The sequence below is a fragment of the Alosa sapidissima genome, chromosome 12 (assembly GCF_018492685.1).
Source record: "Alosa sapidissima isolate fAloSap1 chromosome 12, fAloSap1.pri, whole genome shotgun sequence".
In the NCBI taxonomy this organism is placed as follows: Eukaryota; Metazoa; Chordata; class Actinopteri; order Clupeiformes; family Clupeidae; genus Alosa; species Alosa sapidissima.
Window position 1 is genome coordinate 18071331 of NC_055968.1, and position 72089 is coordinate 18143419.

General features: G+C 43.4%; 1 protein-coding gene across 2 annotated transcripts; it reads left to right on the top strand.

Annotated features, from left to right (window-relative positions):
• Positions 1–216: 216 nt before the first annotated feature.
• Positions 217–58327, top strand: hs2st1b (heparan sulfate 2-O-sulfotransferase 1b). Of its 2 annotated transcripts, XM_042057323.1 has the most exons (8): positions 561–619; positions 34535–34671; positions 47125–47363; positions 53260–53345; positions 53870–54008; positions 55113–55210; positions 55636–55793; positions 56090–58327. In XM_042057323.1, exons 3-8 carry the CDS (start codon positions 47172–47174, stop codon positions 56311–56313), a joined length of 897 nt encoding a protein of 298 aa, XP_041913257.1. In that variant the 5' UTR covers positions 561–619; positions 34535–34671; positions 47125–47171; the 3' UTR covers positions 56314–58327. The 2 variants fall into 2 exon arrangements, with proteins under 2 accessions (XP_041913256.1, XP_041913257.1); XM_042057322.1 differs by lacking the exon at positions 34535–34671 and having other exon boundaries at positions 217–619.
• Positions 58328–72089: the final 13762 nt, after the last annotated feature.

The window sequence follows — 72089 nt, forward strand, 5'->3', positions numbered from 1 at the left end:
TCTGACTGTGTATGGCTACGCTTGCCAAAGGCTGAATGTGAATCCATCAAAGACTTACCAAAGATGCATGGTTCGTCTTGTTGGTTCTACACACGTTTCTCCTCACTTTCTACTCCACACCTACAGGGGGCCGTTTTAAGTTTCTCCTAGATCGTCATTCCACTGAAAATGAGAGCTGGCTGTTGCCTGGCGCAGATAAACACTGACCGATAGGAGGGGCATGCACACAGGCGAGTGGAGACCGAGAGTGAGCAAGACGAGAGTCTTCTCCATCGACAGGGACAGAGATCAAGCACCCTGAACTGATTTGGGACTCTGAACTGAAATGCCAGCATTTGTCTCACCTATAACCGATTTAAAATTATATTGTCATATTTTGCAGGACAACACAGCGGCCGTAAATAGACGGTAACTGTAAATATAGTTTTGACTTGTCCTCAGTCGGTTTTTATCCTTTTGTATTCACGGCATGACATGTAATCATCTGGTAGTTTGATGGGGCTTCTAAGGATTATGATGCCGCCCAAGTTTCAGCTTTTGGCTGTTATGGCATTTGGAATTGCCATGATGTTTATCGAGAACCAAATCCAGAAACTGGAGGAATCTCGGACGAAGCTAGGTAAGTCATGCTCCTGACTGAAGACAACATTTTTTTTTAAATGTTGGTCACGTTTACAGCTTCTGTGTACAGGTCGCCAGCATAACTACCCATCGCTAGCCACGTTAGCGGGCTAGCTGCTCCAGCTGGCTAACTAACGTCACTGTTACATTTTCATCGAGACAACTGGCTTATTTTGTCATCAATATAGTGAGTAGCCATAGGTATGGCATATCACCAACAGCTTACTACTTCTCTCAGAGCAGTGTACTGTTAAAGCAGGGATGTTAAGTCAACATCACTGAAAGATTTGAGCAAAGCTAGCTATCTTGGCTAACTTAATCAGCTAACGTTAACAGCCTTACCACAGCTGCTTCACGTTGCAGTGGCAAACTCTGACTAACAGCAGTGAAATTGCTTTTCTTTTCAACCACTGGTAGCATAATAGCATCTAACGTTCCTAGCATGCGTAACGTTAATGGTTTGCATGCAGCTGGCCAGGTAACTTATGATAGCTGGTCAAGTTCAATTCATGGAACCAATCTGGCACTGAGGGTTTTTGATGTAGTGTTATGTAGCTAGATGCTAACTGGTAACGTTAGTGCAATTATGTGTAGCTGCTAGGTATATGCAAGTTAACGGTGCCATAGATCCCTTCAGTTTCCTCAGGATTCCTCAACCCGATTTACCGAGCTTTTCTGTACGAACATAACGTTAACTGCCGTGTGGTGGTATTTTTGGCTTTGTTTAGCGTGCCTAACAGACTTAAACACAACTAGGTAGGGAACGATAGTCTATCTATTTTACCAACAACACCTCGTGCTAGACCACATAGGACATAACATTAATCCAGGATGCAAAATACATTTGGATATGTAAACTATCAAGGCACCGAATGTCCCCCTCCTTCAAATGTAGCCTAATACTAGCATGGCTACCCTAGAATTCAGCTCGCACCCGAGTTTTCTCGGACTTCTTTTGCTATTTTGTAACGTTACAGTTAACACGTAGTTTACACAGCTGTTAATCTCTCTGAAGGCAGACTAACCGAATTTTCAGAGGGTTTTTATTTTTTTTATTTTTTTACACATCTCAAAACTATTTCTAGTTTTGTACATTCTACAGCCTCGGCTGTATGAAAGGCCACAGTGCTGTAATTTGAAATGGCTCGGCGTACCTGATAACATGAAGGGATTGCTTCTGAACTAAGAGAGGAGACACTGTCTTGTTTGTGCTTTCATTCTTTCGGATGTAACTGTTTCGTAATGGCTCACTTCCCACTGCCTCTAATGACCCGTGTGAGAGGAAAGTACTCGCGGCGCAGGTGCTGCGCATACAGCCGTGCAAAGCTGCTGAAACAAGCCCAGTCTGCCCAACGCAGAATAAATTGAACAGAGACTGGTCCGGTCAGGGTGATGATGTGGAATTCAGTGAGCACTTAACACAGTGGAAAACCTCATTAGGCACACCAGAGTTCTTGGAAGTCTGATTTCACTTGCGTTGGCTGTAATAAAAAGGAATGCAAGTAGTTTGGGCTTTTTTTTTTTGAGAGTGTTTGGGGTGTTGTCAGTGTCAGATGATGACCCACATGTTAACCTTTCAGCCTTAGTGACTCCAAAGAAATCTAACCCTATGGATTTAGTTGATTTACAAATCCTGACAGGTGGTAGGCCTATGTCCAGGTGGGGATTCACATTCAAACCTGACACTTAAGGGTCTTTTCTTCCTGCTCTTGTGGCCTAATGTTTCTTGGGTGCATCGTTAGGTTGTCTTTAGTTGATGCAACTAAATGGATGTGGACCACCAAGACCATTGGATGAGAGCATCAACATCTAAACATTTTTGCTGGTGACATACATTTCAGCACAAAAGGGTACACTGTTAGCCGCGTTGAGTCTTAATTGGAGTCCTCTTGTTCTAGATGTCTTTAGATGTAGATGCTTTGTTGGTTGATATCTGGTATGGTCTTATCTTTTATATAATTCTAAAATTAACGTGGGGCTCCTTCCTTAACTCCTCTGTATTCTGTCTTCCTCAAAGGAAAATATCGATGCAATGTAAATACAATTTAGCTAGGGCATGAACAGAACAGCTCTTACTTGCTGGCCTCAACTGTCAAGGCTTTAGGAAGACTTTTTTTGAATGCATTTTAGCCGACAGACAACACGCATCGCCAAGTTAAGTAGGCTATCCTTTTACTGAACTGTTTAAGTAGTCATGCATTAACATTATAGGTGAGATATGAATCTTGCATTCAGTAAGACCCAAGATAATTAGCTAAAAGTGATTAAGTGGAGCAGTTTATAGAAGGGGTCTGGGGTGATGGATGAGCACTGTGGTTCGCGAAACACGAGATGGATACTGAACGTAGGTTTGTTTAATAAGAGACGGAACAGACAACTCCCTTATATCCTGTTAACATTCTGTTGCCTGTCTGGACAAAAGAGGAATGAAACATTATAGTTATTTCTTTTTCAGATATACAGAAGAGATATTAAATTCTTAGTGCTATGGGTAGGGGATTTTCCACAGTGGCCAATCAACAAACCAAGCCCATTTACCATCGTTAGATACTTAACTGTTTAGGTATGTTACTTAGGTGCTCTCTAATTCAGTGTTTCCTCAGGTAATAAATTGGGCTAATCTGCAATTTAGAAAACAAATCGTATTGATCAGATGTAAATTCATGTAATGTTGGTTTATCCTACAGAATATTTGGAAGATTATAACACAATATGCTATACAATTCTTTTTGAAGGCCATGGTTCTTTTCAAACTGGACTATTGCAATGCATTGTTATCTAGCATACCTGCTGGTCATTTGAATGTTTATGTAATGTTTATTGGTGCCATTGTACTGTAAGTAGCTTTGAACAAAGATGTCTGCTAAGACCCATAAACATAATGTAAATTCAAGCAGAAGCTGCCATAATATGGTATAATATTCTGCAAGGTCCTTGTGTAAATGTTTATTTTTGTGATGCTATGAAGCCTCAGCGTCTAGGGGGGTGGGGGATGGGTGAGAGGCTTGCTCAAAGGGACACATCAAAGGTGTCCAAATACTGTCAAGCCTTTGTAGTCAAATGGGTCACATTAGAAAAAAATGTTTGGAGGACACATACAGTGTAAATATTTTGTCACTCTCTCTCTGAAATGATCATGCCATTGTTTATTAAAGTTTTAAGGGTGTATTTTAACATTAGATATGTTTGTTTTTTCCTATGCCTTTAGAGAGCTGATGTGAAAAGCTTTTATAAGAGATTGGTTCAAGCTATTACAACATAATGTTACCAGACCACATTCTCGAATTTAGGTGCTGAGGTGCTGTTGTGAAAGAGTCATGACCGTTGTCCACCCAAGGGTGAGGGCATTCTTGTTAGTAAGCAGCTGGCTCCCCTAGGACACACTGGGAAGAAGAGCAAGGAAGGGAAACAAACTTTAAGCCTAGAGACTTCAGGAGGAGACGGCCAGTGTGTGCTCCCTTTGTGCAGCATGTTTAACAGGGGACCTTGCTCTGATGACTCCTAAATAGAGTGATTTATTCCGTCTGTCAGTGGCCCGCCACCTTGCTGCTCCGTGCCTAGGTTGCAGTTATAAGGGGGAAATTTAAATGCTTGGACGAGAGAGCTGCTTTCTGCAGTGGGCAGGGACCGAACTGAAGGCCTTGTAATAAATACACCTGTCGTTGCTTTGTTCCCTTGTTTGGTATACGTGCCTTGCTGCATAACTTGTGAGGACCTCCTGAGAAGCAGTGTGCCACTGCCACCTTTTGTTCAATCTCACATAGTTTGACTTTGAGATGTAGGCTAGATAGACTTGTCTGTGTTTGTTATAAACAGACCTCCAGAGATGTCTTTGAGTAAGGGGAAAAAAGTACAAGTTTAGAGCCTGGCAAACAATTGCATTCAGGGTTATGTTCTTTATTATGATTTGTTTAAGGGGGCTTCATTTTACAGACCTGACAAAAAGACAGCAGATGTCCTACCATTGAAAATGACTTTAACGGAAATCTGTAATTATCTCTTTTAACTATGACTATAAACCTTTTGTAATCGCGTTCCAAGTGGTTATGATCCTTTATTAAGCATGTTAGGTTTCATTCTTGTCTTAGAGGTTTAGGTCTTGCGTACACAACTAGACTTCAAAGATAAAGTGTTTTGTTTGTGGTGGTTGTGATGTTTTATGAAAAACAAAACCCTAAGCAGAATTCAACCTTGACATTATTTCGGTTGGTCTTGCATCATGACTGTCTTTACACTCGGGATAAATCCTTGCACAGACTGCCATTTCTCCCTAGACACAGTTGCCTATTTTCTTCCCAATCTCTTTTCAGTCGCGGTCAGTGAACCACAGCGACCAGCGGATGGGTCACTGAGCCAGAATGCCTCACTGGCAGCCATAGGTGTGTGAGGAGTGGTACCCCATGCCCTCCACCCCTCCTCCTCTTCCAATTCAACCAGACTCCTCGTTCTTTCCATCCTCTTCACTAGTGCCTGAAGGGGAAGCATTCTTTTCTGGCTCTCTAGTTTGCACCAGCACTAAGGTGGGGGATGGGGAAGTGGAGAAGAACAGCAAAAAGATCCATTTTGCTGTCCTCTGCGATGTAACAAATGATGCTGTCGGTAAGCCTAAATGTGAAACCGGTTTAGTTTAGCCTTTAAATCTTCCTTGAGGAAGGAACCCAAAACTAGATCCTTTTTCTGTTATTATATCTTTGTTAACTGTATAGACCCAACAGGCTTTCATAGCAGTGACATTGCCTTATATTGTACGCCATTGACAGTCAGGGCAGGGCTGCGTGATTGAAAGTATTCCTCTCCGCAACTAATTCCATGACTTGGGTCAGAAGAGCAAGATGTTTTGTAGAGAAATATGAGGTAAGAGTGTGAGAGAGATTGTGAGAGTGAGAGGAGAGAGGAAGCAGTAAGTGAATCTTAATTGTGAATGGTGGGCCGTCAGGAGAGCTGTTTGGATTGTCTGGCCTGCGGTTACAGAGGCTCAACTCGAAAAAGGGACAGGCCATTTTGAACAGCAGGGTGCTGCCAGCTCACGGCACATGGTGCTGCACGCTAGCCACCCCTCAGGCTCGTCCATGATCGTGTCTTTTGTCCGGACAATCCAGATGCAATGCCACCACAGAAACAATGTCAGCGCGTTCTTATCTGACGAGGACAGGAGAGGAAAGCCACCGGGCAAGCTGTTGTCCTAAATGATCATAGTTGATGGGTTATTGATTCGGAATGATCTTTGGCGTTCTGATTTTTCTGCCCCCTGTCCCGTTGGTTCCTGTTTTTTCAGTTTGCAAGCAATCAAAGAATAATTTCAAAGTCGAAAGCAATTTCTTATTATGTTGGTACAAAGCCTGTGTGAATGTTTAGATAGCTCAGGCAGGACTAACCATGAGGACCTAGAAGTACTAATATTGAGCCATGGATGCCGAGATTCTGTCAAACGTCCTCACTTCTCACCTCCATCACACCCCCATCTCTCTTCCTCAGTCGAATCAATGGCTACATGCCGCAATGGGGCTTTTGTGCCAGTGATGGGGGACGACATGCGGATAAAATCCCGATTCGAAAAACTTCTTGACTTTTTAAAAATGTGACCCTTCATTTGTCACATATGCCAACGCGGCCAAGCGCCCCAATCGATCCTGCCCAAATCCCCTGTTATTAGTGGCATTAATCTGTCATTAATGTTGCCACAGTAGACTCAGTCACACTCGTTGTGATGGATGACCAGGCTTTTTGTGGATGGTGACCTCAATTATTTGCATCGAGTAAGGAAAGACAGATTTAGAATGGAAAGGCAAGCTGTATCTGCCTCTTGTGTCCTGTGCTTTAGTATTGTTCATAGACATTTATCATGTAGGCCTTTGTATAAGCTTCTTATCTGAAGCTTTTCACAAAACAGTGGATATGTAGCTTGTGTTAATTTTTTTTTTTTTCGCCTGAGCCGTGAAAACCTGTCCCTGATATAAGCCCAAAAATGACGAGGGCCGTTCTTTCTAAGGTGATACAAAAAACATTTCCTTGAATTCCCATACCGCTTTTAATCAAATTAATTTATTTATATGGGTCAGAAGCTGCCATGTTCTTGTTCACCAGCTACAGATATGGTGTTCATTCCATTGAACTTTTGCTGGTCCACTGTGAAACAAAGCATCTGCATTGAGTTTGCTGGCCCCTTCTCTCTCTTCCCCTGGTGCTGAGGACTTCTTGAAGAAGGCTGTGTGGTCTGAAGAGGATGGTGAAAGGGGGGAGTAGGAAACCCACTGGGACTGGTGTGGGAACAGTAGAACTTCTCAGTGCACCCTGGTTCCTTCCCATTGCTACTTTCCTTTAGTATAACACTAGGAAATGTTTCTCTTTTTTTCCCCCAACTCTTTTCTTATATGGGCTTAGATTCTCTTTGACAGCCAGCTAGTTTCCTTGGTGAAGGCGCTGGGAGAGAAGGGGATGTTTGAGGAAGAGATTGACAGCCGCCTCTCTGAACGCGGATAAGCTCTTGTTCTTTTGTGCACCTCGGCTCTCTGCCGGCTCTTATCACAAAGAGCCCAGCCTTTTTCTGCACAGCCTGGCAGTCGTCACTGATGAGGGTGCAAATCACGTTCATACACCCTCTAATTGCATGGTGCGACGACAGGGGAGGTGTTTAGCGAAAATGAGTTCCTCTCTTCACGGTTGTGTTATCCTCTCTCCATGGTGTGTGTTTTTAATGTACTCCAACCTGTCAAGCCAAGCCTAGGAGAGAAATGAATCGCTGATCATTTCAACACTCCTATTTTTTTTTTTTTTTGTTTGCTGTAGAACTCAGTGTTTTGTGCCAGTAATGACATAGACCATTTTAATCATACAGCCAATGCAATGTCCAGTTGCAGTCCAGTGCAATCATTGGTCAAAGGGTCATCCTTTGAAATGTATATTGAAATATCTAATAGCCTAACTAAAGAATAATACAGTGGATTTCACAAACTCAAAATTGGGATTGGGATACATTTTTAACTGCTTATAGAGCATCATGTGGAAATTCTTCCATTATGTGCTAATTAACACTCATTACGTCTGCGTATCTGCAAGGATAAATGTGTAGCCTTGTTCTCTCTTCCCGTCCGAACCCCCTCTGCTCCTCGGGCGCAGGCTGAGCTTGCGGCGCTAGATTGGCAGCATGTGTGTTAGTCAGTGCTGGGCAGTGGAGTGATGAATAGATTCCAGGCAGGAGGTGATTTATTTGACTGCAGCGCGTTGTACCTCCCTCAGTGTTTCTCTATTAATCTCCTCCCGGGAGCCTTGCCTTTTGTATTAATCATGCTAGGCTTTGATGAACGATCCACTCGAGCCGCGAAACGGTGCTGGACCAGTGTTATCCAGACCGCACACCGGGTTCGCATACTGGTGGGGTGAGTGCCTTCCTCCCGAAGGCTCTCCCCAGCGGTCTACTGACTCTGGCCCGCAGTCCGAAGTCTTGGCGGTGTAGACGCTAACTGATGAATCCGTCGGGCACAGCTGGCTGCTCAGAGCCAAGATGGTGGGATGAGTAATGTGGCTCATGTTACGAGGGGGGGGGCGGGGGGATTTCAGATGAGTTTTCTTTCTTTGGATGTGTTTACCTGCATTTTGTGTGTGCGAGTGTGTAATCGAGTTGAAATTCCATTTTAGAGGTCAAGGTACTGAACAACATGAAGTAACATGGTCAGTTTTGTTTGTGGCTGCAAGACCTGAGGCCCATGTTTGTTGGTCAGTAAACAAATAAAATATCAGACAATAGTTTGAAGACAGAAATGGATTAGCATTAATTTTTCCAAATTAAACTGGCGGAGTATGAACGTGTGCACAGAAAATGCACAGTTTCGGGCTGAGAAGATCCTCAATAATCTTGATTTGTGTTATGCCCTATGCTATGTGTTAGGCCCTACGCTACAGGGTGAGCTGATGGTGGTGTCTAGCTCTGAATGCTCACATGGCACACACACACAGAACTGTGCTTTGTCAGGTTATCCTTGTTAACTGTTGGTACCAAATCTGATGTATGCTGCAGTCTCCTCTAATGAAAACGGCTGCCCTTGTTCTGGCAGCAGCACAGGTGCTGGGGAAATTCAGGGCTTAAGTATCCTCACTGTCTTAGCTCTGCCTTAACTATCTGCTCAGTTACAGACCAGAAACCCTCAGCTGCCAGGTTTGAATCAGAGTTTGCCCTCTCTGTCAGCTGTTGAAGCATCTGACTAAAGTGATGAGGCTTATTTTGAACAGAGTTGCAAAAGCTTGCATTTTAAAATTTCAACCACTCTTATTACCAGTGCAGCTTACTTCCAAAAAGAGTCATACCGTGGTGGGCACCATGAAATTCATGAGAAGGCAATTTCAGATGAACACACAAGCTTGCATTCTAGAAAGAAAATACCCTACAATAGCCCTATAACAATCATTTGCTTGAGGGCTTAGTTACTGTTGAAACTCTTCAGTAAAGTTTTTTTCAGTAGCTGTATTATAACAGCACTATGGCCAGAGCCTTGAGTCTAATTATTTACCTGTATGCTAAATGGGAGATTAGCACGTTTGACCCCTAAAGTCCGGTTTGTTTGACCAGTGTGATCACTCTATACTGTACCCGGCCACGGTGCGCTTATCTGTGCCCGGGTCCGCTAGAGGAGGTGGACTCGGGCACGGCACGGTTGGGCTTATGATTGCACCTATGCGACGTTTCTAGAGCACAGCAGCTCAACTGTACCTGCGTACCGTTTGATAGTATGTAGTGTGAGTGCTGACTAGGGTTGCAAAATTCCGGGAATTTTCAAAGTTGGAAACTTTCCATGGGAATAAACTGGGAATTTTTAATATGGCAAGTTAGTCTATAACAGGGAACTTAAATGTAGTGGACAAAACCCTATCTTGCAGTCTAATATTAGTTAAAACAACCTGATTTAATGCAATTTCAGTCGAATTTCTACCCTGCACATATGTCAATCACATGCACACAGAAATCGGCATAGGCTGCTAGACACAAAAGAAACCTATGGTACGTTTATATGCATGGGGGAAAAATGTTCCAACCAATCAGATTTTGTTGTTAAGTGGTGTGGTGTATCTTGGGCAGTTCAGTATTGCTAGTTTAGCACACTAGTAAACCATAGGCAGAGAATGGGATTCCCGCTAGCATGCTAGCTAGCTTTGTATGCTAAGCTAAGCAAACATACAAATCATATTGCTTATTACGAAACAAAATGTTAATTTTTGTATATGAAACAGTTTGTATGAATTACCCAACATTCCCAGTAAATTCCCATTAATTCCCATAATTTCTTTTAATTCCATGATAGGGAATTTTGGAAATATTCCAAATTGGAAACTATCTTAACTTCCCATGGTAAGTTTCCGGAAATTTTCCGCCCCTTTGCAACCCTAGTGCTGACCAGGAATGGGAGAGAACCGTACACTGCGATCACACTGGTCAAACGAGCTGGACTTTGAGGGTACAGTACGGATGGCATAGTGTGAGTATGCCCTAAGGCATTGTATCAAAAAGCTGTGGGAAATCTCTTGAATCAAGCATGTGGAGGTCTACATTTCTTTGCCATGTTGGTATTTTTTATTGATTGTCTGACAACATGTCAGATAGGATTTGGGTCGCACCTCAGAAGTCCCAAAGTCTTTTTGTTGTACTAATTTCATACTGTTCTTGTAGTATGACTAGGGTTGGGCACCGAAACGCGGTTCTAATGTGGCACCGGTGCCGACGCAAATGGTAGTAACTGCATCGAAAACAACATGGATTTCGGTGCCTCATTTCGGTGCTTAAATAGCGTTTTTTTTATTTTATTTTTTTATACGAGGCATCACTGCATGTCATGCACAATCTCTAACGTCTTGCTCTGATAGCAACACATCCAGATACAGTTAGCTAACATAAACACTGGATGCACCACATTGGCGAGTGGACAGTGTTTGACAGCTTGCGTGAGCCCAAGTAGCTTACTTAAGCGATATCGTGAGCTCCTGTCAAAATCTAGCAGTGGGCCTAACTACATACAAGCAAAAGGCTATGAAACAACATCAACAGTAGCCTATACGTTACACAATATCCTTGCTAATGCGCTAACTGGCATTTATTTAAAATGTTATCAGCAAAGTTGTAAGGTGAAAACTTTATTTCACGGTGTGTTTTAAACAACATAATGGCATGATATTAATCTTTCATGTGCATGAGGCCCATATAGCATCACAATGAATATGAAGATCATGTTAAAAGTTAGCTGACAAAAACATAAATATGTAGGTTACATACCTGATGTCACTGAGCTGTCAAAGAGGCTACGAAACCATCTCCGTATGTTATCGCTAATTAAACTCAGCTGACTGGTGTTAGCGCATAGCCATAGTTGCTGTTAAAATGCCTACTAGGCTAGTGCTGGGAATCTAAACACTTCCACACCGACATGTAGCCTAATAAGTTAAAAACTATTGCGTGTTATGGGTTAAGACATGAAATTTCTTGAAGCATTTGGGAACACACTGAATTAACTGGAAAGTAGAGTCCCTGTTAGATTAGCTTGCTTGCAAATGCCGTTGTCCATGACCTGGCAGTTATATGGCAAGCGGTTTTAACATGCCTTATGGCAAACTGCCTACACTGGGTAAACTTGAAAGCGAGCTTACCATTGTGTGTGCATGCATGGCAAGCTGTTTTAACATTTAAATGTAGGCCTGTTATTCGTAGGAGCAATGAGATATTGATAGCAAATTGAATATAATAGTTCAATTTCATGTTCAAATTTGTCTTCTCTATAATAAAAAAAAAGCAATTCATGCTTTAGCCTAGACCATTTTAATTTAAAACATTTTAAAAACAAAGTAGCGGTTCAGGCACCGTTTCGGCACCGGCACCGTTTTAAAAGTATTGATTTAAGCACCGGTATCGGATAAAACCCAAACGATACCCAACCCTAAGTATGACGCAGGTTGCTAGTCTCATTTTAAATGCATTTTGCTTTGCATCAGGCCATCCTTAAAAATATTTTTTGTTTGCCGTAACCCGACCGACCCTGTCAATTTAGAACCGACCCAAATGAAAAATTGAAAAAAAAAAAAATATATTGACCTACCTACCGACCCATTTTTTTTATTTATTTTTTGGCTGTTACTGCAAACAAGAATATTTTTAAGGATGGCCTCACTGTGAGAAATTGAAAAATGATTTTGACACAGTAACATGACCAGATTTCAGTTAATCTTTCCTGATGTGATGAAATCCTACAGTCTGCACTGGCACTTGGTCAACATCCACTAGGGTAACCGCATTACCGCAACACCGCGGCCATGTGAAGCCTACCGCAGATCTGAGCTCGTCACAAGTCATAACCGCAACAAAAAAAAAATCTGTGAAACATTGGCCTGCACATGTGTGTAATGTTGTGATGTGTTATGTGAGGAACCATCTTATGACATGGATTCAAAACTTATCATCAAAAGATGAAGCAAAGCCGACCTTTCGCGTGTGTGTTGGGGAGCGCAATGTTCCAACGTTCCATTTGTGTTTACTGTATTTTGTGAGAGTAGGGGAGAACCAGCACAATCGTAACACTTTTCTATTCTCTCCGTTCAAACTCGAGTTACACAAAGATGATAGACTTGAAAGCTGTGAAATTTGCCCAGAAAGGAGTCATACATGTTTACTCCATGAAAGTTGAAACAGAATTAAAAAATATATTCTAGTTTGTTAATAAGTTGTAACAGTTCTAAAATCGTGATAGCCTTGTTGATAAACTGCTTCTTTCTTATTTCTTTCATGTCTAAAGCATTTGGTCCAGTGACCGTAAAGCAGGGTAGTGGTCTGTAGGTTTTCTTCAGCTTATGGTGGAAAAAAAAATCAGTGCTGGGGTTCTGACTGCCTGCAGAAGGAACAGTTATGCATATGTTCTTTCCAGAGAGGGTCCCTTAATGGCGTAGAGGTAGCCTAACCTACATATGTTGCATGCATCAAAGTTTGTCCTATGCAGGAATATGCATTTTGGTCCTCTCAAGCCAACAGCAGACCGTGTGCTGATGATGCACGGGGTGGGATTTGGGGTGGGGGTGGGGGGGGGGCTGAAAACATGTTCTTGGGTGGTGAGCAGTGAATGTACCCACCGCAACATCGCCCACTGTGGTGTCATCGATCTCCCAAACTGATGCCCATGATAAGAGGGCAGTATGGCAGATCTACCAGATAAGAACGTCCTCTGTGTCTCTTCTCTCATCCCTCTCCCACGCACTCTCTCCCTCTCGCTCTCTCTCTGCCATTGTCTGAATGAGATGCAGTGCTAGCATGCTGGCAAACACAATTAGTGTAAGTAGACAGAGATAGAAAGGCCTGTGTGTTGGTCTGATTAATGGCTGTCTCGTGTGTATATAGGCTGTGGCTCATGGTATTTGGGCAACAGGTAGCTTTTTGTTCTTCAGTTAGCGTGACTGTTGTATGTCCTGCTAAATCTCATTATGCAAGATTTCTTCTCTTGCTGAATGTCTGGGGTTTTCTGAAAATATATCAGTAACAGCTAGGGATGTGTTCTGTCTTGTATGAGTTCACCATGAAGGGAAGTTTAGTTTTCATTTCACCACTATAAACAGATCCAACTGGAATTTTTAAAAAGGAAATTGTTTCCTAAACCTCCCTATCAAATGTTAAGATGAATTGCTACACCCCTTGCAATAGGAGGCAAAGGTTAGTATGTTTTGGTAAATTAATCAAACATGCAGGACTATTAGTGTTCATTGACTGAAGCTCATAATAGTGAAAGCCATATTGCAGTGTAGCGGTTCCCAAACTTTTTTTCCCGCGTACCATGTACCTGTTGTGTCAATTCATTTCAAAAGGAAACATGTTGAAGCAATACTGGAATGAAGACTGTAATTAGCAGTTAGCTTCCAGCCTGGGGCTCTGAGAAGAACAATTGCAAAACAACTTCTACAGTGGCTTTTGAATTGCAGCCCCTTTCAGTCATCGTATGTTGTCACTGGACTGAGTGTGTGTGTGGATGTGTGCGTGTGGATGTGTGCGTTTGTGCATGTGAGCAAACAGCGTGTATGTGTGTTGCCTGTGTGATTATCCGGTCAGATTGAAATCGTCGCAGGTCTGAGTGTTTAGCCAAGATTGTGACTTCTTCTCTGGCTAATCCTCGGATACAATTACAGCGCTGGGCCAGTCTCCTATTTCCTCGGGGCTCGTGTGTGGATTCTCTTTCATTCATTTTCAGTGGGCTGTAGGGCACCTCAGGTGAGCCCAGATATCTCGCAGGCAGAATCTTTCTGCCTCTCTGATAACGAGCTGTTTCGCTCTCTATGCCCAGTTGGCTTATCTCCTCGGCAGTCTCCATCCGCCAAATGATCATGCGAGTCAGTCAGATGTTGCCCCTGAGAAGCCAGCCTCTGTGGTGCTCTCTAAGGCTCACCAATGGAGTTTGTGGTGGCGAGGTCACACTGGTGTGGTAGACACGTTAATGAACAGTGCTCTGCCAAACGTGCTTTCTCCTTACCTCCATTTTCTTAAAATGTGTACAGCAGTGGCATACGGAGTCATGTCTGGTAAGCATCTAGATGGTGAATAGCATTCCATTAATGGCTCATGAATGCTAGTGTTAGTGACTGGCACATGCTGTGAATGTATAGTGACTGGCACATGCTGTGAATGTACAGTATAGTGACTGGCACATGCTGTGAATGTATATTTTCATCCATCAAAAAGCAGCCTTTTCAGCTGTGCTCGTGAAGAACAATTGACAAAACGCATTGTATTGATTTTAACCTGCATATTGCAAGTCATTTCATTCACCATTTTGCCTTTGTGTTCATTTCATGATTTTCCAGTAATGCAGATTGCAGAGGTTGATTTGATACTTTTTCAAACAGTAATATTTGTTATTTTCCGCAACCAACAGGTTGACAAGCATGTATTCTTACTATGTACTGCAGTAGAATCATTCCTGCCATTCCGCTGAGTCAGTTTTGTGGTCCCATGCCTATAAATATGATGACTCCCTTGCTATATCTCTCTTTTGCACACTTTCTCAATCACTGCCAACTCGGCTGCCTGTTTCCCTTCTGTCAGTTCCACTACTGCTTTGCCAGTGTTGCTGGTTTTCTTGAGTTTCTAGTGTCTGTGTATTTTAGTTGTAGCACGCCAGTCTTATTTTAGCCACAGTGGAATCACTCCTGGCACCTGTCACTTTGTGGTGCTTGACTGGCGGCAAGTTTTTGCTGTTGCTACAGGCTATGGCGGTTGTCTGCAGGGGCAGACGTGACGGCGGCATTGGCTCCATGTGTCTATTCTGGGTCTGGCCATGTTGTGTCCTTACTAAAAAACTTGCCAAATGGAGCTCAATGTCTTTTGTCTCTTACAAGGCGTTCGAGAGAATTCAGTCTGCTCAGATTTATAAGGCATTTCAACTTTGGAACTCATCAAAAGTTGGCATCAGTGCAGAAGGAAAATGTTGTCATCAGTGTGTCAAAAAAGAGAAATGTTGTAGAAATGTTGCTAAAGAAACTTAGCTGCTTTCTTTGGCTGTACCCTTGCCCCCTCTCTCTCTCTCTCTCTCTCTCTCTCTCTCTCTCTCTCTCTCTCTCTCTCTCTCTCTCTCTCTCTCTCTCTCTCTCTCTCTCTCTCTCTCTCTCTCTCTCTCTCTCTCTCTCTCATGACTCTCTTTCTCTCATGACTCTCTTTCTCTCTTTCTCTCATGACTCTCTTTCTCTCTTTCTCTCCCTCCCTCTGGCTGGCCCCAGGTCCTCTCTCAACTGGCCTGCCTAGAGACTCTTCTGGGCATCTGGGGCTGGTAGGGAGCCAGAGTGCATCACATCAACCTGGCTGACAGCGTGACCATGATGCACGAGGCCCAGACAGAGCTGTTCTGACCTCTCCATCTCTCTACCTGCCCTCTACTGTCAGTACAATGAATGCGTGTGCTGACACGTTTTTATCTGGAATTTAGTGTCAGGGCTGAGGTGCCGCACCAACAACCCTTTTGGATAACAGGGGAGGATCTATCTGACAGGGCACTCACTCCTCCCACATAAACACTCTCAATGTGATATCTGAGCATCCCAGTGTTACTTTGGCAACAAACAGTGCTGTTAATTGGAGTCAGCCTTTTGTCTGCATCGATCTTGACAGACTGAGGCGATATGATCTGATGGATGCTATTTGGATGGAGGTTTAATCATCCACTTTCAAAGTTGGGCTACACAACACTTTTTTTCCCAAGGCTTGGCCCTAAACGTTTTGTGCATGTCGGAGGGTAATAGCTTTGCAATCCCTGAGATTCCTGTTCCACTTCTGCTTCCTTATAGCGAGTCAACTTTGTATGTTGGTAATGCAGTTTTTTATTTTTCATTTTGAATTATTCATGGCGAAGCGTGTGAGCCCAGGCTCAAGCCAAGTGCTTGCTGCTGTTTATCTCGTTTATTGTGTGTCCTCAACTTGCTTAAACAGTGCCTCCTTTTTCCCTCTCTCCCTCCTCTCTTCTTTCAGAAGTAACATTTTAATCATCAAGCTGAGTAACTGATTCATGGCGAAGTGCATTGCTGTGGAGATTAAATGAAAGTAGGGGGAAAAAAATCCGGATTTAGCGGAGATAGTTTTCCTCTCCTTTTTTTGAGTATGCGCTGGATGAATAATTCACTCGAAAATCTATGGGGGAAACGCTGATCAAAGAGGATTCATCCCTTACAATGGAAGCTGTTTCCTGCTTTGGTTTCCTTCTGAAAGAGACCCCAGGGGCTCGGAGGCCTGCACGAAAAGTAAGCTACAGCACCAGCAGGAGAGCAGTCGAGATTCCGAGATTCCATCTCCTCATGTAGAGTCTGCTTCTGAGTTGACATGAGGCCAGCGTCAATTTTTTTTTTTTTTATTGACCTGATCTTGTTGACCAGGAAACCAGCACAAATGTCTTCCTTTCTTAGGACCCGTCTCTGTTTTTTATTGAGTGTGTCTCTTGTTGAGATGCTACCATCAGACATCACTGCTCTAGGGGCAGACAACTACAGTTTTTGTTGGGGGGGGGGTAGGGGGGGGTTTGCAAGGGTGCTGATTTTCTTTGCGATCATTTTACTCTGTTCATGTAGCAGGGATTGGATGTGTGCATGGTGCCTGTAGGTCAGACAGCCGTTGCCAGAACTCACTGCCTTTTTTCTGTGCACTACACAAGGCAGAAGAGAATGTAGATGTTGATGTAGAACAGGACAGAAGATGAGAGCGCTGGGAAGGGGGGAGGGTGTGGAAGAGGGGCAGTGAGAAAGAGAGCTGGCGGTAAATCTGCATGGCTGGCAGGATTTGTTAAATCTGCACAGAATCAGAGCGGTGTGCATTCACCCAAAGGTGACTCTACCTGGGGATGTTTGCCTCAGTTATGATCCTCCGAAGCTCTTTCCATTTTCTGCCTTTTAAACCCTCTACCCCCGACTGCTATAGAAAACCTAGCTGATAAACTTGCTATTTGTCCTTCATTTAGTGGAAAGCATTCAGAAATTTCAGCCATTTTGGGCACACGTGGCTGTTTTTATTTCAGGTTCACCATACCAGTCCAGGCAGGTAGAGATGGAGTGGTTGACCAAAATCATAATTCAGAGGAAATGTTAGTCCCACCGTAGAGATGGACTCCTTTCATCTTTGAGAAATATTTCCTCTTTGATCCTCAATATCTCCTGACACACACACACACACACACACACACACACACACACACCAAGGGCTTTTGTTCATGCATCGTCAGCCTTTGAAGTATGCATTCTGGCTCCTTACAGCATTCCCCTGTGGCTCTCGAGTCCAGAAACTTCAGCTCTTCCCTTTAGCTGAATCAGTTTTTTTTCAGGATATTTAAAAATAAATGGTCAGTTTGCACATAGGTCAATTAAAGGTAATTTATTTCCAAGTTCATGAAGCACGAGTTGGGAATGTATGATGTTAGTTTTTGTCAATGCCCCAGACGTCAGCTATGATAATTTGGAGAATAGGATCTATTTCTACCCAGAGAGAAGCTATGTTTCCACAGTGATGGATTCATCCAATCATCAGCATGACATCATTGAAATGTCGGGCAGTAGAACAGTAGTATGGCTGAACAACAGAAAGATAAAAAAAAAAAATGAAATCGACTCAAGGAAGTTTTCTGTCTGTTCTGCCCTGAAACAGCACTTAACAAAAATGACTCCCCTCCCATTCCGGATACATTTTATCACTGTTGGCGGAGTAATAGGGCTCACATTGTGACATTCTCTTCACTTATCAGGGCTCTACAGTGCGCCCATTTCACTCGCATATGCGTGCGAGTGCAAAAAAATATTTAGGCGCACTGGTGCGAATGACTTCTAACCATGTCAATGTTTGTCTACAAAATACACTGCAACATCGAGAAACATTACTGGTGCAAACCATAGAATCACGTCGCGAATGCAGCATAAAAACTACACCTCCCATCAACGTTAGCAGTTTCGCGTTGTGACTCGCTAGTAGTCGCTTCTATCAAATCCAAGAGCGCGCAGGAAAAAGCGGAAAGTTAGACTAGCCAGCCAAGATGCAAAGATTGAAGAAATTAGTTCTTCTATCCACCGAATTCATTGGATATAGGAGGAACAGGATGAGATTCTGAGAATGCAGTGAGAGAAGGAAAGGTAACCCAACATGCCTTTTAGCCCAGTTGACGTATTGGCTGCAATATGCAAAATATAGCTGTAGCGAACCGGCACAAAAGTAGCCTCCTGTAATACTCCCATTTTATTCAAAGGTAGAACGCTACTGACAACTCCAGGCTTCCACGCATGCTTGTTTACACCGAATACAAGCTTAGGCCTACTTTCATTTTGCACTTAACGTTTGCCTACTGCCCCCATCAATGCAGATATTTCAAATAAAAACTAAAAGTATAAAACATATATCCTTGATTAGCCTATGTTGGGTTTTGTGGAAGAGGAAATGGACTGTTTTAGTAGTAGTATTAGGCAGTATGCAGTCAGATAGGTCACCATGGGCATATTTGGATTAGCTATAGATGGATTCACAAATAAATAAATTGGCCTACATTTGGCAGGATACTTGATATACAGGCTAAATGCAAATATGGCAATGTATTATATTATTTTACATTAACAAAATGTAGGAAAATAGAACAGACTGAAAATAAAGTAGGCACTGATCTTTAAAATCCTGTTTCCTGTAGCCTAAATGTTGTCATTCTTAATATTCACAATTGGTGCACTGGCATGTTTAACTGTTAGCTGCAGTATAATGTTAGATTATTTGTAAGTTAAGTACAGAACTGACTGTGCGCCCAAATTTTTGTCTGTGCTCCTACATTTTTTAACTTGGGCGCACAAGTGCTCTTGAAAAAAAATGTTAGTGTAGAGCCCTGCTTATATAAGTCAGTTTATCCTCTCCCCGATGCCTCGCTGCACATTTTTATCTCCTGCCTTAGAAACCCAAGGCTGCTAAAGGTCATCAGCGAGGCCTTATTCCACTGATATATTTTTGGACAGCTAATGAATTAGTCATGAACAAGCTACCGACAGACACAGGGTGACTAAGTCGGGAACAGTTTGCTTTATTCGAAGGGATTGCCATCAAAATGGTCTTGACCAGACCCCGCCACTGGGGAGTGGGTATACTAGTGATTTTTGTCATGCTGTGAGTGTTTAATAATTAACTGGTTTATGTATTCCACATGCTACACACATTTTGGTGTTCTCTCCATTTGGCTTTGAGAGGGCCTGCCCAACAACCTCTTCTGATATTGCAGAGATTGACTTGTGTTATGATGTGAAACCTTTGAAATCCTTTTTTCTCTTTCAGTGTCTTCAGAGGGTTTTTAGAGGGAAGGGATATTAGACAGTATTTTACTGTGAAACTTTGTACAAGAACCCATGCTGGGTTGATGGGGTGAGGAAAAGTGAAGTAGGCTAGACACTGCAAAAAGTAAAGTTTGCTTTTACGCCTTCACCCCTCTGCTCGTGCTCACTGGCCACCTAAAAGCTCAGTATTTTCTGATCCTGTTCCTATGGTGTACTTTGTTGATTAGGACACTTGTTATTTTTTTCCAAAAGAACCATTGACCACTTGAGATTGGCACAAGAAGACTATGGTCTCAGGGGATCGTTCGAAAGTAATGAGGAAGAAATGGCTGTGCCACACATTTCTGCTTAGGACAGTGGGGGAATTGTAAGATGTCCAGTGTCTTAATGGGGAAAATGCAGGGAAAAATGATTCTGCTTTTGACCGCTCTGCATTGGTTCAGAAGCCAAGGGAGACAACAGTGGCCGTTTATCCCGTCCATGTTCTGAAATCACATAGTTCATTCATAATATACCACACTAGATAGCAGTTTAACCTCTAGCACATGAAATTGCAATTTCCAGAAAAATAGACCTAGGCCATGGTTGGCTGGAAGTTCTTCTCTCATCCATAATTCATGGAGGAAACACTTGCTTCAGTGTGGTAAAGTGGGTCTTATTGGGGTTGAGTTGGACTCTGTAAGGTTATTATAATAATCACAGCCGGCAAGGCTACATCATGCTGAGCATTTAGAAATTCCTGTTAACGGTACAACTTCCGTATGGAAATTCTTGCAGAAGAACGGATGCCTTGTTTTTATTTGAAAGCTCCTGACTTTGCCTGGAGTATTTTGTTATTTATAGGAATGTTGTGGCTCAGACTTCAAAACTAGGGCCCCAAAATATGCCACAGTGTGTGATTAGTGATGTCTTACTGTACTTTTATTCCAGTATCCTTATCATATTTTAATGTATAGTTAATACACAAAAGCCTGGGCACATGGTAGGAATATTGTATCTGTATTTGTTTTTGTTCATCACACCATTCACAAAGCCTTTTATTTTGTCAGGGATATTCATTTGCTTTCTGGGTTTGTTCAAAAGGATGTCTTAACCTGTGATTTATCACGTAGGCCTAACAGTTTGTCTAGGTTTAGGGCCATCACAGTAATGGTGTCATCTTTCCAGGCTCACGCTTGTTTAATCGCACCATTTAAGCACAGACTATTTCTACTGTGTGAAGCACTGTGCCTTTTTTAAAGTCCTGAGTAGGCGAGTCTCATTAACAAAAGAACTGGGATGTATTGTTTAAAAAATTAATTTACTTAAAGCGGGCTAATGAATGACTCATGGTTCTCATTAAGTAAAGCCTGGACTGAAGCTTAATCACTCTGTTTTGATGTCTAATAAGTTATGGTTCAAAGTTGAGATTTCCTTGAATATTTTCAGCTGACAGTTCATCTAAAGGAGAATGCAAGAAAAATGAAAGACTTCACCTTTCCTTCTGTTCCCTGTCTTAATATCCTTTTTTCAGCTTTAATGATAATGGCCTTAGAGGATGTGTTGATGACGACGATGAAATATCGCTTGGCACCTGTGGTTAATGCCATGTCCTTCATCTGGGTGAAAGATTTAATAGTCTTTATCAGGCATCTGTTGTCCACTTCTGATGATACACAGCCCTCATTCCTGTGCCAGAAGGCCCACCTCACGGCAAGAAATCGATAGACCAATTAAAGTGCTGTACCCAGTCCTGCCTGGAGGGCCCCAAATGGAGAGGGGCCAACTTTGGGCGTGTGCCACGGTTCACAGGAGGCCTGGCCTGAGGATGTCCGAGTGGATGTGTCTGGGTGGGCGTTAACGGCTAACGGTCTATTGAGGGTTAGGACCTTGATCTAAGGTAGGGTGCTGATTGACTGAGCGCTGCACTTAACAAGCCGCATCTCCTGATTATTTGCTGGTCCCTCTACCATTGATCCTTTTTTGTCTTTTCAAAGACTTCTCATTCCTTTTGATCACCCATCATCCTCGTCACTTGCATCATGGGGGAATTAAGGAACAAGACCACATTTATTCTTTGATAATTCTCTGACAACTTCAGATAACCAGAGAACCTGGGTAATTTGAGCTAAAACAAATGGTTTGCTGATGCTGCTGGTCTATCTCTTGCTCATTGTGTTACGGCTCCCACACACAGCTGCGTTCCGTCAACGCATTCCAGTGGGTGTTCCCGACGGTAGCTATGCAAATGACTTGAAGTAAAACCGTAATGTGATTGGTTGGTGCCGTCCGTAGATTGGCTTGATTGGCCGGTGCCGTCTGTCGGTGCAGCAACAGCTGAACGCGAGCAGCGGGAGAAACGCGACGCGACGGACCCACAATTCAGTTCGGCAACGGATCACGTGAGCCCATTTAAAGTGAATGGGATGCGTCTCCAGCAACGCGATGCACGCAGCTGTGTGTGGGAGCCGTTACTGTCATGATTTATTTTTCTCTCTCCATGTTGCTCTCCCTCTTATCCATTTCTCTGGTGGTCCAGGCAGCCCTCCTGTTGGGCCAACTGCAGTAAGCCTTACCATCCACTCATGTATTATCTTCATTGGGTGCTGTATTTCTCTTTTATGTAGCTCCACTAAGCAAGATTGTTTTTCTGTGAAATGGTGGTGTCAGTGTGGTGCCTGGGCAAATGGATTATGTGCTATACACATGTGGTTGTTATTTACTCAGGCTGCTTTCATGCTACCACCCCCTCCTTCTAACCACACCACCTCTCCTCTCTCTCTCTCTCTCTCTCTCTCTCTCTCTCTCTCTCTCTCTCTCTCTCTCTCTCTCTCTCTCTCTCTCTCTCTCTCTCTCTCTCTCTCTCTCTGGGATTGCTTTAAAGCAGTGCATCAAATGGGATTGACTCTAGCACAGGGCGCCATTCTAGAGTACGTCTCAGGTGGAATGCACAATCAGCTGCTGAAAAACCACAGACTTAATTGATTAAGCGTGATGTAGCCATCCGTGGCTATTCCTGTATATTATCGATAAGCTGATCTCCTGTAGTCAATGAGCAAGGCAAGGGTGAGTTGTTCTGTCCATCACTGGAATGATGGACCTTCAAGTCCAAGACCTTGCCCCAAAAAAAACAGCACCCTTACAATCTCCCAAACTTCCAGCTGTCAGTCACTAGCATGCTTGTAAATCTTCCTCGGTACTCAGCCAAAAGACGTCAATATCTGAGGGCAGAGGTTAGCACAGGCTCCCAGTTGATGGAACAGTCATCCACTGAGCTGTCAGTGCATAACTGCAAGCCAAGCAAATGCCATGTCTGAGTCACACAGAATGTCTGTATCGGCACTGTGGTACTTTGTGGCAGTGGGCAGTTCTATAGCACCTCCGGAACGGCAGCCAACTTGGATGGAATAAATCATTGTTGCAGATGAATCCATTGATTCACAACAAGTCAACAATAATGTACTTTAAGGAGGGCTAAGTTATATGCCACAGACAGTTGACGTATAGTAGTGAATTAATTTATTGTAAAAAATTACCTAAATTCTTCGGCCTTTGTTGAGTGTTAAAGGAAAGCTTTTTTTTTTTTGTGAGGAGATAATGCCAATACTAGCAAATGGATTTAAGTGTTTCTACTCTGAGAAATTATTGTTGAGCCCTGCCCAGACAGTAAATCATATCTAATCAGCTAAAAGAATTTGAGATTTGCGTCCCTGCAGCTGTGTCATCACCAAATATTGAATTGCCAGTTGTCTGCTTATTGTTTTGGAGTCTGGCTCACAGCTTAGCCTCAGATGCTCCTTTTTCCTCCCAGATGTTTCAAAGTAATGCACACCATGGCCTTGTTCCAACTCTACAACCTTGAACACATCCTTGAAAGTTCACACCCAGCTATCCAAGAGCTATCTTGTTACTTTTTTGGTGAGCAAGAATCATTTTTGCCCCAATATTGCACCTTTCTTTGGCTTTCACCTAGAGTATCTTTTTTACACTAAGTCGATTGCTTGTAATTCTGTCCATGCAGGTACAAAGATCAAGACATTATAGTTTCAAGTTTACAGTATTGCAAGCTGATTTGTCTTAAAGGAGCACAATGGAAGAACTGATATCTACGCAATGCTCCTTGCCGTCAAAATTCAATGCCATTTAGCACTAAGACGATACCCAGTTAGTCCAAAATTAACTACAAGGATCATGGTCCTACCCGATAAAATGTTACAGTAGCAATTTCAAGCATTCTGGGCATTGGCATTGCCAGAGACTTCATTCTCCATGTTAAGTCAGTGTGAGTGATTTTTGAAGACTTTTATTTCAAGGTAAAATAACTGTATTGTGTTGCTTTAAACACGAATAAGCCTAAAATCATACAGTGAGGAAATTATGCCATACCACAAAAATTATAATTCTGCTTAGATCAGAAATCTTTTCTGCATGTCTGCATCGGCATGTGGCGTTTTGTTTTCACAAAGTCTGTTTTGCAAGCACAAAACTACTCTGAATAACCTTGCAGATGAGGGTCTTAATAGAATCATCAGTTGGATGTCCTCAGCAACCCTCTGGAACTGGTGCCTGATGGCATAGACCAGAACCCCTGTGGTGGAACGTGCCGGAAAATTATGTCCTGATGGAGGCCCACATGTCCAGCGCAGAAGCACTGGCTCATAGCCTGTCTGTGTGTCTGTTTGTGGGTGTGTGCACACACACTTGTGTGTTCATATGTGTGGGGAGGTGTTGGGGTAGAGCTGGCAGTGTATGAAAGGGTAAATCCAGTGTGGTTTGTAACCTAAGAACCAGTAAAGGTGGGGTCCATCCATCAATAATTCACTAGCCTCATGTGCCTGTGCGCTGAACTATGTGGGCTCTGTGAAGCCTTTTAATTCTGCACTGACGCATTGGTGTAAAAGGGCTGCATTGCACATTTCACAAGTTTTTAGATGCTCAGAGGTGTTTTTTTCCCATCAGGTGTATCAAGCTTTTGCTCCTTTTCCTGATCTGACACTTGATGTTTTCTGTCCTCTTTAAATTCACATTTGGGAATATTTTCACAGTTGAAGTTGTGTGTTGAAGGCTTCAGAGATGGCAGATTTTTATAAGAAGAGGCTCTGGAAAGTGTGTACGTGTGTGTCTCTCTGCCTGCCTCTCTGCATTTGTCTCTGAAGTCTCTCCAAAAAGTTCACACAGTCACAGAGGAGAACACTTGGCGTGACAGCAATGCCCTCACTTGAACTGTCTGTACCTTTGTCAGTGACATCAAACAGCCCAAGCCATGGCTCCAAAATGCAGGGTGCCTGCTCTCTCTATCCATCCCATACCATACGGCACTTCCTCACACAGACAGCTAAGCCAGAGACTTTCTAATGAGAAGCCACAGCACTCAAAAAATACTCCATAAAAAGGCATGGGGTTAGTTTATAACGCCAATATGGCAGTTGTCTAGCCTGACGAGCCAGACCCACATTAAAATGTAGGGTCTGGGCACTCACCGTTCGCAGTGCTCAGTCCGAGGGGCGGGATAATTAGTTGTCTTTCAAATTCCCTCTGCACGCAATAGGACAGCGGCAGCGCTATGAGTCCCATGCGTTTCCCACCAGCGGAGCTAGTTGGCAAGTTCAAACGTTTGCCAACTTAATAAAAGCTTAACTCGTGTCACACTGTTCGCCAACAGCAACATCCATCTTATTTGTTTTCAAGTAGCAGGGAATTCAAGCCAAACCGTTGCAACTCTGCCATCAATCATTATGTTAAGCCCACCTAACGACTCTACACGATTTCATTGGCCTGATTGAGTTTCGATTTCTGGAGCTCACAAGCCAATGGAGAGTTGCTAGACTAGCCCTGGCAGTTGCTAGAAATAGATTTCTAGGCTAGCAGTTGTCTATATCCCGCCCCTTCTGCGGCAAAAAAGTTGACTTTGTGGCAATCATGTGGTGGGTTGTCGTGACAGTCATGTGTTGTGATCTCGCCGCTGGAGCAAGATTGGTGTTGTAAAGCCTTGCGCACGTGCATATCTGCCAAAATAGATGCTCAAAAAACGTTACAATATGGCCGGCCGATATATCGGGCCGATATTTGCGTTTTTTACATGTATCGGCATCGGCTGATAAGCGGCTGCATTCACCGATAGTTTTTTCCCGCATTATTTACATCCAAGCGTCCACAGGCAGCTCTGTGTTGCTGGAGACGCTGCAATTCACATGCAGACTGCCCCTCCCCCACAAGCTGAGTGCTGAAAGCCTGCTCTTCAAGACAACAGTAAACTTTAATCTTTCAAAGCATCTTTTAACTGTTTGACTTAGCTGAAATATTGCCATACACTTTGAAGGTGGAAGCAAGTTTGTGGGTCCAAATGGAAAATGCGGATGATAGATAGGTACTTTATTTAATGCTTAATGCCTCGTTTATAAAACTGCTTGCTATTGTATTTAGGGAGCTGCAAATAGCTAAGTTGTAGGCTATCCATATGCATGCGGTAGCGTAGCTGTTACAAACACTGGTCAAATTATTAAGTAATGCCAACGTTGTTCCGTGGTATTTGTGGGAGTTTTATTCAGCGACCACCTGGCTGAGTGTTGGACACGTGTGGTTGTGTGTGTGTCTCTCTGTCTCCCTCTCTGAATGCCTCTTCCATAAAACTGCTTGCTGTATTTAGGGAGCTGCAAATAGCTAAGTTGTAGGCTGTCCGTATGCATGCTTTAGCGGTAGCTGTTACTAACACTGGTCAATCATATGATTAAGTGATGACAACGTTGTTCCGAGATATTTGTGCGAGTTTTATTCAGCGACCACCTGGCTGAGTTTTGGACGCGTGTGGTGTGTGCATCTCCCTCCCCCTCTCCCTTCGAGCGGGGCCGGCTTCGAGCGGGGCCCAGTGATATCAGAGCTTTAATAGTGAGAGACATGTTATATGTAGTTGAATATTAATTCGTGTTAACGTTTATCATGTACCAGACATACCGTGTATGCCTTACTTGTGTAGAGCCGTTTGCTAACGTTATCATTATCAATCATCCAGTTCAATGGTGGTTCGTCAGCTACTAAACAGAAGTTTGTGTGTGCGTCTGGTCTGTCTCACTCAGTGTGACTCACGCATCACAGCGATATGAGAGTGCTGCGCTACCTGAAGGAGAGATTTTAAAACTTTGAGAGATATGTTTTTATACCTTTTGACGTTGATGCCGTTTAGAACAGAAACATCTGACACCACGTTATTTTCCTCTGCTGATTTATGTTCTGTGGTTGACACATCTGGCAGCTTTTTTTTAGAAAAATATAGACATAGAAAAATTGAAACCATGCAAATTACAAATCAAGCACTTTATTTCAATAGCTACTTTTCAGGCTTATTGTTATTATTTAAATGTGTTGACAAAGGGCATTTTGTGATGACCTGAATTATGTCTTATAATATGTCAGCAAGCAATGCATCATCAAGGCTGTGTTGTAAGATGTTGATGAAAGCATTTTGCACAGTTAACCATATTCAGTGCACCCATCCATAAGTTCAGTAAATGTTCCTTTTTTAAATTGAGACTTATAACATTTGTTATATCATTTGTGTAATTATGTGTCATTTGTATGATGTAAATTGAGGGAGCAAAATAAAAGCAGTATCGGCTCCAAATATCGGCTCAAGAAAATCGGCAGGCTGTATCGGTCATCGGCTAAGGCTGATGGAAAAAATCGGTATCGGCACTAAAAAATCTATATCGGTCGATCCCTAGTTCCAATGGAACCTTTAATATATTCCTGGAGCCAGTTCAAGAATATCTTTGTAATCCAAGATCTAAGGTATCCTTTTGTTGTCAGTGTTGTTAGACATCTCACTTTGCGGTGCCGTGTCTAATTGTGAAATGACCGGCCTGTTTGAGACATAAGGGCACTTTAGGGACTGGGTCCCTCGGGGACATGGCAGCCAATGACTTGGGGTTGTTAAAGCAAGTGATGCCATCAGGCGGCATCCAACACAATCAAGAAGGAATCAGTCAGGGAGACTTTAAACTCCCCAAATGGCATTTTTATGGCCTGTTTTTGTTTTTTCATCCCACCGGTCCACTGCAGCCAAATGTGTTTGTTGCTGCTGCTGCTGCTGCAGTGGCTGATGGAAGTGCTCGGGTAAACAAATGGGGGAGGCGGCCTGCAGGGCAATTCCAGGGGAGTCTTAAATGCCAGGCCTCTAATTGGTCCCCCGAGGAGTCTGCAGGGGAGGTGGCCCACTGAAGCCACATGCATTGACAACCGCTGCCTCTATCTTCATTCACTCACTCACTCACACACTTTTTACTCTCTTGCTCTCACTCCATTTCTTTCCTCTCCCTTTCTCCCCTTCATCCTCCGGTGATCTCTCAATCCCGTGTCACTCAAGCGAAACTCATGGACCAGCTCACTGGCAGCCCCACCCCACACCCCCGCCAAAATCCATAATGATCATAAATGCAGCCTGTGTCTGGCTCCCGCTTATCGCTCCCTGCTCTCCCGGCTCTCATGCACTCATTTCACATGTTCAGATGGGGGTTATATGGGAGGGGGGCGACTCTGTATTTCCCCAAAGTCGTGCTAAAGCTCAGCCGATCTTTCCCTCTCCTGTTGCTGCTGGGGCACTGTTATATCCAAGAGTTTCAGAAGCCTGTGGTTTAATAATGCTCGATTGGTCTTTTATCATTCGACCAGAGGAGAAAGGTGTCAGCTGTGCCATTTATCTGTCCCATAATTCTTTTGGGTTTTCATTAGTTAGATGGAGTCTGAGTAAATGGTTTGAGTGGGTAAGCTTTGACCACATCTAATATGTACAATGCCAGTCAAAGGATGTGGTTGTATTTTGGCATTCAGCTTAAGAGTACTGAGACCTAGTTCTTGTCAGGCCTACTGAACCTTCTAAGCAGAAAATTGATTGGAAGATGTTGGCCTAATGGCCTAAATGTCTGTCTGACCAATATGTAGTGGATATCAAATGTATTTAGCAGGGCTTGAAAACGAAATTATTTTTCAAACGTTCCGTTCCGAACGGTTCAGGTAGGCCTATGTTTAACATTTTCGTTCTTGCATGCGTTCCGCCACCAACATATCGGTCCTGAACCGGTTCGGAACACAAAATATCGTTCGTTCTTAAAGTTCCGGCAGTGTTTGGCGGGCCCATCAAGTCTATTTTTGTGGACTTTACCTTAGAATAGACGTACTCATTATTTCCCCTTGATTTAGCCTATACCGTGGCTATGCCCAAAAATAATAAAATCACAGGTGGCATCCAAAAACATTCAGATGGGCTATCCATCCCATAGCCTACAGACTTACTGTAGGCCTAACCTATGCCTATAAATAATTTCTTATCAAAAATATTTCTGGATACGTGCTAAACTCCTTACCTGGTTGTAGCCTAAGTTTTATCCATATGGAGATCTTCAAAGGCTTGCGCTATAATTCTAACCCTGTTTATAAACGAACCTGTCTGTTGCTGACAAGGCCTATCTCAAATTTCCCGTTTAACTCTTCTACATAGAATAGGCTATAATTGCGCAAGCATTTAAAATCCCGTCATACGTCAAAATGATCATGATCACCATAGAGGGCTGTAATGTAAAGGCTAAGTCTTTCATAGGCATATATAGGCTACTTTGCTCTTTTATAAATGTACCATATGCCTAATAGGCTGTATTTCTAAGTGTGATTTTATGCTATAATGTATAAATTATATTTATGTAAATGTATCTATTAGTTTCCGCAATATTCACCATAAGTCATCATTTAAGGGGTTATTTTTAAAAATGTTCTTCCTTGGGGGCATGCCCCCAGACCCCCATAGTATTTCGCGGGGGGCAACATTTCTATCAACACCCATGACCTCGGTATTTGAATCCTGGCTTGGTCATGTCAAACTTCAGCTCAGTTTTGTGGTTTAATGCTTATAGGCCCTACAAGTGGAAAGACATTAAAACACCATGCATATGTGCATATCGTGCCTTTTGGCAAGAAGTTAAATTTATCCAATTATATGACAACTCCGTCATCTTTACGTCACATCTCCGCATTGCTAGCCTACTGGTTGGTAGCTCATGATGACAGATGTAGGCCTGTCTGCATGCCGTTGTAGGCAAGAAAGAGACCTAATCAGTCTTGACTGTCATGAAAGAGCAGCCTTAACATTAGTTTGAGTACACATATTCAGCAAAAATTAGTTATTTGTTGGGTTATTATTTTCTTTTCTTATTTTATTTATTTTTTTAATGTTTTTTTTTTTTTGGTATATTGACTCAGCCAGTTAGATAGCAAGCTAAGTCTACTTCCAGACAGGTGACGCATTTTTAAGTTTTCCTTTAATTTCTTTTCCTGCTATTAAGAAACACAGTTTTGTCTGTTAAAACCATCTTTAAATGATAAAAAAGTGAAAATCATTTTGAGTTGGTATATTCGTATAATGTCATTTGCCACCGCTGTAAAGTGCTGGAAAAACTTGAAAATTGACCTTGAAAGTGCTTGAAAAGTGCTTGAATTTGATCTTGGAATAGGTGTACGAACCCTGACTCAGGCTTTGCGCTATGTAGTCAAGGAATTTTGCACGGAACTCTGCCGGACTTTTGCGCCTTCTTTTTGGGATAAGTTTTTGACTTCAGCACTTATAATGGTGTATTTTTGTTATGTTGTGGACAAGATATTTCTGGCCGGAGTCTGACTATCTGATACAACAGTGTCTCACTAAATGTGCTGCACATGCTCAGACAGAGCACTGTAGCCAGCCGAAGAGCTTGGTTGATTTGCTGTTGATTGTCCTGAAATGACTATAATTGACATGGATAAGGAATAGGTTAGTCCGATATTCTTAATGCCTCATCTACCATATCTAGTCCACTGAATAGAAAAATTACTTGCAAATTAATTGTCTAATTAATATTTTGCGTTATTATCTCTGCGTATGCCAACCCTATCCATCTTTTGTTTTAATTTGACTGTTAAAAGGTAGCCTTCCACTGAGCAGCTGCTTCCCTAATCAAACCGACAGACTACAGACAAGGCTTCGAGGTTGAGCTAGCAAATGACTAGACGAGTGAAATCTTTCCTCACAAAAGGCTTGTCGTGTGGGGAGAGAAGATTAATGTGGTAACATTAGGCTTTGTCTCTTAATTAAAAAGGACCTCATTAGGGAATGGTCAGAACTCTAGATGTAGGCTAGCCGAACTGTTTGGACCACAGGGGAAGGTATTAATGTTGATCATCTAGGACCCTGGACTTGTGTGGTCTTTATGCTTTGTGACATTGGGAGCTTGGCCGTAGTCTCACCAGAGGCATGCATGATTTACAATACATGTTTGAGTGCAGTGAGACCGTATAGATGTGAGGTGGAACGATTTGCTTGTTTCGGGTTTTTAGCACAATCTAAACCAATCTAACACATTGCTAGGTGTACCCCGAATTGGCAGTACAGATTCAAACGGAACACTGCAAAGTTGTAGACAGGTTTTTGGAGAGAAGCCAGCCTTGTTTGTTTGCTCATTCAGCAGTTCAGTTCCTCAATTTAGACAAGTTGTCTCAAAATATTGTACTCTTCTGGTATATAATCGTCCTTAAGGATTGTGGCCCTGTGCAGTTTTAAGAATGCGATGAATGCTTTCCTGAGATTGTCAAAACCCAAAGGATGGAGAGACTTCAAGATGAAGCTCAGGATTTTTTTAGACATGGGCCCTCTTTTTGTGACCAGACTTTTACTAGGGACAAAAACGAGCAAAATTGGTCTAGTATTGAGTTAGAACGCTTTAACCGCCAAATGTTAACTCAATACTGGACCAATCTTGGACCTAAAAAGATGTAAAAATGGGGCCCAACAGCTCAGGTCAGAAAATCCTGCATATCCCTTTAAGGTTGGGTTGAAAATGAGAAACGGCCTTCCTTGTTAAAAGGGTTGAATCATTTCCTGTAAGAAAGTCCATTGAGTAAAGTGAAGTCTATTACTTTAGAATTCTTTTTATGATGATCTCTCAATTTAGAAAATCTCACATGGAATGACAAATTTAATAATCTTCTGCTTCAGCAAGAGTGTCTGCTCTCAAGATGAGTAATTTTGTCTTCTTATTCCTCTCAATATTTTCTAAGCTTTTGATCTGTTTTTCTATGCTCATTTGCAGTCAATGGTTTGCAATTCTTTTATGTGATGGTTTCAAGAAGTGGTTTGGTAATAACAATGATTGCCTTCTACTGGCTGAAATCTGTGGATGCTGATGTAATAAGACTATTAAGAACTGTCAGATTAAAATTAATATTGTCTGAACTCAACAGATCTTTTTATGCTCACTCATTTGGGTGCACACCTCCTTGCATACTATATATATATATATATATATATATATATATATATATATATATATATATATATATATATATATACACACACCTACCTACCTGTGTAGAATTAAGCCAGTCTGTGGTCAGTGTTTTGAGACTCCTGTGGCCCCTTGGTCTCCTGACTCAGCTGCAGGCATCCTATGCGGCACTTGCATGCACGCACACACACACACACACACACACACACACACACACCTACCTGTGTAGAATTAAGCCAGTCTGTGGTCAGTGTTTTGAGACTCCTGTGGCCCCTTGGTCTCCTGACTCAGCTGCAGGCATCCTATGCGGCACTTGCATGCACGCACACACACACACGCACACACACACACACACACACACTTTCTGTTGGCAGGCCTTATGCTGCTGTGGGAACTACCACTGGGACATGGGTCTGCACTCTCTCTCTTTTTCTGTTTCTTAAGATCATCCATCTTTCCTGCATGCTTTCAAATGCTTTTCAGATTTAGAAAAGAACTGAAGCTGCAATAATGACCCTTGGTGGCTAATACTAGAGCCGTATTGACCCTTTCAACTCCATAATGTTCCTGAGGCATTTCAGGTGGCACAGAAAACAACATTGAGCTAATGGTAACTAGGGTTTGGCACCGAAACTCTGTTCCAATAGGTAACCGGCGCCGAGGCAGACAGTAGTAATGACATCGAATAACAACGTGGATTTCGGTGCCTCATTTCGATGCCACTTTTTAAGTCTCCAGCGTTTTGTTTTATTAATACGAGGCATCACTGCACATCATACGCATTCTGTAGCATCTTGCTTTGATAGCACCACTCTCTGTATACCGTTAGCTAACATAAACACTTCAAGATAAGCTTAAAGCAGAGAGGTGCACCACAGGCTAGTGGACCGTGTTTAACAGCTTGCGTGAGCCCATGCCATTGCCATTTAGCCTACTTTATAGCAATGCCACGAGCTCTTGTCGAAATCTAGCATAACTAGACACAAGCAGAAGGCTAGTTTACACAAAAACTTGCTAATGCGCTAACTGGCATCTATTTGAAATGTTATCAGCAAAGTTGAAACATGAAAACACGGTATGTTCTTATGACTTCCGAACTACATAATGACATTAATCTTTCATATGCATGAGGCCCATATAGCATCACAATGAATTTGAAGCTTATGCGAAAAGTTTGCTTGTAAAAACATAAATATGTAGGTGACAAACATACCTCTTCTGTATTGATACCATCACCGCACGATATTGCTAATTAAGCTTCTCTGACAGGAGGTAGCCTAATGTTTTGCGCATAGCCTAGCACTGTTAAAATGCCTACTAGCGCTGGAAATCGAAATACTTCAACACCGGCATGTAACATGTAAAAAAATTATTGTGTTTTAAGGGGTAAGACAAAATGTATTGAAGCAAAACAAAGTACCGGTTCAGGCACCATTTTGGCAAGTATTGATTTAGCACCGGTATCGGATAAAACCCAAACGATACCCAACCCTAATGGTAACTTGGCGACAAACAAAACAATTTAAAAAAGTTTTAAAGTCAAGACTTTGTAGAGCATTATGCTGAAGTCCGATCTATTTTCATTTAAAAGTATCTGTATTGGTTTTGAACGTTTTAACCGGAAGCCCTCTAGGAACAGGGTCTATAGATATGGTTTAGGATGACACCATAGAAACTGGATCACTGGATCACATTTTTGCCCAACAGTCCATGGCTGGTTGTAGTTGCTTGGCAACAGGTGTAACTTCATTGTGATGGTTACAATATCAGAGTCCTAGCATACGTATCTGTCTATGATCAGGGTTGTCATATCGTAATGGCATGTATTGTAAAGTTTGTGACCTCAAAGATCTAATTTCTAAACATGGTGACATCAGCTTTTCAGTAAGCTTGTGAGTCAGTTTTTACAAAGTGGTGTCATTGTGTGCACGCCAGTGACCACAGGTTTCAGGATCTTATTTGTTGCTCTATTGGAGACTTTGGTTGGTAGCCTAGATCATAGCCTGTGCCTCCGGAAAGCATTCCAATGGTTTGGTCATTGTGTGCGATTGGTTTTAACGTTTAACAGATTCAGTTTGACTATTTAGCTTATCCCTATGTGAATAGTGGCATAATCTGTATTTCTTTATTTGTGTTTCTTCTTGAAAAGAAGAAAGACAGATTGACTGTAAGATGTCCAAGATTTGACTTTTCTTGGAATATCCCTGAAGCACTTCCCTAATGTCTGACTCACCCCTCTGTGACCTTTCCCCAGCAGAATTCAGCTAATCGCCCTCTCTGTTGGACATGCATGACAATTTTTTTTTTTTTTTTAAAAGGCCTCTGCCCTTACATGGACTACAGGGTGTTTATCATTCAGGTCAAAGTACTGGAAAAAAAAAATCAAATGGGTCAGCGGTCTGTCCTTGAACTTTAAAAGATCATTATTATGTTCCTTTTTAGTAGTCCCTTTGTCTGCTACACTTAACTCTTGTGGCTTGTTGTCGGCCCCAAGTGGCAGGGGAGATGAGCAGTGTCATATCGATGTAGCAGCTATGTGCTGAAAGAGCCCGGGAAGCAGCTCCTGAATCATTGAAAGCCTGTCGGAGGGTAGTCACCCTGACTGAACTTGAGATAGGGCAGTGTGCTGCTGCTAGTGAAGTGATGTCTTTCCCAGTCCTCTGCATTCCAGGGCCTTACGTCGGAGTGGCAGCAGTTTGGCAATGTTGAGGGAGACAGAAGAGAGACTGACAGGGAGGGAGGGCCGAGGGAGGGTAGGGAAGAGGAAGAGACTCTTAAGAGAGCTGTTTTGCAGTCTCCGCGCCGAGTCCAGTCTCTGCTCAGAATTGTCTGCTGTCATCCTCGTCTAGGGCTCCCAAGCATGTCGGCTCAGCCCAGTCCCACCTGCTTTTTAAGGGGTGACACACACACACGCCACGCTTCATCTGACCTGAGGGTGAACAGTGACAGCAGGACCCAGATGCTGAACGGAAAGGACATGGCCCAGGTATCTGTGCATCACCGATGAGAGCTGAAGTTGGGGAGAGAGAGAGAGAGAGAGGAAAGGAGGGAGGGAAGGAAGGACAGAGAGACCGAGGTGATGTCACATTTCTTTGAAACACAGCTTTTACCACCTTGTTTCCTCACCTTCCCTGGATTTCAGTTTTCTCATTGACATAAAGGGTGCTTGGATAAGTGATTTGCAAGTCATCTTTAAATGCCAAGGACAAATGTTTCTTTTATGTCTTTGATACCAAGGTCTGTGTCCATTATAGATGTTTTCCCTCATTTTAGTTTTTTGTACACACACACACACACACACAGACACATCCATCTCTTAGATTGTGGACAATGAAATTGATGGCAGATGTGTGCAGTTTCTTCTTTTCCTTCCATCTTTTCAGCCATTGCTCTATAGAAAAAGGTGTAAAGTAGGTCATGGCAACATGATGGCCGGATCTCCCCTCCCTATTCTCTTCCTCTCTAATGTATTTGAAGGCCTTTGCCTTACTGCTGTAATTTTATTAAGCCCTCGATCTCCCACTCAACTCACCACAGAGAATATAGTGGAACTGGCATTAGCAAGGTCTCTAGCTGCCATGCTGTTCAAACTGGAAGGGGCGTCACCCACTCTGCCCAGCAGGGATGTTGGCCCCCACCCCCCTCTCTTCATATCAGTCCAAAGACCACCCCTATGCCAAATCCAGTGGGAGTGACATCAACAGCTGTCAGAGCATTGGGGTTCATTGTAACAGGAGGACATTTTGCTGGGCGAAGTAAAAAGGGAGGGGGAAGGAGAGCCTAATTTTCTGTGAAGACACTGACTTCTGCCCAACTCCATTTCTGTCTCCTGTAGCTAATGATGCTCAGTATTACCATTCATTAAGTGCCAAACATGCCATTTTTTTTTGTTTTTGTTGTTCTTTCTTGTCAGCTCGCATTCTGTCCCTATCTGAATGGAGATGAATCTGTATATTATTTGCTGATGTTCCCTCACTTCGCTTGCTAACCATGTTCACTCAAGCAGAATTGCACCTTTGAAGTCACGTTTCAAGTCCTGTTGTGACTGCGAGCTTACAGACTTTGCTCTTCGTTCATCTTGACCTTTTCTGACAGTCTGTCCAAAGCTCCCACATTGCTTCAGCATTGCGGTGGTTCCCTGACATTAGCGGTGAAGGGCTTGCTGAGGGATGTGGTTGAAGCAGGTGGCTGGCTGATTGGTGTGTGCACCAGTAGGATGTCCTTCCTCTTAGTGCTGTCAGACATCGTAGGGCCTCCTCTTAGGCCCTGGTCGCTCTGGAATGCTTTTAGAGCAACCCACCAAAGATACAGGGGCATTAGCGGCATTGTGACTGCAGTAGTTCAAAGCCATCCCTGTGATGGAAACTTAACAAGCTTGGCAGAGTGAGAACAATGCTTGACTATCTCTCACCACACCACTTTTCTTTCGTTCTTTCTTTTTTTTTTTTCTTTCTTACTTTCTTTCTTTCTTTATTTCTCTCTCTCTCTCTCTCTCTCTCTCTCTCTCTCTCTCTCATGCAAGAGCAGAAGCCCTGCATGCTATTGTACTCCCATGATGCACCGGTTAAGTTTATTAAGCTCACACAGAGACTGTAAAATAGCACTGCAACAGAGAAATGCAGTGTGTGGAGCTGTGTTATTTGATTTAATGGAGTAGAAGGACACAGAGGATGGATTGTTTTAAACTCATGCCTGATCGTCCTTTCTTGCCCTACAGTATTGTACACTTACAGTACAGTCTCTTTATCTGTGTATAGATTACTGTGCATCTGGGTCCCCTGAGATGTAGCTTGGCTCTCTGGACTAGTTTAGTTTACACACTCACAGTATACACAGAGGCTAATGGATCACCTGTTCCACTTAGAACACCCGGACGGTTTAGCTTCTGTTGTCAAATATCCCGGGACAACACAGAACTTCCTGAGGTTGTCTGCGGGGCAAAGCCTGAATAAAACATGGGGTTTAAGAGGAGCACCTACTCCAGAGTCTGAGCCGGAGAGCAGAGGAGTGGCGTGAGTAGGTTCAGCCAGAGTTCACACACAGGAAGGCTTCCCTGCTCAAGCTGCTGCTGGGCAGATGAGCGGCTGTTCATCGCTAACCCCATCCCCACTTCCCCCAACTACACCTGCAGGTGCATGATGAAATGGAGACGAAACTCTCCTCTTCAATTCTCTCCGCAGAATCAAGCACTCGTTAAGGCTGGTCTGTTGGCACAAAATCGGAGTAGCAGGGAATTGTGTAATGTAAAACAGTGAGGCTTAACATCATCACCTTTTGTGGATGCGTGTAGGAAAAGTTTTACGAGTGGGAACTCGTCAAGAGTATCTAGTTTTTACAGCCTTGTCTTCTGTGACTGGCTAACTGAAATAGTCTGTGTCTTGTTTTGCTATGGTCTGGTGGGGTGGGGTGAGCATGTTGAGGGAGATCTGATGAGGTGGCAGCAATACACTCAGAGTTCTCGAGCAGGTGGTGGTAGCGATCATCGGCTTATGGCTTGCAGTGGCAGCACCGTTTAGACAGTCACTTGGAGTTGAGGCTGGCGGAGTGACCTTCATTCTTCACTCGTCCCCATCCCTCATCCCCTCGTTTCTCTCCTCCAGCTGATGGGCTCTGTCCAGTTTGTCTCCCTAAATTACGTCCCACGGAGGTGGAGTGTCTGCGGGAGGGGGAAAGCGGCCATTAAGGTTGTCACTGCCACTGTTTATCGTCGGCACTTAGGGAAATCGTTTAGGGGGAGGCCGCGTTGATTGTCGCGGCAGGGATTGTTGTGCAGGTGCATCGGAGTGCACAGTCGTGCAGATTTGCCCTGCTACGGTCCCGTTTTTGAGATGTCAGTTCTCTTAATCAGTTGGTAAATTATGATCTTGTGAGAGGGCTACAGTATAGTCAGTTTGATGATGGTGATGGCAGGCTGCCACTAATGTAAGCCCACATCCAGATGTCTTGATGTAGAGACCATACCCTGCCAGTCCCAGCATCCCTCATGACAGGAGTGATGAAGCTGCAGGTAGGTAGTTTAATCATCAGATATTATTCAGATCAGTCAATCAGCCTCAGGCTTTTGCCGCTCTTTGTTTTTCTTTCTCTCACCATCTTTTCTCTACCTTATCTTCTCACTCACTCAAAACTCATGCCAGAGTAAGTTGCATGATGTCTATCGGATTGGCATATGATTATGATGATCGTTGCCTTTGTCCTTTGGCTCATTCCTGTTATAGAAGCACAAAAATCACCTACCAAATACTGCTTTATTTACTAGATAGTATCACTGCTTTTTCTCTGGTCTAATTACAGCAAGCCTAGAGCCTTGTGCTGGGGTAGACTTCACTGAAGTTAGTGTGTGAACAGCAGGTAGAAGTGAACTGACTGCAGGGGTTGGGGAGGGGGGGTGGGCTCATTGTCATGGCAGAATGAGCACTCCCTGGATGGCGCCACCTGTTCAACTTCTGAGGAGGTAGTCATGAATAATTGAACCTGGACGGCGACATTGACACTGTGAAGTTGTTTGGGTATACCTGCCTGCCTAGACGCATGCCTCCATAATGCAGACTTGCATACAGGTATGTTTAGGACAGGTATTCTTGATCTTGACTCAGTGCAGTAGTGACTTGCCCCCTTGCAGTAGGTTACGGTTTAAGGTGTGCCTTAAAGAGACAACTTCAGCTCTTAATCAGCTATGAAGTCCAGTTGTGACCACTGGATTCCTATCATGCCCTCACATTTGACTGAAGCAATATTGTAAAGCGTCACAGAATCTTTTATATATTTATTTATTTTATATTTTGGTCCTCTCTGTTTTAGCAGCAAGGTTACTTTGGTAATTTGTACTTTGTAGAACTTAAACTTTCTGAACTTTATCCACTGAAGTGAAGATTTAGTCCTGGAACTTGTTAGCAGAAGGTTCTTATTGTCTGAAAATCCCCCCTCATCAGAGTTTACGGGAAGCATTACGCAGAGAATTGCCTTCCCAGTTAACTATGTTATTAGACAAGGAAAGGTCAATGATGCCAGAGACGGCGCTCTGTAGGTGTAAGGTTTCAATAGGGTGGCAATTTGTGAGCCTGAAAGCACCAATTTGTCATTATTGGGGGCCAAGCAGCGAAGCTGCGAGGACCTCATTGTGTTTCTACATTTTCCTATTATTATTGGGGGCCGAGCAGCGAAGTTGGAAGTGTGTTCACTCACGTAACTTGACCCGTAGGTCCGATTTTCAAAAGTCCGGTCCGATTTTCAAAAGCATTGCTATCAACTGCTTAGCGACAAATTAATACTTACAGCTTGCGGTTGTGATGACCTTACGGTCGGAACAGCCCCTCGTTTCAGTAAAAGAAGTTTGGCAAATCCTGCTTTAAACTGTCCAAGATTTTGAAAGCTGTCTTCGGTAAAATGTTTAGAGCAAATGAACAGCTGAGTGTCGAACTTTGCAGGGATCTTCTGATAGACAAACATTATCCATGCCTGCCGAGTCTTCGGATCCTTGGGAAGACTGTGACAAACTTCCCCTTTCTCCGTGCAGCCTGGAACACTGCATTTACCTCTCTGGCTCATTTTCGATAGAGAAACTGCCTGCTTTGTAATTCTTGTAGAAGTAAACCCAACAGTAGGCTAGCTAAACTAGTGTCTGACATCTTCACGACCTCCATTCATGTTCTTGGGCCAGCGAACCAGTGGGCTGGTCTGTATGTAAATTTTGGGGCGTGACAAATGTACAGGCCAGAGCCAAATAAGGCACCACTTCAGAGTTTGCGTAAACTCTGAGCTTCTTTTGGATTCGCCCGTTTTATGGCGGGAGTTTCGAATTGTGAGATTTGCACAGAAAGGAGGCGTGGATGGGGTTTTGAACTTCTCTGTATCTCCATTTCACCCACTGAACTATCGTTATTCATCTATGACAAGGTAAACTCGGTTTTGCATTCTATGACCCCTTTAAAAAATGTATCAGGGGTCACATACTTTCTCTGATTCCCACCAAATTTGACACAGATCATCTTCAGACCAAGCCTCACAAAAGTTATCACTTTTTGTCTTCGGAAGTATTACCGTTCGCCCGTAAAAGCCAATCAAAATTTGCGGCAAAGCCGCCAAACAGTAAGTGAGCTCATATCTCAGCAATCCTTGCATGTATCAAAACCAAACTTGGTACATTGACTCATGACCCTCAAGAAATTTGGTGACCTTTGACCTCTAGGGGGCGCTGTAATTCAAAAACATGCCTTTTGGCCTGTAGCTGCTGCTGTGCTTAGAATTAAATTGTACTAGTGGTGTCTGGTAATACTGTGAAAGGTCCTTAGGTCAACTGAGGGCAACTTGTCACATCAATATAATTTATTCGGCCGCCATATTTGATTTGATCAAAAACACCAACAATTTCGCACAGGTCACAAATTTCATCTGATCTTCTATTTCTGTGACAATTGATAGAAGCGTTCGCCCGTCACATCCAATCGAAATTTGTGGTGAAGCCGCCAAACAGGAAGTGAGCTCATATCTCAGCAATCGTTGCATGTATCAAAACCAAACTTGGTACATGGACTCATGACCCCATCAGGTGAATGCTGAAGAAATTTTGTGACCTTTGACCTCTAGGGTCACTGCAATTAGCAAAAATGCATTTTGCCTTGTAACTTTTGACGTGCTAGACGTGAAACTTGCTTTGACAGCTTATGGCCATACGTCTGATTGCAGCATTGAGCTAACAGCATTTCGTTGCCATGGTTACTCCGGCCTATCTGCTTGTCCCCCTCATTGCTGCTTGCAGCTATATTTACAATGTAATTTCTGCTGTGTCTGGCTTTGCAGTAATCCTGGTGTGTGCCCATAGAAAGGTAGGCTAGACACTTTTTAAAGGTCAGTTGGTGATATTCTGTGTCTCGATGAAGACCATTTGTAATGTCAGGGTAATGAGTCCATTCAAAGGCGAAGTGTTCATATGTCTCGGTGAAGTGGCAACATCGAGTGGGGCAGATATAAATTGGCATTGTTTACGGCGGAAAAGAACTGTAAAATGAACAGGGAGAAACTTGAGATCTGTGCCGACGGGTCAACAGAGGACCACTTCATGACACCGATCAGCCTTCAGCACTTGGCGCCGGCCCCTTACCCGCTGTTGACCTCAAACGCTTTCCCTCTGCCCTGGTCAGTGCTATGGTATTCAGCTACTGGCGAGATGAAGACCCCCTGGCTTCCTGCTTGCTGTGTGCTACGGTGTAGTGCTTTCATAAAAGCTTTCACAGCTCGGTAAAGACATTCTGTCACCCACAAGCACTTAAATGTAGCCGCTTTAATCATGGTGTAAAGATGGGCAGGGTGATTTGAAAGGAAAGATCACTCCCACCATAAATAAACCGAAACTGATCTCTCTCTCTCTCTCTCTCTCTCTCTCTCTCTCTCTCTCTCTCTCTCTCTCTCTCTCTCTCTCTCTCTCTCTCTCTCTCTCTCTCTCTCCTCCCCTCCCCTTTCCCTCAATCATCTCCCTGAAGACAGAGGCTCTAGGTTCTTGTGCTACTACACGCACCATTTTTATTAACTGTGGCAAAATGCTACATGTCTGCTGAAGAGGTGCCAAAGTGCAGGCAGCTGGTGCTGTGCTACAGATGAGGGTGGGGCGAAAGTTATCAACAAGCTTCCCCTTCTTCTCTCGCAGGGCTTCTTTTGTACCAGCTGCTCAAAAGTCAAAACCCTCTGTACCTGAAACACGTTTTTTTCCTAGTGGGGTTTTGCGGAAGATCCAGGGTGATTGGCACTGCTCCTTTGTCCTCATCAGTCTTATTTCAGACAAGGTCTGGCACCCTATTCTTCTCTTTCCATGCCCCCCCCCTTTCTCTCCTCCTCCCTCCTTATCAACAGCTGATTTATGATGGCCTTGGTGATGGGCTGTTTTTCCAATACATAGATTTACACCGCCATGGCCTAGTGCAATTTATCGTAGCCTCACATCACTGATAAGGGTGGTGATGGTGCTTTCCTCTCTGTGGTTTGTGCATGTATGTTATGGCTACCTTAGTCAAAGTGGAGAGAGACGTGCCAGTATTGGTGGGGGGGGGGGGGTCCCCTCTCTCTCTCTCTCTCTCTCTCTCTCTCTCTCTCTCTCTCTCTCTCTCTCTCTCTCTCTCTCTCTCTCTCTCTCACCCTACCACCCCCGGGAGCTTGTCAATCAGGAGCGGCTGACAGCAGGACACCAAGCCTCCGCTGTGCCGGGGAGCAGGGCTGCGAGAGGCGCTTCATGGGCTATAATTAGCTCCCATCAGGCTGTCACCAAAGGACTGAGGGAGAGGGAGACCGATGGAAGGAGGGAGAGACTGAGAGGGAAAAGAAATACGGGGATGCTAATTATGCCATGGCTCCTCAATATCATCATCAAAGGCTTAATCACCTGGAAACGTGTTTGTATGTCGGGAGAAGGAGCAGCTTGTTTAGCTAATTAAGCCCCCTCGCACACATCTGAGTGTGCCGGCTAGATGTACCAGATTCCAGTCCTCCTTTCTTCCTCTCCTCTCATCTCTCCTCACGTCTCCTCTTCGCCTCCAGATCTCACTCCATGTACCTGTCATGTTTTATTTTTAGACCAAGATGGAGCACAAGGAAACTTGTCCAAAATCCAGAATCCTCCTCCTAAAGATTCAACTTATTTCTGTCTCTGAGGCCCGGAATTAAGCCAAGATGAGGTGCGTGTAAACACACACTGATGGGGAGTCCCACTGATGATACCACAGTGTGTGCGTGCCTGTGTATCATGTAAATTGATCACCGTGTGATGCATCTCCTCTCTTTCCTCCTTCTGGATCATCTTGTCTAGCTCTGTTTGGTCCAGTTTCTCCTTGAGCCTCGTGCTCTCTTGTTCCAGTTTTACTCCAGAGACTGGATTTCCCACGTAATCCCAAAGCATGCCAGCATGCCAGCATATGGCTACCACACAGTCAACGGGGTGGTCAATTGGTCTGAGGTGGTGGTGAATAACCTTTCCGACAGTAGCACGAGGTTTGGGAGTTTAGTTTCATCTCCACTTTCCCCCTGGGGTATAGACCCATGCCCGGCCACATTCCCTGGGCATCGAATGACACCGACACACCTCCACATGCTGAACTGTTGGACCTTAGGGGCCTTGTTAAAACCCTTAATCAATATTTGAAGGCAGTGTTTTTCTGCACCGGTGGCCTGAAGCTGAGGAAGAGTTGGACGCTGTTTGTGCAGTGGGCCCTCTGTAATTGCGTGATACGCTCGCCTGGTGTGTGTGTGTGTGTGTCTACAGCAAGGAGAGGATCATCTCTGCTTGCACTTTTTCTTCCAGTGAGAGCGGTGCATGTTAAATAATACATCACGCTTACACTCTGGCACAGGCTCAGTTCGAGAAGACCTTGCTTGTATATCCGTAAAAGCACCCTCTGTACAGAGTTGGTTGGCATCGTCAGTCCACCCATCTACATATTACTGTACATCTGGCCCTGACTTAAGTACAAACTCGAAAAGACAGGTGTAAATAATAAGACCTGGTGGACTTGGATGTTTATGAAGAGGAATGGTAGCTCCAGTGAGAATTAGGCTAGAATTTGTTTATATAAAGCATCAGGTAACGAATGGTTGAAGTCACTACAGAGAAATAATGTCTCCCATGTCACTACTGGCAGAGAGAAGTTAATGGCCGTGTACGAAAAAAGCAGAGCTAAATCCAGAGGTTTCTACAAGTTCAGTTAATAAATCACAAAGCGACTGGTGGGTCTAATTTGAGAGACTGCCAATTTTTTGGGAGTGAAGTCAACAAAGGGGCATTGCAATTCTGTCATAATCAGAACCAGAGTGCAAATTACCCCACCATAATTGGGGGGGTACTGCTCCTTCACTTCTTCTATGACCATCATGGTCCACTACCATATCAATCCCCACCGTGATCACCAAGTGCAACATGTGTTGTGCAACACATACAAAGGTCATACATGCAACAAACTGATAATCAGTAGGCTACAGAATATCTCATTGTTCTTATATCCTGTTGTCTCCCTGCGGCCTGTTATATCCTGTGCCTCTCCTGTCTGCTGGCCCCCCTTTCATTAACACATATGAACAGTGTATAAAACCTAACTGCACCTACACTTTTAATGTAATTGTTTGTAGATCTTAGTGTTAATATTTCCTGCTTACTCTTTTAGCACCAAGAAAGTGCCTGATGTCTGTGTGCCCTTTCCTTTTCCTCATAGTGTCTTCTTGAATAAAATAAAATCCTAGTTTCATTAAGATAGTATCAGGGTTCTCAGATGAAACTACATTTATCAAACTAAAAATATGAAATAATAGAATGTAAAAACAATACCAACCAATTAAAAACAAATTCAAATACTAGCACATAATATTTAGCCTAGGCTACTTTTATGTTTCCACAGGTTTCTATGATATAATCCGTCTTGAACTGACACTCAACTGTTTAAAAACAGCACTCACTGATTCACTTATTCTTACTGTACTCCGTTTTTTAAATTGTCCTAAAATTGTTGAGAGAATTGCTTTAAAACTTAACTGTCTGTTACCATGTTGTTAGTCGCTTTGGTTAAAAATGTGTCAGCCAAATGTAATGTAATGTAATGCAATAACATATGTAGGCTTAGCTACATCAGACCCTCTTGTGCCCGGTACCGTTAGCCTAATATAAAAACACAGGATCTGTGCCAAAGTCATTTCAAAAAGGCACAATAATTTATTCAAGATAAAATGAGAATAGACACCTAGGCTATGGAGTTCATCTCCTTGGAAATGACAATCGATTTTACCTCACCACAATGTAAAGCTTGATTTAAATAGAGAATTAGCCTATTTTGCTAACTAACCTTGGTAACTAACCAAGGTCCACTTTACTAGCCTCAGTGGGTAAGTAGCCAGTAATTCAATGTATGAAGACGTGACATGAGCTATGAAAGAACAAAACACGTTTATAAATGAAGGTAGTAAAATCTTCAACAAGCTACTGTAGACGTCAGCTAGCAACTTACATTTACCCATGCACGTCAGCAGCAAGCTGAATGTAGCCTACTGGAGGAATTTAACTAGCGTTTTGTCATTCAATGTTGACACTTGCTTGAGAAGTTGAAGTTGTAGCCTATGTATCTCAGTTGCTTCTAGCGCCACGGTGGTTAAAAATGGTACAGTCCACAATAGGGGTGTCTAAAATCGCTTTACATTAAAAATGTTCCTACAGTGAAAATAGGAGTTGACTTGTATTGTAACTCTAATGATATTTTTTCACAATATCAGAAAAATTATCGGACCCCCCAAAACTAATATTTCTGTCTCTTTGGGAGGTACTGGGTCTTCATTGGGGGGTATAGTACCCCCCAGTACCCCCTGTAATTCAAACTATGATCAGAACCATTTCAGATGTTATGTTCTCAGTAAACAGCTTGGTATGTGACAGTTATATTCTTTTGAACTGTTTAGTTCCAGTTGAGCCTGTGACACCGTAGCAATAAAACAAGTATCTAGTTTCAACATGGCCTCTAATACACAGATATATCACTGCTCTTCAAACAGACGCGGGCCTCGAAGGACACATTGCAGCAATTGTCTGATGGCAGCAACTGTAGATCCATAAGCTCAGCACTGGAACTTGCAGTTTGTAAAGAGGCTTATAAAATATGGCATGTAGCCCACCAACAAGTTTAGCTTCATCCAATTCTAGGAAGATCGAGATCTTCAGGGGCAGTTATACCATCTGCCAGGCCAAACATGTTTTCTTTTAACCTACAAAAATTTGGAGCCTATGCCTGTCAGTGGCCATTGGCTAAATAAAGTGCACTGCATATTGGTGCCGACATAAGTGCAGCAACACTTCCTGTCACCTGCCCATGTACACCAATGCAGAAATGTTCAATTGACGAACATTTGATGAATAATGGAAATTATTTGAGTGACTTCAACAAATATAGAACTGAATTGTAATCTACATGGAGGCAGCTAAAAGGTTCAGTGGTGGTGTATGGGGTTGTATTGAAAAAAATGGAGTGCCGCACTCATGTCAGCGTGCTCCATGGTGTTTTAAGCCCCCACCGTCCACTTGAAGGCAGCGCTGCGACCATCGACTTGAAGGTACCTAACCCTAACCCTTGCCAAGCCCTATTGCCTTCCATGCAACGCTGTCTGGAAGACGATGTTGGGGGCTTAAAACATCAAGTAACTGTCAGCGCCTATGTGCATGGTCCTTAAGATACATTCTGTCTGACCAGAAAACCTTGAAACAGCCCCAACAACAAAGTGCTTCTGTGGTCTGTAGATGGCCTGTTCAATCAACCAGTTGGAGAACCCAGGCTTTGTCTGAAGTCACTGCATAGTGTTTTTTTGTAGCTTAAATATAGGTGTTTATGTTTTTGCCCAAATCACAGAGCCGACATCCCAGTAGGAGGAGTAACAGTAGGTGTATATTCTGTAACCAGCTTTGTGTGAAAGAGTCATAGATGCAAGAAACTTGAATGCCGCATTGTCGTCGCTGCGTTATTGTCACCGTCTCAGGTGGTGGGAGACTGAGTGTGCTGTTATTGATGGTGCTGGACCTCAGAAGGGTTTTCAAAGTGGCTAAACCAATGATTCACCCAAGCTGTTGTTGCTCATCTTGATGAGTAAATATTGATCTGCTTGGGAGAGAAAAACAATCGAAAACAAAAAGGGTTATTGACATACACACATGCCCACATGGATGCAAGCACATACGCACACACAAGACAACACAAATACACATCCAAGTAAACATGTACCCTTATGTGGCTCAACAGCCATATTTTGAAAAGAGGGCCTGTATTGATGCCTTTTGCAGATCATAGCTGTTCACAATCTACATTGTTTTGAAGATACAGGCATCTTGAGCACATGGTGCTTTTGTTCACCGAAGAACACGTGCAGGACTGTAGTGGAGGCTAAACTAAACGAGTTTTTCCACCTCTCAAAAGAGTTTATTCAACAGTTGCAACTTTTAACATTCAAAAATCACACTGTAATATCCACATTTACAATGTGTACACTCATCAACACTATAGGAACCATTTAATACCCCTCGTATTGTTATAAACAATGATGCCTTTTTTTAACAATCTGATACCGCATGGCGCAGTCCACCTTACACCTTACCGTACAGAATTCATAGTTTACCCACCTCTTATTTTACCAGTTGCCACTACACCCCTGATAATGTTATCTATGCATACCTGAATGTTGAAAGAAGATCAATACACAGTCCATTGAGGTATTTTGTTCCCCGAGGCCTGGACCACCATTGTCGTAGACATTTGTGTTTCTTTTCAGAAGATTTGACCTTTACCTGTGCTCATCTTCACTGCCCCAAATTTAGGAATGCCATTAAGGAATGCCATTTTCGGCCAAAACCGGTCAATAGGTAGTTTTCTCTGACTGATTAGGTGGTTTCATTTGATCTGGTAAACTAACGAGTTGCTCCTTTGCCTTGCAGAGCGCACCATCGCCAGGCATGAAGTTCGGGAGGTGGAGCAGCGGCACATGCAGGAAGGGGCCCGGGACTGGACACCGCTCGGAGACACAGAAGACGTGGTCATCATCTACAACCGGGTGCCCAAGACGGCCAGCACCTCATTCACCAACATCGCCTACGACCTGTGCTCCAAAAACCACTACCACGTGCTGCACATCAACACCACTAAGAACAATCCCGTCATGTCCTTGCAGGACCAGGTGAGATGGACCAGGGCTCTAGGGTGCAACCGATTTTGGTCGCATATGTGGCCAAAGTTTTTAAGGGTGTGACTAAATTTTTCCTGGGTCGCACTAGTGCACTTAATGTCATAAGAGTGAGCGCCTAGACTTTCCTTGCATCTGCTGTCTCTCCACGAACTAAGCGTTTGTTCTCCTTTGACTAATGTCGCATGGTGCACAGATACTACAAAGGTATCACAATACCCTGAAATTAGACCTAATCACTACCTAATTTTATTAGTATCGATAATTTTAGGAATGACAGTGTTTTGCAATAAGATACATATTTTATGTCAGTATGCACAAGGCATGTTTCTCATACCTGCAAACGAGTCACCTTTTGGCTTTTGGTGAAAAATTTGGGTGCACCTAAGTTTTGTGCTAGTGCACCTAAATAAAAAAGTTTGGTGCAACTAATGCAAAAAGTTTGTCTGGAGCCCTGTGGAGTGATGAAGAATGATGGAGAAAGGGAGGCTATAGAGTGATAAATGTAATGTTGGAGGAATTGTTCCTGTGCCAGGGTTTTATTTTTGGCACTAGGGTTTGGATGTACAGTAGACTTAGGTACTGTAGTTGTATTTGGTAATGAGTTTCTTGGTATGTGCCTCATGGAGTTTTTGAGTATTATTATTATAAATCAGTACGTCTCCATTAAGAGTGTCTTAAGTTAGCTTTTGGCTATGGTTCAATCTTTGCATCCTCATGTGCATCAATAAACACACCAACCATCCCACTCATAACGCCTTGATTGCTGAGATTTTGCTCTCCAAGAGTACGTTTGTGTGGCTATGAGGACTCGCTGTCAGTCGTTGTCTACAGAGCAGAGACCCGGAACTCTACGGTTTTGCAGAATGATGCCGACTGGAGTAACAGTATTAGCTAATGAGTTTAAGGAGCAACTGTGAAAGACACTGTCAACACCTTCTTAGCCATTGCAACCCCCCCCCCCCCCCCCCCACACACACACACACACACACACACACACACACACACACACACACACACACACACACACACACACACACACACACACACACACACACACAAACACACAAACACTTCCTCTCCAGGCCATCACGGTCACTTGTGCTACAAACTTTTTGGAGCAACCTGATGGGGCCCCCAACTTGAACTCAACACTGTCTGAGTCTAAGGTTTGCTTCCTTCCACCCCTCCCTGAAGTCCCAGAGGCCAGGTGTGAATGATACTGGTCGAGGAGAGATATGTGCCGTAATACTTGTACTTGTAAAATATCACAGGGTATGTGAATTTGAGACCAATGGAGATTCATAAAGATGCTCTATTTTCTATACAGAATAGTGACAGTGAGTAGTGATTAGGGGTGTCACAAATTTGGAATCGAAATTTTAGGGGTGTCACAATTTTAAATCGAAATTAGATCTCAATCTCAAACTCAAAGGTAAAATCGACGATGTAGCCACCCCCCCAGTGTCACGTCCAGAATGTAAGCTTATGCCAAGACGCAAAAATACACGTGCTGAACTGCAGCATCAACACTCTAATTTTAGGCTGCAGCCATACACATCAACAGACCGAAATCGATGCCACTCTTGCTACTCTGAAATCACCGGTGTGGAAGTATTTTGTCGTAGCCTAGAAATCTAGACGCGCCCCAAGGCTAGTCTAGCAACTCTCCGTTGGCTTGTGAGCTCCAGAAATCGAAACTCAATCAGGCCAATGAAATCGTGTAGAGTCGTTAGGTGGGCTTAACATAATGATTGATGGCAGAGTTGCAACGGTTTGGCTTGAATTCCCTGCTACTTGAAAACAAATAAGATGGATGTTGCTGTTGACGAACAGTGTGACACGAGTTAAGCTTTTATTAAGTTGGCAAACGTTTGAACTAGCCAACTAGCTCCGCTGGTGGGAAATGCATGGGACTCATAGCGCTGCCGCTGTCCTATTGCGTGCAGAGGAAATTTGAAAGACAACTGATTATCCCGCCCCTCGTACTGAGCACTGCGAACGGTGAGTGCCCAGACCCTACATTTTAATGTGGGTCTGGCTCGTCAGGCTAATTTTGTCGTTTATTCACGTCAATTAAAGCTGCAGTTGGCCAGATTCATATTCACTGAAACTGACACTATGCTCCGACAGAACAACATAAATCAGCCGGTTTTAGAAAAAAGTCTGACATGGGATTGAACAAATGTTGGAGTCGGATGAGAGGGATCCCTTCATATCAATAGGAAGTGATTAGACTGCAGGAGTTATTTGTTCTGCTAATTTAATTTGTGGATCTAAGTCATTAATAATTGATAAAAGCATGCTTTCACGTAAGTGCATGCACTTTTTACTTGAGTGCATAATTGTATGGTGTGTGTGGTGCCAGTCAGAAGATCGCTCATTGCTAGTCTAAAGAAAAATAATGCCTGACTACGTTGCCACTCCTAACAAACCAGTTTGTCTAACAGACCCACATACATTATTCAACTTTTGCTCCACACTTACAGAAATCCTTTCCCACACTCTGAAGGTCCTAAGCAGAGAGCAAAGGGCCTCTCAAATCAACAGGATGCCTGCTTAATAAGCTTTCTCCTTTATAGTGTTTAAAAACAGGTACAGACAGCAGCAGAAGGGGTAGCACTAGTGGTTTAATGAGGGAAGATCTGCAGTGCTTGGTGCTCCCTTTCCCTCGATGGAGGAGAGGAGAGAGGGAGACAGAGAAAGGGAGAAAAAAGCATGTGATGGATGGTGGCCAAGACTGCGTATGCAGTAAGAGGGTAAGGGTGCAGAGCTAAAACTGAGGAGTAAGGATTTAATAAGATGGGATCAGGACTCCGCTCTATGGTTCCTTGGACGTGGCAAAGGATGTGTTAGATAGAACACATAACTTGGACATGGCAAAATGTGTTCTATCTTAGGGCAAAATGATATTCTCGCATGGACATGTACCGCCCATAGTTTCACAAATTTTGGACAGTCCATGTACCGGTAGTTTCAAAGTGGTGCATGTCCATTCACATGTTCAAGTGCTGCAACCTCTTTATGCTATTCATCTAGCAGGCACTTGTATGCAAAGCGACTCGCTGTACAGATGCACATAATTTTCATTAGTCTGTTTACTCCCTGAGAATAAAACGTTGGGAAACCTGCTGATAAAATGAGACTTTTGTTTATTACATGCTTCAGCTAATTATAGCTGATTAGATTAGCAGGCAGCAACTGTATTTTAAGGTAACAATGGCTATTTAGATGGAGAAAATGAAAGACCTATAAATAAACAAACTTTTGCTGTAGATTGTGAGTTTGCTGTGACCTTGATTGAGGGTGTGCACTGACAGACATGTTGTATAACACAAAACGAGATATTATTGCGCACAATTCACGTCATGTTGCACGATTCGCGCCATGTTGCACGGAGCCGTCTCTGTTGAAATGTACCTCGGCCCTTAGGGTAAGAATGACATCATGCATCGGAGGACTTGAAAAATTGGACCCAAGGACAAGAAGCACAGCAAGAAAGTTGAGGAGAAAAGAGGGGGATGAGGGGGGAAAAGCAGATGCAGGTGCAGACAAGGGAGGTGAGGGGAAGTGGGTGGGGAGTGGCATTCTTTGGCTGGGGAGGCAGATTGGAATTCTCTTATGATCCAGTAACATTTAGAGCAGAGGACGGAGGTTGAAGCTGAAAGAGAACAGGTGACAGCAGGGGACATGGCTGGAGAGGGGATTTGTTCCCCATCAACTGTGCACCAATGTCGCTCAGTGAGAAGCATTTTGCGTGCGTGCGTGCGCACGCGCGTGCGTCTGAGTCTCTAAATGGCACACCACCAGCACCACATCAGAGTGAGTGAGTGTGTGTGTGTGTGTCCGTCGGTGGCGGAACAGTGCCTGTCCTCTCCTCTGCTTGGTATTCCTGTCACAGCAGGCTGGCAGCATGAGGAGGTGAGTGCCCGTGTAAGCGTGCGCTGGGCTGACGCGAGGCTGACTAGTGCTTCTGTCTGCCTGCGCGCGTGCCAGCGCTACACTGGCATCCTGTCTGCTCCATGTTCACTGGGCCTGCGCACTCACGCTGCAGCCCACAAGCCTGTCCTGTATCAGTCTCGCCGTCCTTCTGTCCTTCTGTCCTTCCTTTTTTTCTTTCTCTCTCGCTCTCTTTCGCTCTCTCCCTTCTTTCTCTCTCTCTCTCTTCTTTCTCTCACTCTCTCTCTCTCGCCCATTGTCTCGCTGTCTTTATCTCTGGCGCGTACTTTTGCTGTCTCAAATGGTTTGTACTTTTGGTTCTTTCTGTCTCTGTGCTTTTGCACTCATTATTTCACACCGACTAGGTGGTCTTTCTCTCCTCTCTCTCTCTCTCTCTCTCTCTCTCTCTCTCTCTCTCTCTCTCTCTCTCTCTCTCTCTCTCTCTCTCTCTCTCTCTCTCTCTCTCTCTCTCTCTCTCTCTCTCTCTCCCCTTCTCTCCTCATCTGTCTCCTTCCCTCCCTCTACCCTATTGTGAGGTTACCTGGCCCACACAGTCGGCCCAGACTGTGGGCCCCTCTGGTCCCAGGTGTGTCTGAAAGCTTGGCTTCAGATGACCATGTTTGTGGTCAGACCACTGAACACACAGGAATACTAATGATGGGGAAACGCATCAGCAATACAGCAGCCCTTCACCTGTCTGCTTTATTCACAAGCAACTCCTTGCTTAAAGGAGAATTCCGGTGTGATATTGACCTAAAGTGTATCGAAACATGATACCGAGTGTGAACGTATGTCTCATAGCCCATCTCGGCTTGTCCCCTGCACTCCAAAATCTGGCGCTAGTTAGCCGATGCTACCAACATCTTTTTCAATAGTGGTGCTTCGGCATCGGGCTAGCCATGCAAATAAATCACTGTTTTACACCCATTTACGAGGCTCAATGTATCTCCACACTTCATTGGTAGACTTCCGAGGGCCCTGACATTTAAAACGAGACATTGAGAACTTTGAAAAAGCACTGGTAGTTTACTTACAAGACGATTTATACAGACAGTATCTTCACGAAGTTTAGCGTTTGCAGCCATCTTGAATTTAGTCACGATAAGTCGAGCAACGAGTAAGAATGAACAGGTATGATAAGGGATCAGATTCCAAAAATAATTCAGTGGAAATGCATGGATTCCAGTTGCTGCTACTGGAAGAAACTGGAATCCATGCATTTCCACTGAATTATTTTTGGAATCTGATCCCTTATCATACCTGTTCATTCTTACTCGTTGCTCGACTTATCGTGACTAAATTCAAGATGGCTGCAAACGTTAAACTTCGTGAAGATACTGTCTGTATAAATCGTCTTGTAAGTAAACTACCAGTGCTTTTTCAAAGTTCTCAATGTCTCGTTTTAAATGTCAGGGCCCTAGGAAGTCTACCAATGAAGTGTGGAGATACATTGAGCCTCGTAAATGGGTGTAAAACAGTGATTTATTTGCATGGCTAGCCCGATGCCGAAGCACCACTACTGAAAAAGTTGTTGGTAGCATCGGCTAACTAGCGCCAGATTTTGGAGTGCAGGGGACAAGTCGAGATGGGCTATGAGACATACGTTCACACTCGGTATCATGTTTCAATACACTTTAGGTCAATATCACACCGGAATTCTCCTTTAAGAGGGTGGCTTGTTTTATGTGTGTGTGTGTGGCTGGGAAATGTCTGCCTGGTGTATTTGCCTACCATCACAGATTCGTCAAAGGTGGTTCAGCACTTATGTGTAAATTGAGGGGCATTTCGGTGGATTTGTGTGACGTGGTCGGGCATACAGGCTTGAAGGTGTGTGTGTACAAGAGAATGTGAGTGATGAATCCGTGACTCAGCAGTCGTTTCTCTCTCTCTCTCTCTCTCTCTCTCTCTCTCTCTCTCTCTCTCTCTCTCTCTGTCTGTCTGTCTGTCAAAGGTGCGGTTTGTGAGGAACGTCACCACCTGGAAGGAGATGAAGCCTGGCTTCTACCATGGCCATGTGGCCTTCCTGGACTTCTCCAAGTAAGCCCCTCTCAAACATAAGCCCACTTTACTGCACACCCCGAAACACAGCCACCCAAGATGGACGAGATGGCTCACTGTTACTAAATGAACCATTGAGCAAGAGTGACCGAGAAAGACTGTGTGTGTGAATTTCAAATATCAAGAGATATTGGGAGAGACATTTTGCCTGAGTGACTTCTTATGATTCTGCTGACACCTTGTGGTTATCAGTAGAAGTGCAGCATCTGTATCATGAATTTGTATGTTGTAGATTGTAGTCAAATAGAGAAGTTCTCACTGACAGTCCTTCAGTTCAGTACTGGTCAATATGGTAATATAAAGCCCTAATTTCATATGTCTACAGAATTTGTACCTTTATTTTTCAAAGTTGGGCAACTTCCATTGAAGTGAGATCTACATTGTATATGATGGTGTTAAAAAGAATACCGAGCAGAATTCTCAGTATATTAAATTCCTGACACCTCACCTGCAAAAAGTGGAATTCGCCCTCTTCTCTGAGTATGTCCACCCTCTCCCTGCAGGTTCGGTGTGAAGGGGAAGCCCATCTACATTAACGTGGTGCGGGACCCTATTGAGAGGCTGGTGTCCTACTACTACTTCCTACGCTTCGGTGATGACTACAGGCCTGGCCTCAGACGGCGAAAGCAAGGGGACAAAAAGGTCTGCCTCATATCAGTGGGCTTTGTCTTAGTTTGAGTTAGATGTAAGTAATGTGAGGACTGGTGGTGAGCTTTGCAAAATTGCAGCGCAAGTTCCTTCCGGTGGTGCCAACATGAGCATACTTTTTACAGGCACTGGAAATGCACTGGTAGTGCACTGGAAATGCACTGGTAAAGCCTGTAAAAAGTATGCTCATGTTGGCACCACCGAAAGGAACTTGCGCTGCAATTTTGCAAAGCTTGCCAGCTAAGACACTTCATAAGTGCTTGATGCCATGCTCTCCATGTTTTTTACTATCAGTGGTCTTATACTGTAAATCTGTATCAGGTGATGGACTGTATGTAGATCAGATATGACATGAGTACATGGTCACCAGGAAGTGACTGCACATTGAAACACAGTGAACGGTGCAGTATCTAGACAGGTGCAGTATCTAGATAGGTGTAAGTGTCTAGTTAATTCCACACTAGTGTAGTTGTTTTATAACAATACGGTTGGAGTAATTACTACCTCGACCAGCATTAACAGTCCATCATACATGCTAACTAACTAACTAACATGCTCTTGTCTATCTACTGCCTGCTAAATGTAATGAAGAGGTTGATACCTGTAAAAGGAGACATCAGGATGTCTGGGGCCCTCTGGTCAGCAGTACCCCTTCCTACCCATTGATAAGCTCATTTTAATATTTTAGCAATAAATGATACTGGCACCATGGCACCATTTAGAACCAAGTGTGAATCAAGATCCAACTCTCATAATAATGGGGTTAAGCAGAGTTACTGCGGCATTTCATCATTATGACTAAACTGACCAAAGTGTCTGCAGAAAATGTCCCCTTTATCCCTAAGTGGGAGTTAAATTTGGCAGTGGCAGAGGTATTTTGGAAGACATGGCTGATAAAGTGAGTGGATTAAAAATGGCAAACCCAGTCTGAGAGATTTGGTCAGACTATAGAAGCAAGTGCCTCAGGAGAATCAGTCAGAAATTCAAATTGTACTAGAACCGATGCACTATTGTAGAAACAGTTATGATCATTAAAACACAAGGGCATTTAAAATAATAACGTTGGATTATAATATTGCGTGTGTGTGTGTTTTTCAGACTTTTGATGAGTGTGTGTCGTCGGGTGGTTCCGACTGCGCTCCAGAAAAGCTCTGGCTACAGATTCCCTTCTTCTGCGGCCACTACTCCGAGTGCTGGTGGGTTCTGCTGACTTGCATCTAACCCCATGAGTCTCTCAGACAGCTTGTGCAATGTCTCGCTCACTTGACCCTCTTTGTGTCTCCTCTTGGCCTGATGCAATCACCATCACCTCGTTCTACTGACTGGGTTACTCTGCACTCTTTCTTTGTCATTTTCCACTGCATCAGTTGTATCTGTGTACATCTTCTGTTTTGTTTTTTCCGTATCATAATTTAGTTAATCTGTTAAATGGAAAGACCTGTTAACCTCTGTCATGACCAACTGCCCTTTTTTTTTCTTAGAACCTGAAAATTGGAAAACAATCTTAACATTTTCATCATTTCATGTTGCGAAATGTTTACATTCTGGTTTTATGAAGTGCTACGATTCTAGGAATGTTGTTGAAATAACTTCAGTGATTGAGCGCCTTGTCCTCCTGCAGGAACGTGGGTAGCCGTTGGGCACTGGAGCAGGCCAAGTACAACCTGGTGAACGAGTACCTACTGGTGGGGGTGACGGAGGAATTGGAGGACTTCATCATGATGCTGGAGGCTGCACTGCCACGCTTCTTCAAGGGGGCCACGGACCTCTACCGCACAGGTAGGACTCACTCTCAGCAGACAGTACTACTTCTAGGACCTATGAGCAGTGGGCAACTCCTCTTTTGGATGCAGATTAGGATTGTGGTAGACAAAAATGTGGGAAAGGTTCAGTGCCTTGTTTGATCGAGTAGCCTTCTCATAAAAGAACAATTGATGTGGTACTGTAATTAATTAGACAATAAATGTAATGTTTTCTTTTTTTTTTTTAGCAATTTCATGTATACTTGTATGTATTATTAGAGGCTTCTTTTCTCTTTATGTCTTTGGCTCTGATTTTGTCTCGCTCACTCACAGGTAAGAAGTCTCACCTGAGGAAGACCACTGAGAAGAAGCCACCCACCAAGGAGTCCATCACCAAACTGCAGCAGTCAGACATCTGGAAGATGGAGAACGAGTTCTACGAGTTTGCCCTGGAGCAGTTCCAGTTTGTGCGCGCCCACGGTGTGCGGGAGAAGGACGGCGAGCTGTACATTCTGACCCAGAACTACTTCTACGAGAAGATTTACCCCAAAGTCTAGCCTGAGGGCACTGCACCCAGAGACACAACTTCAATGGGTGGGAAGGGTTGGAGGAAAGGTGGTTACAGAGGGCAACATGGACCCTAATCCACCAGTCTCCATACGGTCTTTTTTTTTTTTTTGGGGGGGGGGGGGTTGTTTTGTCATATACACTGGGAGCGAGAGAGAACAGGGGACCGAGGGAGGACGGTTCTGTGAGGGTACGCGCTTGACGTGGTCTGGAGCCAACTGCCAACTTTAAAGGCTCGGGATTTGGGTATGGGAGCAATTGTTTGTATGTCTGCCTTTGCTTTGTTCACATAAAAACAAAGGATCCCACGTCAGTCACTCAGAAGGTTAGAGCTCGGTTTGGGGCCAGGGTGGGTGGGGTGCAGGTGTCGAGGTGTAAGGTTATCCATCGCCCGCTCCATCATCTCTCCCATGCGCTCATACTGTAGCTTTCCCACTGCTGGGTCACAGCCAGCGGAGCAGACTTCCTGGTGGCCTCGGCCATCCACCTGCTCCCTCCTCTTTCTTGACTTGCACTGTGGTTTCTGATCTCACAAACTTCAGATCTGAAGTGACTGGTACATTGGAGAGGAAGAACGATTTAGAGCGTTTTGAGATGTGTTTATAATCATTTCCTCGTTTGAATTTATTTTTCATTTTATTTTTACTTGTTTTGTTTTTTTTTGTAATTAACATGCATCTCGAGGGTAATGTTATCATGCGTGTGAAAGCTGTTATGTTTATCAGAGGTCCTGAGAGAGAGAAGCTTGCTTCTTCAAACTGAGTTAAGAAAAGATGCTGAGTCATCATGCTACATACAACTTACTAAGACACCTACTAGTCTGAAGGGAAAAGACGAGACCAGGTTGCCAGAGAAATGCTATCATGAAAGTAGCACCTCCTTTTACTAATGACCGGGACTCTGCGTTCATGATTTTTCTCAGTTTTGCATTTAGTGTATACTGTATGTAATATATTTTTCTTTCTTGCTAGAATGCATTGTACAGTGTTTACAAATGTAGACTGGGGCTTAGGAATGGGTGAAAGTAACAGTGAACTCAAATCCAAATCTGTACATATTGTATCTACACATACAATACATATTTTATGTATTTGGACCAAATGGGTTGTAAGAAAAGAACACATACTGTTAAAGACAAATGTAGAACACTATCCAACCAGCTGGAGTAAACGGTCAGATACTATTTGTATGACATTTGAGGAAAAACAGGATTAATGTTTTTAAAGATATTTAAACAGTATTTCCATAAGTCACTCACATTTAGCCCTCATTGCAAAAATTGCATTTTGTGAAAATATTTGGTTTCCTTTATAACCTCTCGGTGCATGGACAACTTACTTCGGTGACTACAACAGTGTTAGCATTATTAGCCTGGCAACAATCCTTGATGGCATGAATAAAGAAACTCTCCATAGACTGTTTTGGACAAGTCATCATAGCTATGACGATCGAGGATCAAGGGCACTTTCCACTTCTTGCTCATCTGACCAGACTCATCCCAACCTTGAAACAAAGATTGTGTCATTTGTAAGTTGGTCCCGTAGTTCCAGCACTAACCACTGTACAAATCAATGCTTCGTTAACTACTTTTCAACTGAATTAAAACCGGTCACGCTGTGTTGGTAACGAAGACCAACATTAAGTCATCCAAGAAGTCATAGCATGACACACAATCATGGTTATGGTTAGAATTTGCAAAAACAGTTGTCTGAATGTGTTTCCAGGTCACAGGGTTGTGTTATGAGACATTTTAAAACTACAAGGAGCAAGGAGATGGCATACATTAGCTCAATACTTGATAGTGCCTTCATAGTACAACAGTCATGGTAATTTTGACATTTTGTTTTTATCACCTCAAAATGTTTAGCCAAAATTTTTAACTCTTGCTTTTACCTTTTTCATTCTTTTATGCCACCAGCTTTTATGTTCTGTTGGAATTGTTGTATTCATTTTTCTTGTTTCAAATGGTCTGAGAAATTTCAAATAAATGTTAAACTCTTAGGACTTCTGGGTTGGTCTGTAATTGTTGGCCTAGCTCTCACTCTGTGATCAGAAGCAAATCAGCAGCCTATAACATCACTTGATGACTGACTTTCACATCCTCAATTGACATCAATTTTTTGATGTTGGTGAAGTTGTGAATGAGGTTTGTTAAAATGGATAGTGATGGGATCAGCCACATGCCATAGGCCACTGATTGTTCAGACAGAAATCAGGCAGGATGATTACCACTCAGAACATGTTGTCATACTCTGATCAAAATTGAACAGGGTTACAGTCTAGCACCACCCGTGCCACATGTCCCAAAGCTCACAGAAGAGGCTCAAATAAGGTTTGTGACCAACTTCTTTGACGTATGTAGGCAGTTTGGCAATTTGCACTTTAATTAATTGAGCCAATGGGAAATCTTTGAGGCCAAGCACCATTTATCTGAGGGTTTGTAGGCTATAATGTTGGCGAGACCTGAGGTAGCAAAATTTTTCATTTATCCAGGCTCTAATCCTGGCTCCTGCCTCACCATGTTGAGCAAGACCAAGATGAGGACGGATGGAGGCTTGGAGGCTGGCAAGATGTTGATGTGATGTTGAACAAACTCAAATCTGATGAATCTCACTTCACGTAAGCTTTGAATCAAGTCTGTATATGTGCGTGCATTGACCCAATGCCTAATTTGGAACAGTGGCGACATTCATAATGTGTTAATTCTAACACTCTTAAGGGTGCTCTTTAGAATGAGCACACTCACAAATCATGGAGTACATATTGTTCCTTATCTTATGAGGTTATCCATCACTGGTGATGAAGACCTCTTAGTCATCAGGGTGGTTTGGATGTTGGGGCTAACGGTGGGTGTGAAGATGACTGATTAGCCCAATTTGAGCTCGGAAGGTCCTGAAACAGTGAGTGCAGGGGATGGCATGAGTATTAGGGGAAAGGATTGTTAGTGCGCTCTCTTGGCTTTTCTGCGGCCTCTGACCTGGCCACTTCTAGGGTGCTGTGCTAATAGCTGTGCTATTTGAAGTGACTATCTCCACAGTGTACGGTCCTGGGCAATGGTCTCTCAGCTGTCAGGGTTGATGTTGATGTTTTTGAGGGAGTATTTTCGGAAACAAAAGGAGTTTCTTGGGAAGATGATGGTCTGGCATGCGGACTACGTGGCCTGTCCAGCCAAGCTGTGTCTGGGATAGGAGAGTATAAATGCTTGGGAGACCTGCTCTGGCAATAACATCTGTGTCAGGGATCTTGTCTTGCCACATGGCGTTTAGGAGCTTTCTCAGGGATACTGTGTGGAAGTGATTTAGCTTTTTGGCATGACGTTGGTAAACTGTCCAGGTTTCACAGGCAGAGGAGTGTGGGAATAATGATGGCCCTGTATACTATCAGTTTTGTTTACAGGGTGATACCTGCTCTGTTTCATACAATTGGATATAGCTTACCAAAGGCAGTGCTGGCTTTTGCAATCCTGGTGTTCAGTGCTGCCAAGGTGGGTCAATTTGTGCACGGCATTCAGCTTTTGGCCATTTATGGTGATGTTGGGTTCCATTTAAGCTTGGCATTTACACACACACTCATACACTGATGGCAGAGACTGCCGCACATGTCACCAACCTGCTCATTGGAAGCACTTTGGGGTTCAGTGTCTTGCACAAGGACACTTCGACAGGGTCAGAAGGAGTTGGGCTCGGACAAGTCAACTTCAAACTTTAACTTAGCCTCCCTCCTTTACGTCAGTTAACATAGCTAGTGTACTCATACCATAAGACCTCATAAAAAGGTTCCCTACCCCTGTTCTGTAGCAATCCACTTGGGTTGATCCTGTTCATTGCATCAATTTGACCATCCATTATATGAATGGGCTCACCAATGGAGGTATGCAAATGTGACATGACTAGTGATCATCACAGACAAAAAAAAAAAAAAACATGAATATGTGAACTACCCTAAGTGAGGGAAAAAAAAAAACTTGCCACTAAATTGACTAATGTGAAGTAGCTAACCCCCTAACGCAGGGGTGGGCAAACTTTTTGGCTCAAGGGCCACACTGGGTTTTGAAAATGGCCGGTCGCCCCCACGACACACACATAAAAAATACATATTATACATATAATACATTTTATGCTGTTTAACAAATGTATAAATTGTGCACTGTCGCTTTAATTCACGTTTATTTCTCAATGATCTGCCTGCTCCGGTATGGCTAGTGCTGTACCTACGGCTGGGCCCTCTCACACTTTTTAAATGGTCAGTAGTGGGAACTACTGCTGCCTTCATGATTTCCTTTTAAAAGTTTCTTATAAGAAGGAGATATCAATTATAAACAATGACAAGCCAGCTGGAACCTGCGGCTCTCTCTCCCTCTCGTGAGTGCAGACGCGTTCCCAATTAAATGGATCACATGTTTACGTTAAATCTTCTGCAAAGGAGATAACTAAGAGTTAACTTAGTTTAACATGATGTTATCTCTATTTAACATGATGTTTTGACATTGACATTATAAACGTTCTCTAAGGAGAGTGAAAAGCAGTTTGCAGTAAAGCTAACCAACGTCGTCTCTATCGCAGGAAAAAAATAGCGAGTAGCCTGATAACCAAATGAAATGCTCAGCGGGCCGGATGAAAGTGCTTGGCGGGCCGGAGTTTGCTCACCCCTGCCCTAACGTCTGTACATAGAGGTGTTTGGCCAGCAATAAAACTGTTCATTTTTAGCATTAAAAGGGGTTACTCCATTTAATTGAAAGTGGGTGATTAGCAAAATGTTTATTTAACCAGTCATCATTGTAACCAATATAACATGTCCTTACTGAATTATGTTGTGAAAAATGCTTTAGCCTGCCATTGATGTACACAAGATCCATATCAATTTCAATCATGGTGCTCAGAATTGTAATATAGGCTATCTACAAAGACTTGCTTAGGGCGAGACCAATTTTACCTGGAAAGTGGCAAAGACTGATCACTAGCTGATATTTGGCATCTACCTAGTCATTCTTTGAGACCTAAGTAAAATATGAGCTCAGTTACCAATGAATTGTAATCACCATTATTGGACAAGTTCTTGTAATCACCATTATTGGACACTTATCAGACACCAGACAACTAACAAAGCTGGCAAAAGATATTACCCTTTTAGTATGACAAATACCTAATACGGCTTAAATCTGAACTGCCTGAACATGAGCATAGCCTCTTTTGTACAGCTGAGATGGAGTCCCTCACAGTAGTTTTATAAGCAGTGTTTTGGATGTGTAGCCAGTGAAGTGACAAATGTCTTTGGCGAAATCACATCCATAAATAAAGTTGAACCGCTGAGCGAGTTTTCATCCTGCAGATGGCTTCTGTCAGCTAGGAGATTTTCCATCATGCACAGGAGAGACTGAAGGTGGAATTTGTAGGAAGAGAGGTTATTGATAGCATTACCAACTGATAAACTGACTTGCAAACAGAAAGACTGAACTTCAAGCGGGAACAAAATAAATACAACAATTTGAAGTCAAGTCACACATTGATAACGCATATTTAAAAGCAACACTTTCACCTAAGTGCTATCCTGTTGCAGTGAATAACTTTAGACTGACGAAATGCAGCAAAACAATATCACCAGTTAAAATCCACAGAAAGCCAGTGTATAAAAATAAGTTTGCAATCTGGTTGTAAAAGTGTCCAGCTGATTTCACATAAAATCTTAGACTTCCAAAATGTTGGTCCAATAACACTAAAATCCTACACTTTGATTTGAAACTAGATCTATGAGAAAACAATAAAAGCCTAGCTGAAGCCCTTGCTAGACCCTAGAGAATCAGGAGATGTGAAATATAGGCTGGAGCAGGACCATTCACTGCCCTAAAAACAAACCGAATGTCTATCCCAAAAAGCCCATGACCTATCCAATAATTCATATCCTCAAGGGTGAAAAGGAGGCTGTAGATCATCATGAGCAGAACTGAGATATGAGATCACATTCCCAAAGAGCAATTGATAAAGGGAGAACAGAGAGAGACCTAGAATCTAACCTTGTGGGACCCCCAAACGGGAAATGTGAAGAAATGCCATCCATATTGACAAAGTCCTATTAGATAAGTAAGGCAAACCACTGAAGTGCTGTTCCTTAAATGCCAACACAATGTTCTTGCTTCCCAAGTTACACTGTATCATTCACTGTATTAAATGTGGCTGTCTAAGAGAAGAAAAGCTGAGCATCCCTTAGAGTCAGCTGTGAGTAGTGTATTATTTACTTTCAAAAGTGCAGACTCATGCTGTTCATTGTCAAAAATCCTGATTTATCTTGATGAAATAAGATTAAAAAATGATTTGTAGTAATTTGTAATACAATTGGGAGCTTACAACTTCTTCTTAAATTGGAGGGAGAATTTGTATCCAGTTTAGGCTTTTAAAGCAAAGGGTACGCCACCATGTGCTTTAAAATGATGACAATGTGACCTTCCAGGTTGCCAAGAGATGGCGTTACACTGGGCACGTAACTGAAGCGTTCCATTCGCGCAGGGTCTGCTGCAACAATTAGCTTCCACTATTATCAATGGAACTGGCTACACCCGATAGTGATGGTCAGTGATAGTGACGCAAACTTCAGTTGTGGATCCGGTGTAGTCCGGGCTTTAGTCATCCTAGCTTACTTGGACCACACTGAAACAGACCTTGAGTAGTACCACCCTGGCAGAGAAACAAAATTAGAGGGTGAGTGGGTACTGACACTTTGTCTCAAGACACAGTCTCACAAAGATATTCTCAGGAACAGTACAGAATGAATTAATAACAGTCATGTAATATGTGGAAGAACACATAACAGTTCAATTCTTCTATCCAACCATAATTCTGACTGTAAATGTAAGGACACATGAAAAGAAATATAAATACTAGGGCACCGTGGCCTACTGGTTAGCGCTTCGGACTTGAAACCGGAGGGTTGCCGGTTCGAGCCCCGACCAGTAGGCACGGCTGAAGTGCCCTTGAGCAAGGCACCTAACCCCTCACTGCTCCCCGAGCACCGCTGTTGTTGCAGGCAGCTCACTGCGCTGGGATTAGTGTGTGCTTCACCTCACTGTGTGTTCACTGTGTGCTGAGTGTGTTTCACTAATTCACGAATATATATACAGATTATATACTCAAAAGAGTATATATACTATATATACTATAACTTATTAAAAAATCATAAGACATACATTCTGATTTCAATGCTCTCAATTGGAAGCTGTGTAGCCAGTATAAAACTTAAGAAAATGACTGAAGTCCCTGTCTTTCCTAGCTTGACTGAAAAACTGAAGAATTTTCTTTAAATGACCAACATGACATACTGTATGGTGAAACTTATGATGGCCTGTATTAATGAAGTAAAGGTTTCCAAGTGAAATGATCTGGATTGCTTGTACAACAACATGGCAAATATCAATGAACGTATTAAAGAGTATGTCCTCTTAAGGTAACATCAGGTAACATGATTAGACAAAATGTATATAACCTTTGCCACATTTATATTGATACATTGTTGATACATATAACATATTTAATAATTTGGAATTGCGAAAGACTGGTGTTATAGAGAAACTGCTCCACACACAACAAAATCAGAATACTGTAGGGTTTAGCACGAGAAAGGGAACTATACAGGTCTCATGCTTACTGTAGTTCAAAATCAGTGTGAAACGATCGATAGCTGTATTAATTAACAAGACAGATAAGACACCAGAGAAATGTGCCAAAAGCGAGGGCCGTAATGCAAGGATGAATTCTATCATAAGCTCGTCCTACCACAATAGGGTGTGGGAGATGGAGAGGTTCCAATCCGCACTAGCTCATGCCACCCATGGCTAGCACAGCTCAGGGACGCCACACGAGCCCAGGCCCAATCTGACGTTCTGGCATTGGCCACAAGGAGAGTCCTGCCTGTCTCAGAAAATAGAACTCAATTAACTTTTTAGCTGCAGGCATATTGGAACATTGTTTCATTAACTAGATGAATACAGCCTGATAATTACCACTTCTCAATTTTGAAAAAAAAAAACAAGGCTGCACTCCATATTGATTGTGACTGATGAGCTTGAAGGTTAATTGGGAGCAGAACATTCTGGAACAGCCGCTTTAATGAACAACAGTTTTTCTTTCCTTCCCCCAGCAATGTCACTGTTTGTTTGCCGTGGAAAAGACAGATCTGTGCCATTGACATTCCAAATGTGGGCCCTTGCATGGACGAGTCACCCAGATTAGTTGCACTGATGTCAGACTGAAATGTCTTTGAACGCATAATTTACTCAATAAGGGAAATTCTTCTTGTGTCGTATGTTTACAGTATGTATGAACTTCAGAAAGAACTTCATTCCACAAACAAGGTATTATTTGTCATTAGTTTAAGTAATTCTATAGTTTAAAAAGAATACCCCCGACATGAACTTTTCCTACCCCTCATGTCCAGCAGAGAGCGTTCTTGCACTGCTTCTCCATGTCGAGGCCTGGTCTGGGCAGTAGATTGAGCGTAACACTAAAACAAGGCCCCATTAATGCACCTGTACCAAGCCAAATGGAACAGCGATGCGGGGCAAGACCATTAGGAATACAGATTGCACTATTAGAGCCGCCTGGCTCTGAGCCCTTCTGTCGGCTATAAATAAGGCTTTTTGCCCGGCCCGGGACAATTTGTGCCACACTCTCCCTGCACTTGCATAATGACCCTGACTGTTTAATTCGCGGAGCGTAAATGGCACCCCCGCCATGTTGGTTTTCATGCTAACAGGGGTGTTAACAATGCATGCTTGGGGCATTGAAAAAAAGGTGATTTTAAGCACACCTTGCCAAGCTCTCAAAGGAGCATGTTCTCTCTCCTGGGTCTACCATACAATGGTGTCGCAGCTAGGTGGCCTAATAAAGATGTTAATGGCAGAGGTCTTAAATTGTTCCCCATTTGTCACGCAGGGGAACATGCCCTCTGACAAACAAGCATCTACAACTAAAATAGGCAGTGTCCTTTGAAGGCTGTCTGTCGCCTGCTGTCTCAGAAGGAACTTCACTTGGACTTACACAACTGTTCCTGCCTTGTGGTCCAGTAGCTCTCGCTCACTGCCACCAATTACATCTGGGAGTACACAGGCCCACAGAAATAGCCCTTGAATCACAGAGAAAATAATGACCTCATTTAACTAATGAATGCTGGCGGACTTTAACAACCATAACCCTGTGGAGTTAGGGCAGGCACATTTTTTTCCCCTTCTTTCTTTCTCACTACTTTCCCCCCCTTCTGGACCATAGGATTGGTCGGCTGCAGACCAATTTACACACAAACACACACACACATACACTCACACCAACATACACAGACCTTCAGATTTGTGCACACGAAACAGGCTTCAGAACGATCAAACCTGTGCTCCATAAAATAAACAGAGCAGACCAGAGACGCGGTGACCCCCCACTCCCTCAGACAGAAGGCAGGACCTCAGAGCTGTTGGCCAAAGGGCCGTCACTTTCGCCACCACAAAACTAAATGCCCATGGAAATTTAGTGATCTAAATACGGAAGGGCCTTGTTTTTCTTTTGTTTTTAGAAAAAAAAATAGAGAAAATGACTCCCAAGTTCAAACACAAGGGTAAGCCAAGGAAAACTTGGATGTTATTTCCATACTTGGGGCTATCCAGATACCCTGACCAAGACGGACAGAAATAGCCTTGGCGGAAGTGTAAGTCATGACCAACAAAAGCTAAACACATACTTCAGCCTTTACTGCTTTGCAATCATTTGTCCCCCCTTGTGCTGAATTGCTCAAGGTAACAGGACAGCACATTAGAAAAAGCAGTGCATTTAAAGTCCCTGTGTCATTACTATTATGTGCCACTTTTATGAGCCCATGGAACTGAAAGAAAAGTTTCTTCGTTTGGTTCATGGTTCTGTAAAGAGGATGAACCCGTCAAAAGGAAGACCAAAGAAAAATCAATTTTAATCATCCCTTGCTGGACACGAGTCCAATCAGTGACCACGACACACAGGCCTGGCAACACAACCAGTTTGACCCTCAGACAACCGGCAGCCCTATGACACACTTAATTAGATCTGTATATGGCAGTTCGACCTTGGCAGAATGGTCTTTTTTTTGATAGCATGCTTTTCAGCTTAGTGGGCTGAAGTTTAGAGAGGGGGGGGGGGGGCACAATCAGCAATTCAGTCGTGGCCATTGTGGGGTTTCACTGATGAGCTTTGTGGAGCAGATAATAGAGTAAATTATTTATCTACCACTCTCTCTCTCCCTACCTCCCATTCTCTCTTCCCTCTCTCCCTTTTTTCATTGTTGTTGCCTCTTTCCTTTGTTTGGCGGTTAGCTAGGTGCAGGTTGATGGCCCACATCACTCACCATTTTTAAAACGTTGTAGTGTTCTTTTTTTAATTAGTCCTGTTTCACCCCTTTCACTCACATTCCTCAGTGTTTTTTGTTCAGACAAATCAACCAGACCAGACCAGACCAGGTCCATCCGACCTCAGCAAGTCACGGCAGCCACTCAACGCGGAGGCCAAACCCCAAGAAGACCAGACCTCAGCGGCCTCCCTGCTGTCCCATAAATACTGCCAGAGTGACGGAACAAAAGCGTCTGCGTAAATCTATTTTTAAAGCTATTGACAGTTTAATGAATATGGAGGCGGGAGGGCAGCGGACAGGGAGAGAGCCAAGTCTGTGAGCAACTGTTTAACTATGAATGGCTTATAAAATATTGTCATCACATCTGCATGTACTCTGTGGCAGCTGAGTAGGCCTCTGTTGTAGAGGTGGCCAGTGAGACCAAGACATATCAAATGAGTAATACCTTTAAGCCACAACTGCACTGAAATACCTTTAGCTATAAATGTGTTCCTTGACTGTCTTATCAGCGAGCAGGTTAATGACCTTAACATTACTCAATCTGCATAACTGGCTTTCTTTCACCCCCCTTTCCAAGTGCCTCTACCCCAGTTATTGATTTATGGTTCTGACTGTTTGATATCTTGGAAAAGGCAGAACAGAAGAAATCAAACAGAAACTTTGTGACTAGGATCTCCTCATCATCCACTATGTGCCTGGTAACGAGTCCTTAACATCAAGGGGGCAGAGATGATTACCACGCCCCCACCCCCAAACTCATATGTTTTACATGTCAGAATCCATCCACATCATAATGAACAATCCATCCACATCACGATCTACGTATTTTGGCATAATATCCACAGCTGTAGATATGGGACACACTGATAGAAGTGAAGAGAATTTGCTTATAAAACTTCATCTTATGGAGGTAACATCCCACGAGACTGAAAAATCAATCAGATTACCGCTCTTATTAAAGAAACATTTATCTATTCTAATTAATACGGCTAGTACTACTAGGCAGGGGTCCAATTGGAAATGCTCTGGCCTGTGGCAAAATGCATATCGACAGTGAAGAGTTGGAGATTGTTACATGAGTGGCTTGTGTTTCACTCTCTGTTTGCTCCCTGAAGATCAAATCGAATCAACATTTGACTACAGTTTCTTCTCCCCTCGTTCTATGCATCTCTAAATGGCCTTAGGGAGATGCAACTTTGTTATGTTGCATAGATCGATAGTGAGCAAAAAGTGGTGGTGGCTGCTTCTCCTCTTCTTATCCACTAGATTGTGCTATATCCTAATACAATCTGAATGGGAGCGAGTGATGCATTCGACTTCATTCATTCACCCATTTTACTCACAAGCCAAGCCTCTGCGAGTCATTATGCAGAGGTGTGTTGGAATGGAGGATTTCTCCATTTTGTTTTATATATATAGTGTGGTTTTGAATGAACACTGAATCCAATGTACATTGAGACATAATTGTTACAATTCCAGTGCAAGACAAAAAAAAAAGTTTTAAATAAAACATTCCAGAAAATGAAAAAATTAAGGAAGGTCTTTTGAAGGAACAAGACATCAAAGCAAACAAATGAAAACCCTGGAAACATATGTAATGTCACAGCTGTTATTTCTACCCAAAATGACCACATCATCTATACCAGTGCATATGCTTGACCCCCTCCCCCCTCTCTGTTTCCCCCCCAATTCATCTCTCGCTGTCCCCTCTCGCCTTTTAATGTGGCCATTGGGTGGCTGTGTGTGTGTGTGTGTGTGTGTGTCTTGTCAGAGGCCATGCGTGTTGAGCTCCAGAGCTCCGTGGCCCTGCTTGGGTTGCCGTGCTCTCCCGCGGGCCGATCGCTTCCCTGACAACTGGCAACAAAGGCAGCTTTGAGGGGAGGCGGCGAGCAGGACCTTTGAAGGCTAATCTGCATGCGTTTGTAGCGGGAAACTGGAGCTGTGCTGAAGGAAACAGGTGCAACTAATTACAATACCCCACAGTTCTTCTTTCCCTCCTTCTCTCTCTGTTTCTCCGTTTCTCTCTCTCTCTCAATCTTTCACTCACTTATAAAATTTCACCCCTTTTGCTTTATAAGGGAGTATGTTTTCCCTGTTACACTGTTGTGTGTTCACGGAGGAAGAATTCTGTACTGTAAAGGGAATATTGCATGCACATGTTAGGGTGGCATGGAGGACACACATTACTCCCCACCCACACCCTTCGCTTACTCCATGCCCACCAATGCCACATTATTACTTCAAAGCTGTGTACTACAGAATAGCTTCAACCATGTGGAAGCCTCACTACTTGCTACTAACACTGAACCAAAACTTTCCACCTAAACGCCTCGTGGGTCTAGTTTTAACCTGCCCTGGCTGGAGGATAGGAGTATGCACCTTGCCACTCACATATACCCTGAACCCAGGCTTTGAATGTCCCCCATTCAGGTGGCAAGATACACAATCACCATATCACCTTATAGTGCTGTAGAGATGATCTGGATCTCCAGGTCTAGGATGACCTGTGACTGCGAATATGTTACATTTCCTTAATGTTTAATAAGATAGGGTACTTATTCAAGACCTGTAGGTCCTATAGTGCGAGTGGCTGACAACATGATAAAAAAACTCTTTCCTGGCATGGAGCCTGTGTAATTGGCATGCCATTGCCTTGCAATGAGTTCATGTTTCAGTGCTTAGAAAATGAACACGTGTTCGGTTTTTACTGCAATTATCTACGTAACTGTTAGCTCAGTAAAATTAAATCACCCCTCTATGTCAGCACTTAAAATTACTGTGTCAAGATTGTTGCTAGCACACATAATGTGAATATGCCACTATATTGCACTAGTAGTTGTAGGCACTTGTAGGAGCAGGGACATATTTGATGGGAATGATATTGGAAATATTTACTCAACTGTGCGTCATCCCTCTGCAAGTGGAGTTAGGAGGCTTAATCTGTTCACAGTTTCTGAAGAAATAGTCAAGAAATCAAGTCATTGCTCCTACTGGCCAAATCAATAACTTCATTTTTTTGTGATTAACTGTTTTTATTTACAAAATGTAATGTTACCTTCATAAGCAACCAAGGGAGCCTTTCATAAGTACATATTGGCCTCTCTCAAATCTCTAGTATTCTGTATGTTCTCTGTGGGAAACATTCCAGATCTATCAGTTGAGCTGTTCAGCTGGCAAATGGACAGTGAAATGGAAACACCAGAAGTGTCTGCTGTCCAGGCTGCTGTAACTGGACTCAGGAGCCGTGTGGAGACACCCTGACGGCTGCCAGCACAGAGGGCCTACTACCCCCAGCTCTCACTTTCACCTCTGCTGGCAGCCTCACCTCACCTCCACACGGGCTGCCACTGCGCTCCACCGCCTTAACGCTCTTTATCCTCCGCTGTCCAGGTCGTCCGTTTGAAGCCGTAACGGGGCCTCCTCCGGGCGACGTTTCATTCCATCCAGCTGCGGAAAGCTGAGAGCAGCCGGGGCCAGGGTCTCAGGTGGGGCCTCAGGGGCTCGGCCGTAAAAAGCAGCAAGGTGTGACTTACGGTGACCGACAAAAGAGCCAGGTGTCAGGTTCACCCTCCACGCCTGCTGTGTCGCCTTTTCAAACCACGGGTCCCGCATAGCGCCAGGTAAGCCAATATCAGCGCTCGTTTGCCTGCAGGACAATGGGGGCGTGGGGGGTGGGTAGGTAGGGGATGATGGAGTGAGATGATGAGGAAGGGGGATGAAGGAGAGGCCTGGAATCTCAGAGGTGATGGGAAAATCAAACGAGAGCTGCTCGGAGCCAAAGAGCAGGAGAAAGTGTCCTCTGACAGGTGTCTGAAATCAGGTCAATGGGAGTGGGAGGGAAGTAGGGTGGTTAGGGTGGGGGGTCTGGGAGGGGAAGATCTGGTGTAATTTGCTTCAAAAAGGCAGGATGAAATCAGAGGCCATCATCATCAGATCACCTTACTCCTTTAAAACAAAGAGAGCAGACATGGAGGTGTTTTATTCATAGAATAGTAGCTCAGTACCACTGAGATGTCACAGAGAATTTTAGTATTTTTTCCCAGAGAACAACCTTGCATAAATTCTGATGTTGATTTATGCTGCCGCCTTTTATTTTCACCATGTCCCTCGTGCTCTCTCACTCACTCACTCCTCTCCCTCTCTCTCTCTCTTTTCCTGACAGGAGGAATTTGACGAGGAGGCAAATGGCCAAAACCATACAGATAAATCATAAAAAACATAAGCTGCTCACAAACAATATGCAGCGCTGGCCAACGGGATGTCTGGCAGCCTCTTCACTGACATTGCTTTGGGGTTTTTTTTATGTGAAAAAATCTTAAGAGGAGGAAGGTCACACGTGGACCGTTATGTGCTGAAAAAAAGGAGAATACCAGTGGCTTGACTGCTTGCCTGTGGTGAAAAAGGGAGAGGGAAGTGGTCACAATTATAGTGGATTCCTATGTGTCTTTTTATCTAGTGCTTATTCTTAGGTCAGCAAGGTGGTGTGTAGGGCCAGAGGCACAAGCGATTGCCTGTACCAAACTTTTGCGCGGATATGAAAGAATGGAAAACAAAAACCAAGAAAATGTAAATGAAAGATTGTTTTGAGAAAGGTAAACGTCTGAAACTGCAGAGCTGACTAACCATGTCAAGGGCAAAGAAAGAGCTGTACTTACTCGCTGGCCCCTGCTGAGATTGTTTGTGTTCTCTATCCACCCCCCTTTTTCCTATCTGTTATGGATTGATAAATTGTAGGGATCAAGACTGTCAGGCTTTTGATAAACACACATCTCCCTCACTCACATGCTCTGGCACACACACACACACTCATGGTCAAACCCACTCCCAGGCGAGGTAGACCAGAGGTGCATGCAGGATCAGGGTAGGTTAGGGTCACCAACGAGAGCCAGCCAACTCCACCATGCCTCAGCAAAGCCCTCATATGCTCTTTATTTCTGAGATCCTCAAAGATAAATTACCCTCCAGGCTGCTAGTCACTGCCCTGAACACCCTATAAAGCCTGATATAAACTACAGCACAAAGGCTGCAATATATAAGAGCCAATAAGAGGAATATAAGATGACCTTTAAAACAGACTAAAACAAACTCATGTGTAGATGTCAGTCAAAATAAGGCCAAACATATCAATGCTTCCAAAAGTAACAAACCATATTTTGGCTCAGGAACAGGAACCAATTTGATTCACATGCTTGTGCCAAGGCGCTTCAGTCCAAGGGCCCTGGCAGCCATGAATGTGAGGCATGTAAAGATTATTCTTGTGGGTGACGGTGGAGTGATGGACGAGTCGTGTTCAAGCCCTTTAGAAGAGGCTCATAAAATGAGGTACAATGTACAACAGTGCTAACTCAACTTACAAACACGCCCTGCCTCATGAGCTTGTGTGAAAGACATCGAGATGAGTGGAGATATGACT

Excerpts from the sequence above, each read along its gene's own strand:
- hs2st1b (XM_042057322.1), top strand. The coding sequence starts at position 496 with ATGGGGCTTCTAAGGATTATGATGCCGCCCAAGTTTCAGCTTTTGGCT. Across the intron at positions 47,364-53,259 it reads TCATGTCCTTGCAGGACCAG|GTGCGGTTTGTGAGGAACGT; the intron begins GTGAGATGGACC and ends TGTCTGTCAAAG. Across the intron at positions 55,211-55,635 it reads GGCCACTACTCCGAGTGCTG|GAACGTGGGTAGCCGTTGGG; the intron begins GTGGGTTCTGCT and ends GTCCTCCTGCAG.